General features: G+C 36.1%; 2 protein-coding genes and 2 pseudogenes across 3 annotated transcripts; 3 read left to right on the top strand and 1 right to left on the bottom strand.

Moving 5' to 3' along the window:
• Nucleotides 1–615: 615 nt before the first annotated feature.
• Nucleotides 616–4,167, top strand: LOC146905294 (callose synthase 3-like). Its single transcript, XM_085726984.1, has 5 exons — nucleotides 616–825; nucleotides 1,031–1,131; nucleotides 1,853–1,977; nucleotides 2,060–2,151; nucleotides 3,934–4,167. The coding sequence occupies exons 1-4, from the start codon at nucleotides 648–650 to the stop codon at nucleotides 2,142–2,144; spliced, it is 489 nt and encodes a 162-aa protein (XP_085583110.1). The 5' UTR covers nucleotides 616–647; the 3' UTR covers nucleotides 2,145–2,151; nucleotides 3,934–4,167.
• Nucleotides 4,168–8,132: 3,965 nt separating this feature from the next.
• Nucleotides 8,133–10,811, top strand: LOC146905295 (pentatricopeptide repeat-containing protein At5g14080-like; annotated as a pseudogene). Its single transcript, XR_015019241.1, has 2 exons — nucleotides 8,133–9,912; nucleotides 10,386–10,811. The product of XR_015019241.1 is annotated as a pentatricopeptide repeat-containing protein At5g14080-like (transcript).
• A 4,714-nt stretch (nucleotides 10,812–15,525) lies between these two features.
• LOC146905296 ((2S)-flavanone 2-hydroxylase-like) lies at nucleotides 15,526–18,208 on the bottom strand. The gene is made up of 2 exons (XM_085725802.1): nucleotides 17,251–18,208; nucleotides 15,526–16,460 (listed from the first exon to the last, which is right to left on the bottom strand). The coding sequence occupies exons 1-2, from the start codon at nucleotides 18,136–18,138 to the stop codon at nucleotides 15,786–15,788; spliced, it is 1,563 nt and encodes a 520-aa protein (XP_085581928.1). The 5' UTR covers nucleotides 18,139–18,208; the 3' UTR covers nucleotides 15,526–15,785.
• Nucleotides 18,209–53,630: 35,422 nt separating this feature from the next.
• The window catches only part of LOC146905297 (uncharacterized), a 21,602-nt pseudogene continuing 3,143 nt past the window's right edge, over nucleotides 53,631–72,089 (top strand).

Genomic DNA, 72,089 nt, shown 5'->3' on the forward strand with positions numbered 1-72,089 from the left:
AAGAATTTAAATTTAAAAACCCATAAGACGAATTAACTAAAATTAACATTTTACAATATTTTGTACCAAAAAAAGAAACATTTTACAATATTATCTCAATTTTTTACACAATATAATACAATAAAATATATACAACAAAATAAATACAATTAAAAAGAATACGAATAATTTTGCCGAGTTTCCTTGCAGTTTATACAAGAAAAAGGAGTGAAAAAAAAGTGTTTTGAATTGTGTTGTGTGCGACTGGTGTCTGTAATAACGGACAATAGTAACTCACTTTTAGGTTTTCTTCCCTTCAACTCAACAAACCCTAAATTCTCACTTTCTCTGCATTCTCAGTTCCCTTTCGTTTTCTCTTTCCTTTGGTACGCTACCTCTCTCTCTCTCTCTCTCTCTCTCTCTCTCTCTCTCTCTCTCTCTCTCTCTCTCTCTCTCTCTCTCTCTCTCTCTCTCTCTCTCTATCTATCTATCTATCTATCTATCTATCTATCTATCTATCTATCTATCTATCTATCTATCTATCTATCTATCTATCTCTCTATCTCTCTCTATCTCTCTCTCTCTCTCTCTCTCCCTCCATTCATCTTTGCGTTTTCCTTTGTTTTGATTGTTTTATTGTGTGGAAGACAGTTTGATTTAATCTCAGAATGTCATCGTCGTCTTCAATGGGACCGGGGCCATCGGAACCAAGGAGGCAGACGGCAGGGAATCTTGGAGAGTCAATATTTGACAGTGAAGCTGTCCCTCCGTCTCTAGCTGAAATTGCACCCATTCTTCGTGTTGCTAATGAAGTTGAAAAGACCCATCCTAGAGTTGCTTATTTATGTAAGTGTTTTTGCAACTTCTATTCTCTTCCATTTTCATCGTTACAATGATACATTATAGAGTAACTCACCAGATCAACATTTACACCTTGAAATTTGTTAATACAAAAATAAAAATAAAAAATTCAGGTGTTGGATTGATGAATTACTCATACGTCATGTTATGCTATGTTGTGTTTGGCGATATCGATTTTATTGTATTGTAGGTCGCTTTTACGCTTTTGAGAAAGCTCACAGATTGGACCATACTTCAAGTGGCTGTGGTGTTCGCCAATTCAAATCCGCCTTTCTACAACACCTTGAAAGAGTAACATCTACTTCCTTCTTTTGATTATTTTCCTTTTCGGTGTTAAATAGTGGCGCGTACTGGAATTTGAACAAATGGCTATTATTCCAATATATGCGATCGACAAACTGCTATTTTCCTTTTACGCTTTTTGTTCAATAGCGCCCATGGTGGTGCTGGTGCTATAACATTGTTGTGTAATAAAATTTGAACAAACTGCTATTTTCTGCTATTTGCGATCGACAAAATCATGTTTCCTGCATGTAACATGTTCTACATTGCTCTATTTAACATTTTGGGAAACATTTTATTATTGTTATACTTGTGTGTGAGTGTTGTTCATATGCATTTGCTCAGGGTGCACTGTTCTACTCTTGAACATATAGGGCATCAACCTTCTGGTATATGAAATATAGATAGCTCTAATTAGATGTGATGCTATATAAAATAAATAGATGCGTTAACTTTATTAATATTCGATGGCCATGGTCCTCTATTATAATATGAGTCATGCTAACTTGTACTATGATGACACACATGCTAAGTAACTCAGATGATAATTATATCTTGAAAAAAACAATTTTTAACTCTTAAGAAATACTAGTATACACAATTTCTGATGCAAAATTTCTATCTTTCGCACACTAACAAGTGCCTTAAGGGCACATGTTAGCATTTCCATCATAATTTAAATAATTCTATGCTAAGTCTCTGTATTTTTATTTGTTTCTATAATTGCTAGGAAAATGATACAACTATGAAGGGAAGGGTAATGAAAAGTGATGCACTTGAGATGCAAACTTCTTATCCATATTACTACAGAAAATATATCGAAGCTTCACAAAATACTGTTGATAAAGCTGACCGGTTGGTTCTCTAGATAATATCTTGTTTGATATGTTTCTCTAGCAAGTTTATGATGAATAATGATAGTTTGTGTCTCCTTCAGGGAACAACTTACCAAGGCATATGAGACTGCTAATGTTCTTTTTGAGGTTTTGAAGGCTGTTCATGAGCCAATCTATAGAAGTTGATCGTGAGGTTATTTTCTATGGCTCCTAAAATTTTGTTTTTGTTATTATTAGTGTTACTTTTTTATCTGAATCTATATTTTTCTTTAAATTAGTATCCGGTTTAAGGACCGACTAATATGAGAAGTCTAATCCCATCCTTTAAATCCTGAGCTCTGTATGGATCAAATAGCTCACTGTAATTGGCATTTGGGGGAATTAAACCTGAGATCTTGAGTGGAGAACACTCCAAGATCCCAAGCCAACACCAGCTGGCCAACCGGGTACATCGACTTATATAAAATGTATGAGCCACCTTGAACTCACTCCATCGATGGTTCATAGTTTTACGTAATAAGTAGGATACGTGGATTATCTGAAACTATGTTTCCGTCCATGTTTCAATAACTTGTTAGATTTATGAGTTCAAGTATGCTCTATTTAGACAATACTCTATTTAATCCATTTAGGGTCCAGAAGCAAGACACGCGGCAACATAACATTCAACGGTTGAAATTTTAAATTAAAAAACAAGTGTATGTTTGATAAAAAAATTACAAATCACCTCAATCACGTATCCGCCCATCACAAACCTCCGCCCACTTCCTCTCATAGCCTCTCATTGCCGCCCATCGCCCTTACAATCCAAATCCTATTCACAGATCCTAAGAAGTGATCGTGCTACTGCTAAAAATGTAAGGAAGCTACTACTTCTAAATCTAATTGATATGATGATGTCTTTTGAACAAAATTTCCAACTTAATTTCAAAAGCACGATTGTTAACATTACAAAGGGTTGTATCAAATTTTAATGGATTGATAACACAAAATGGTGGAGGTTGGAACAACAACGTTCAAACCAACAGATCAGTAACATCGGCGATGGATCCGTTTTTGACCTAGGCTGCGTGACGGTGTTGGGATGATAGGGGTGACGACCCGAGCTGAAATAAGAGGGAGAGGGGGGACGTTGTGATTGATGACGATGGAGTGGACGGAGGTTGACGGCGACATGATGAGAGAAAGAGGCAAGAGTGGTCACACATAAAGGAAGAGGGAACAAGATGATACAATTTATTATTTTTATTAAATAAACATCTGTTATTTAATTTTAAATCTCAACCCTTGATTTTTCTGTCACATGTCTTGCATCCAGACGACCCTACATAGGTTAAATGGAGCATTGCCTAAATAAAGCATAACTGAACTCTAGATTTATACCGGCTATTTTATTATTCATATGATTGATTTGCATTGCCATTGTAATTATGGAGACACAATATACAGTTGTCGAGAAGATGGAGATCCAATAAGAATCAATCATATTGCCATCTAATGCTAAATATTTGCAACCTTTTCAAAAATAATTTTCAAATACTACATTTTTATCTGTTATTGTAAACTTGTTTACATGGCCGTTGCCTTGCCCGTCATCTTTTCTCTATTATTATACTACCTAGTCTTAGGCTTTGTACTTTCTATTAAGTTATAAATTTGTCATCATTTTTATTAAGTTTTTGTACTTTGTATTAAGTTATACTAATCGCAGGAAATATCTTATCGACACATAAAAAAAATCCCCAATTTTCCAAATGGTTCCATTCCCATTCACTGCTATGCTTTTTGTTTATCTTTATATTCACTAGGAACTTGAAATTCATTGAATAAGCTTCTGTAAACTAGTAGAGTGAGAAAAAAGAGAATAAATATGCTCTTGAGTACATTGGTTAAAAACATACACTAAAAGTGATTTTAATGCTTCAATCAGAAATGGAATATAGATTATTTGAAATGAATTTCAATTGTGTTGCAGGCTGAAGATTCTATTCAAGGTCCTCAATGTTGATTTGAGGAAGAACTTTCAAGATCATGTTTGGTGTGGGAGAGCGTTCAAGATTTTCTGGTATAGAAGGAGTGATAGTATCAAATGTGGGAATGAGAAGGTGACTTATACCAAGGGAATGAAACATAGCAACATTGTTTAGTGACTCTTTCCTTAAAAAAATAAATTATTGAGTGACTCTTATGTTCCAAAAACAATGGGATATTATTGGCAACTTTAAGTACTTATAGCGTTTTAAAATTATCCCTGTTATTTTGACATAAAAATTAAATATCAATTAACATATATTTTTTATGTCATTTTATATTTATAAATTAATTTATCCTCTAAATATTATAAATTTAATCATAAAAAGTTTAATTTAATCAATTAACTTATCCACTATCAATTATAAATAAGTATGTTAACTATCCGTTATAAACTAATTTACTAGTTATTCCTTTAGAGTAATAGTTATTTTGTTCCTGAATGTGTAAGAAATAGTCACAATATTCACTCAATGTATCAAAATTCTAAAATAGTCCTTGATTGTGCCATTCATTAGTCAAAATATTCCCTGAAATTCAAATAGTCCATAAATGTTACATTAATTCTTTTCATATAGGGACTAATATATATGAGTTGGTATTTATAGAGTTGAAATGATAAGAGAGACTAATATGACAATATTTTATCGTAAGAGACTTTTGATTAACATAGTGCACAATCAGTAACTATATATTTTGAAATTTCGATACATTGGGGACTATTGCGGCTACTTGTTACACATCCAGGGATCAAAATGACAATTACCTCATATTCCCTCCGATATATATATATATATATATATATATATATATATATATATATATATATTTTTTTTTGTTTTTTTGTAACAAGCCCTCCAATTTTCGTTTTTAATTAAAGTATTCTCTACACGTAATTGGAAAGACAAATCCAGACAATATTGAATGACAAAGCTCTTTCAAGGATTTAACAATGCTACATATTCATGGCAGAATTCAAAGCATAACTTTTGATTAAGCATAAAAACATCATTTACCACCTAATCCAAATGTTTTTGAGTAAATAGGCAATTATCCCCCTGAAATTGTATGTTTCGCCAATTACCCCCATGAAATTAACAAAACTTCAATTACCGCCTGAAATTGCACAATGTTAATCAATTTACCCCAGTGGCGGAGCTACGTTGCCAGCTCTGTAGGCACGTGCCCCCACTATTTTCTCTGTGCAACATATATATGTATACAATTATTATACATATATGCATGACATTCTAATATACACATATACAATATAACAACATATATTACCCGTTTCTCTAAAAAAAAATATATACTACCCATTAGTTTCATTCACTGAAAAATAATCCATTCATTTCTTCCCTTTTTTTTTGACAAGCATTCATTTCTTCCCTTTGTTGTTGTTTTATTTTACTCTTAGTGAAAACATGTCATAAATAATATCTTTTTTACCAAGACCATAAATAATATGTATGTTTTCCTCCCCTAAAAAAAATATACGTTTTCCTAGTTAATAAAAATCCTAGGTAATGTTCTTTAAAAAGAAAAAATTCCAGGTAATGTATTTTTTGAAACACTTACTATATTTTCTTAATTTTGAGGCATCTAATAAAAAAACACCCAAAAATAATTATAACATTTATATATTACATTATAAAAAAATAAAAAATTTATATGTAAATAGTGCCCCCATTGCTCAAACTTTCTGGCTCCGCCATTGAGTTACTCCCTCCGTCAAATTCTTCTGTGAGACAACGTGGCGTCTTGCACATACCCCCCTAAAGTTTTGCACTTATGTGCAAAATACTCCCTAACTTGAAAATTTTTATATATATTTTTTTCTTATCCTTGACTCTAAAGATATCAATGACAAATAATTAACGACTAACTTTAAATGGATTGTAATATTGTAGAGTTTAAAGTATTATTGGATTGTTAAACTGGGGTGATGTAGTGTGGAAAGGCATAAGCACCATGTAACGTAATGATTGAAATCAATGTTGTTATTGACCTATTTATTATGTTTAGTTCATACCTAAAGCTTTTTTTCTATTGTATGTGTGAATAACTTCCTTTTAGTCTTCATTTTTCTGTCTCCTCTTAAAATTTCCTGACAATATCCTCATGTTCTTCAATAATTTTTCTATTATGAACCTCATTTTTCAGCTATATATCATAGTTCCTTTGCAAAAAAAGTTATATATCACGATCCAAGTCATTGGCTGCATGAATACTCATCATAAATCATTGTCAAACTTACGATGTTTTGTCAAATTTGTTGGTGCATATGTATACAGATGTTTGTGATGTTTTGCCACGGATGTTTGTGGTCAATGTAGGTGGCTCACATCTGAAACTGATGTTGATTCTGAACTGATAGCATTGTTTAAGAAAGAATCAAATACAAATGAAAGAATTGCTGCTTGTGAGTTTTTCCTTGGAATAATAGCTTGAGAATTATTTCTTATAATATCTTATAATATTGTAGAGTTTAAAGTATTAAAATTAACCGTTAATTGTTTGTCTTTAATATCTTTTAAGTTATAAGGATAAGGAAAAAAAAATATAAATTTCCAAGTTCAGGGGGCATTTTGCACATAAGTGCAAAGCTTCAGGGGGATATTTGCAAAACGTCATATTGACTAACAGAATAATTTGACGGATGGGTAAATTGATTAACGTTGTGCAATTTCAGTTGAAGTTTTGTTAATGTCAGGGGTAATTGACGAAACTTACAATTTCAGAGGGGTAATTGTTTGTTTACTCAAATGTTTTTCTATAGAAGCCCTCCAATTTCAAACAAGGTATTTCAAAAGAGAAATGATATTCGAACTTTTGTGACAACTTTCTCTCTCATACTCACATTATTTTATACTTTATCTCTTTATTGCTTTGGTTTTCGTGCAAATACATATTTTTTCTTTGTAAATTATGATTGCCGCATAAGTTGTCAACCAAAAATAATTTTTTTTTGACAAAAGTAAACGACATTCATTCATTTAAATTGATAGAGTACATCGATACAATACAAATCCAAATTCGCTAAAAACAAAAAGGATAAATCTGTGAACAAACTCACAACATCCATGTTAGTAGCATAAAACGACAAAGTATATATGCCTACAAACATGACTAATATGACTATATTCAAGTGTCCGAAATACTCATGTCTCCAGATCTGCAACGTTGACGACGCCAAAGTCATTGTCATTGATCGGATCTGCACTTGCTCAAAGCTAATCTTTCAACCTGAATCAAATAAACACTGCACTAAGACGGGAAATCAGAGACACACCACACAAAGACGGGAAATCAAAACAAACAAAGTCGTTCAGAGACGACAAAATCACTAAACCAAACGAAAGAAAATAGAAAATATGTAAAATCACTTATTCAATTATGACAGAAGAAAAACAACTCAAAGGGATGATTTTTATAGGGATGGCAATGGGTACCCATTGGGCAGGGTACCATAGTGCCCATCCCCATACCCGCGTTTTAAGAAAATCTTCATACCCGAGCCCATACCCTCGTGGGCAATAAGTTTGGTGCCCGTCCCCATACCCTATGGGTATCTAAGTGCCCGTACCTGCACCCATTACCCGCACTTTCACAAGAAAAATATAATAAATAACAAAAAATATCACAACATAATTAAAATATGATATGAAATATGCTAAACTAACATATAAAATATTACGCATCATATTATTTAGCCAAATAAAAAGAATCTAAAATATAAAAAACAAGTGCATATTACAATAAATATCAAAACTTAGGATTAATTAACTAAATTTAATATAAATAAAATTATTGGTGTAGTCTATATAATGTGCGGGCATGGGGCGGGGTGGGCACTAGAGTGCCCGTACCCGCACCCATACCCGTTCAAATTTGCGGGCAATTACCCGTGCCCAAGCCCATACCCAACAATACGGGTATTTACCCGCCCGCCATGAGTACTTTTTGCGGGTGCCCATTGGGCTTGGGTCAAATTGCCATCCCTAGATTTTTATCAACCAAAAATAATTGTTCCAATAACACTCGTCATTTCAAAATAAAATAAACAAAATGCTAGTTGAAAAATCAATATATACGACGAATTAAAAGTTTAGTCCATGCATCACTTGTTCAAAAAGTACGTCCATGAAAGTTACTAACTCTATTAAATTAGTTTGTGCATATCCTCTTCGTACGTATTCTTTCTCCCTGCACGAAGAAAACCAAAACAAGTTCAACATGAAACCTGCAACATCAACACTAGAATTAGCAAAAAGAATAAGCAGAACAATAATCACAACCTCAAAAAACCACAACACAAAAACCAAACACAAACATCATCATTATTATTCATGGAACTCACAAATCGAACAAAACATTCACAACAACCTCAAACACAATCTAACACCATCACTTGTTTCTTCAATCATTGACCCTTTTCTCCTTAATCACCATTCTCTCGCTTTAGGTTTTTTCAATTGGGTTTCTCAACAACCCAATTTCACTCACAATGCGGAAACTTTTCATTCCATTCTCAAATCACTTTCCTTAACACAAAACCATTCACATTCACACTCTCTTATTGCACTTGTCAAAAAAGCTCAATTTTTGAATTTTCAAATACACCCTTCAGTTTTTTGTGCTGTTATATCAAGCCACATTGCGCGAAACAACTTAAATCAAGCATTTTCAATCTTCAACGATGTTGTTGAATTGATCGCTCAAATGGGCGCCCCTATATGTAATTCTTTATTAGCTGCACTTGCTGGTTGTAATATTGAAAATGCACGTAAGGTGTTTGATGAAATGATTGTTAGGGGTGTACGTTTTAGTACGTTGGGTTTTGGTGTTTTTATTTGGTGGGTTTGTAAGGAGGGTGATATGGGGAAAGTGTTGGGTTTAGTGGATGAGGTTGGGGAATGTGGATTTGAGATTAATGGCTCGGTTGTGGCGGTTATGATTGTTAACGGTTTGTGTGAGGTTGGGAAGGTGAGTGAGGCGATGGTGATGTTGGGTGAGTTGAGGGAGAGAGGGTGGAAGCCTGATTTTATGGCGTATTGGGTTGTTGCTAATGAGTTTAGGAAGATGGGGAATGTGGTTGATGAGATTAAGGTTTTGAAGATGAAGAGGAAGTTGGGTGTGGCTCCTAGAAGTGGGGATTATAAAGGGTTTATATTTGAGTTGGTTTCGGAGAAGCGGATTTCAGAAGCTAAGATGATTGGGGAGGTTATTGTTGGTGGTAACTTTGTTGTTGAAGATGATGTTTTTAATGTGTTGATTGAATCTGTTTCGGACATTGATCCTGTTGGGGCGATCGTGTTTTTTAATTATGTTGTTGAGAAAGAGAGGTTTTTGAGTGTTTCGAGTTTGAATAGATTGAGTAGGAATTTGTGTAGGGTAGGTAACGTGGATGAATTGTTGGAGGTGTTTCGTGTTTTGGATTGTCGAAATTACTTCAAGGATGTCGAGGGTTACAATGTGATGGTGTCGTGGTTGTGCGAAGCTGGGAGAGTGAAAGAAGGCTATGCTGTTCTTCAGGAGATGAAGAAGAAAGGGTTGAATCCTGATGTCTCGTCTTATAATTATGTAATGGAAGCGTGTTGTAAGGAGGATTTACTGCGCCCTGCGAGGAAGCTCTGGGATGAGATGTTTGCGAGTGGATGTTGTGGGAACTTGAAAACATATAATATTTTGATTCGCAAGTTTTCGGAGGAGGGGTTAATTGAAGAGGCTCAGACGTTGTTTAATCGCATGTTGGACAAGGGAGTTGAACCTGATAGTGCGAGTTACACTTTTCTTTTACAAGGGTTCTGCCAAGAAGATAAACTTGAAGAAGCTTTTGAGCTCTATAGCAAGTCTGTCAGACAGGATATCACCATCGCAAGAGACATTTTGGGCTCATTTATATTGTCACTCTGCAAGAAAGGTATTTATGTATTTAGTTTGTAATCAAGGTTTTAAATCACGGTCATAGTCTCGTTGCAGTCTTTCATATTGTGGGAAATCACGGTTTAATGCTGCCTATGAAGCACGGACACTCTTCGGATTAGGCGTGTCCCGGTGTCGGACACGTTGACACCGACACTTGTAATTACACCGAATTATGTGATTTTTTCAAATTATTAGCTGTGTCGGCATGTCAGTGTCATGTCTGGTGTCCGTGTCCGTATCCGTGCTTCATAGAATGTTGCTGATGTAGCCTCCGTCGAAATTGTGTTGCAGTCACGGAGACATAAAAGATATTGATGTTGTGGCCCAAGTTGCGGCTGTGGACTTTTTTCAAAATCCTCCTTGCAATCAATATTTGTAACTAGGCATGTTACGTGCTAGGATGTTTTTTTTACTTTGTCAAATACTAAGACATTTAACAACATATTATGATGTGTGTTTTCCGTGCAGGACATATGACAGCTGCTTCCAAATTACTCTGCAGTCTCAGTCCTGATATAGGACGCCCGGAATCCCATGTGGCTTTGTTGAAATGTTTGGCAGATGCAAGAGAGATTCAAACTGCTATTGAGCATTTGAGGTGGGTTCAGGACAAGTCACCTTCAATGCTACAAGATATATGTACCGGACTTTTAGCTTCCCTTTCTGTTGCCAAATGCCCGGAACCGATATTGCAGTTTCTTCAAAGAATGCAAGGTGTGTTTTGATTTCATGCGTAAGAGTACTTTGAAGGTTATGTGCTACCGATGATTACTATTTGAGAAGACAATTGGATTTGAGTGCCATTGGATCATTGTATATTCAAATTTAATTAGGCAAAAAGTTTGATGTAAATGCATCTGAAGAACATTTTTTGAATTTACAATAAAAAATTACTTTTTTAACTGAATTTTAACTTAACAAATATAAACAATATGAAATTTCAATTTTGATTCATTAAGGACAACAACCAACTAAGCCTTTTCCAACTGTGAGTGTAAAATTTTGATCTATGATGGAAATATCTTTGCAGGTTGACAATGCAAAAAAACGGGATTTTGCGGATATTGTCGAAGTTATTTCAGATAACAAAGGCCTACATATCCTCTGATGGGGCGTGGTTCATGGTTGCTAACTAGCCTTCTTCACTAGTGACAGGCTAAAGGAAGGTAAAGTACAAACAGTAATGATAATAGTAATTATATTTAACTTGCCTTTTAAATGCTTAATTAAGTTGTTTCTTCAAATATCGTTCTAAATGATAGACTGTAAAAGAATCTTGTAGTTTCTGACTTTTATAATTTTCTTCCTTTCTAATTCTGTACAGATATGAAAAATGTAAACAATCCCAGCGTAGGGTTGAAGCTACCGAAGTGCGCATCATAATTGAATTTTCCAACCAACACACACAGACCTGGTATACTTTATGAAATCTCTGCATTTCTCACTGAACTTCACTGTAATGTGGTGGCTGATGAGTTGTGGACACGTAATGCTAAGGAGGAAACTGTAGTTCATGTGACAAATGGTTTCAGTGATGAAGTGGTTGTTGCATCAATCAGAATGGTATAAGAACTGCATTTTTAAGTAATTTGATGTATTGATAATAGCTATATTTGAGTTTCAATCTAACACTCTTTAATTTTTGTCCTTTTTTTGCAGGTTGAGATTGAGACATAATGGTTGAACTTTTATAATGATGGAGATGTATTTAGGAATGCCACCATTATCTTAATTGTGGCCTTTCTCTTTTACAAATACTTTGACAAATGATCTCTTTTTATATGAAGATTTTGGATATTGTATTTTGATGTAAACTTATTTGAGTATTCTCACTGAACTTTTATTGATGTGGACCTGTTTAGAAATAACATTATTAGTATGCAATGTTTTGTTGATATGTTCTCTTTAATTAAGACACTAGTTGAAAATAAAATTATAAATCAAAGATCAAGTTGGTATAATCAATTTGAACATAATGCTATTACCCAAGTTCCAAAGACACCAATTGGTTGCAAGCCAAATCATTAGACTCATCCTTGTCCCATTCTTTGTCTCCAACAATTTTTGTAGCAGCACCAACTATGTTCTGTTTCTGCAATTGAGCTGCAGTTTCTGCATAATTTGCCACTTCCCAATGCACTTCCATTTCTCCTCCTCCCAGACACCGTATTCTTCGATTGTATTGGCGTTGCAAAAGTTACAATGCTTCCCCAAAACTTGCAGTTTTAGGCTTACAATAAGTTAAGAACTAACATGGTGTTAAAAGCAAAACTTGCCTAAAAATTACAATGTCATAATAAAAGACTTTTTTTTTGGCTAACCTATACATTTTGATGCTCTGGTACATTTCTGGAGAAGCTCTGGATGTTAACCCTTTGATTCCTAAGGGAAGGACCTCTAGAATCTGGAGTTCGGCAATGAGGCAAGTAAGTTTGACTAAGAATTGTTTGACCTAGAAATCAAATTTGGATTCTTTTCGAACGATTCATTCAATGATACACTCATTAACCACTTGATTTCAATCACTTGATTTAACAACTTTGGGTGTTGTTGATGCTTTGATAGGCTCCACAATATGTATCTCTTCAATAAAACAAAAACACAAAATTAAGGAAACAAAATTGAGTAAATAGCCAAAAAAAAAAAACCTCAAAATTGTAAATCCTTGCAAATACTTCCCTCAAATTAGAGAAAGGCAAAAGCCTCATAAAATTAGCAATAGTTTGTCAATTTGATTCCTTCGTCAATTTCATCTGTTAGTCAATATGGCGTGGTCGTTGACCGTTTACGTGACATTGCCACGAGGCCTGATAGTCAACGATAATGTCAGGTTGAATAACAAAGAGATGTACTAGGAAAACGAATGGTAGAATATTGCATGGTTTATGTTTTTCATTTAATTTAAGGTTTTATGAATTTTCGTAAGTATATAGAAGAGCATTACTTAGATGAAAATGCTTTGTTTCATTCTTTGTGTATTGAAGTTGATTTTGTTTGTTATGTTAATTGAATACATTCCTATATTTCAACTAGCTTATGTAGATAGAGCAAATCAAAATAGTTTAAGAAAGGCAAAATACTTCTTTTGGTCCTTTAAGTTTGACAAAAATACTGCGTTAGTTCTTTAAGTTTTTTAAGTCTTAAATAAGTCCTTATTACCTTTTTAAGGACCTATTTGAAACTTAAAAACTTAAAATATTCAAATAGGTACATTAAATTAACAACTTAAAAGACCTATTTGAAACTTAAAAAAACTTAAAGGATCTATTTGAAACTTATAAAAACTTAAAATCCTATCAAACATAGAGGATTTTGCATTTAAGAAACTAGCCAAAGTGGTCCCAGTGTCACCTAAATATGTTCCTTGCTATCTTTTGAATTTAGATTCATGTGAGCAGTCATAGAAGAACATCTTACAATTTCAAATCCAAAGAATTTTTTGAGGTTTGGTGTTGTAGACAGTCCTCTTTTTCATATACTGAGGACTTGGTTCTAAATACTCTACTTTTATTAGTGTGTGTGTGTATATCTCTTCTACACCTGTTCTTATTTAACCTTTCCATTTTTTTTTTAGGTAGTGAAGAGCTCTAATCCATCTTTAGTTTGTTTTTGCCTCTGATGAGAATCTTGTAATTCTTTAGTAGTATATGGTGTTAAAGGTAGGAAATAATTATGCATCATAATTACAACTATAAATTTAGAAACAATGATTCTAAGTTTGAGGAGCTTGTTTCCTTCTTTTTCAATGGCCTAATTGCCAAATTAAATAACCAAGTTTTATTTGATTGCTTTGAAACCAAGTTTTTTTTTTCTTTCCCATTATGTTTATACTTTGAAGCAGTGTATATTAGATACCACCATGTTGCAGATAAAGACATAATTTGAAACAACCTTTTGCTTCTAAAGCAATTTGATAAAACCTTCTCCATCACAACCACCATAACAACGATTAAAAAGACATAATGCTTACATTAGAGCAATAAGAGATAACACTACTACCACAACATTCAAGCTTCAAAAAAATATCAATCATTTGCTTCTATTTATAGCACTTAGTCAAAGCAATCTTGGTCAAATTTACAAAAAAAAGAGATAAAAAGTGTTGGATCATCAGAGCTTGGGGATCATCTCACTGGATCAAGAGAAACCACACAAGTGAGTTAAACATCATATCTTTCTCCAAAATCTTAAACCATTGAGTTTATAGATCCTATCACAATCTCAATTATTCTTATTCAAAATTCACTTTTTTAAACAATGTGAGACTTCTGATTGCACAACAAAGAGAGACGCAAAGGGAAGGGGTGATGCCCTATTGTTGCCACATGGCAATGCTCCTCTCTTTTGAAGGGGAAACAATATAATAAGTTTGTTTATACAATTTGTAGTTTGGTGTTATTCAAGTAATTGCGACCATCCTCATCCGTATTGTTATTTTTAGTTAAACATCTGGTTTTCAAGGAAAATGAGCTCTGATAATACGGAGTTCGGTTGTGAGGTAAGGATGATCTGACCTAGAATTGTTCCATCATGTAATCGAACTCGGTTCTTTCGAACGATTCGTCTTTGGTGAAGTTCATTAACCACTTGAGCTCAATTGCTTGGTTACTTCATCAGAATTGTTTTTATTTGCAACAATAGCACTTTCTTTAAATAAAAGGAGCTAAGCCCCCACAAAAAAAAAACTAGAAACCTCTAGAAAAATCAGTACAAGTGGTATCTGCCAACAAAACATTTGATAAAAGCAGTAGAAAATCCAAAAATTCCCAAAATTAGAGTCCAAATTTAGCCCATATTGAACGATACCATCTGCAACCCTAACTGACTTCCCTGTAAACATGGTTTTCATTTCTTCGTAAATGTTACAAATATGTTGTATAAGAGTCATGTGTGTATGAGCATTAGTGCATCCATTATGCATCAACTTAATCACAATTTCTGAGTTTACTTACACGGATATTCTTAAAACCATCTTCATCTATGTTTAGTTAATGCTACAAACCATCTTCTAAGAAACTCCCATATGATTATAGGGACCACACCATTTTGTCTATGTTTAGTTAATGCTTTTGTTATTTTCTTTCAATATCTTCAGCATTATACTGATATGATATTCTATACTGATCAACTTAATATGACATTTTCAAGATTTTTTAGTCAAAGATCTTATTACCTACAAGGCTATAAAAAAACTTTTAGAATATTTCTATCTTATATTGATTATCTAGTCTAGCTAATAACTCCTTGCGCTTTATGAGAAAGGCTAAGTTGGTCACAAACACAAATAAAAATTACTTAGCCACACACATAAATAAGAAAAATTTAAAGATAAAAGTAAAAAAATGATGTGACTAATTTATTTCTTTTTTAATTTTTTTCATTTATGTATGTGTGTCCAAATATTTTTGATTTGGAGTTGTGAATAAGTAAGAATTGCTTTGCACCTTACATACATACGCCTAAATATTATTCGAGAAAAAAGATATGGAATTTCAACGTAAACTAATTTAGTTGTAAAAAAAAAAAACGTAAACTAATTTAGATTGACGTCCAATAAAATTTAAATATTTATAATCAATTTAAAGAAATCAGTTATAATGTAGGCTGACATAACAATATGATGAATTGTTATTAAATATAGGCATAAATTCATCTTTAATAAATTGATATGATTGTTAAAATAATAAAAAAGACAGAATTACAAAATTCTTACAGCAACAAAACATGAACAAAAGATGTTCGTTTGTCGAATTTATTAAAATTTCTAAATAACAAATCAAATGATATAAAAGAAAACAAGTACATCATCATTACTATTATTATTCAAATAAATCCTTAGTCAAGTCATGAAAAACTTGAAGAAAACAATCAACATCCAAGGCTTTGAAGAGGTCCACCACAACCAATCCTTTCAACAGGAACACAAACCAAATCATGGACCCTAGGAGCAGTCAATCCTGGCCTTTCATTCACATCAATAACAATATCACCACCCTTCAAAATCTCACCCTTAGGACCCACAAAATTAAAATCAAAGCATTGAATTATAGCACCAAGCAAAGCTGGAACTTCTTGCATTGCTAATGTAACCCCAGGACACATCCTTCTTCCTGACCCAAATGGCAAAATCTGAAAATTTTGTCCCCTCACATCAATAACCCCATTGGAATTTGTTGAATTTTTTAGAAATCTTTCTGGATTAAATTCCAATGGTTTGTCCCAATAAGTTGGGTTTCTTCCCATAGCCCAATTATTGACAAAGATTAAACTATTTTCTGGGATCACATAATTTTCAATTTTGCATTGTGTGACACATCTTCTAGTGACCATAGGAACTGGTGGGTGTAGACGAAATGTTTCTTTTATTATAGCTTGAATATAAGGAAGATTTGGACCGTCAGATTCATCTACTAGTCTATTTTTTCCTACTACATTGTCTATTTCTTCACGAGCTTTTTGTAACAATGAAGGGTTGTTCATTAGCTCAACCAATGCCCATTCTGTTGAAATTGATGTTGTGTCTGTTCCTGCTGTGAAGAAATCCTGTGAAACATATGAAATTAAAAGAATTAATTAATCATTAACTTTTACTTAGTTTTCCCTAATAGTATGCATGCATAATTATAATTATATTATACTCTTTATTGGCAAAAATGATTAACTTCACATTTATTAAGTAATTTAGTTATTTTTTTACATAAAGAAATTTTGTTAATATAATTAATATTTTTTATCTAATAATAAAACATTAGCACATACCCATAAGCATCATGTGTGAGATAAGAAGATGATATAAGAGAATAATTTGATCGTTGCTGTAAAATATTCTACACAATCAACCTATTATAGTACATCTTTTTTAAGTTTCTCTAAAAAACAAAAATCATCTTTTTTAAGTTACATATGACTAAAGTCAACCATGGATCGAAGAATTATGTAATTTGGCTGTTGGTTCATATAAATTAAATAATTAAATTAAAATAAAAAATACATTAATTTTGTCAAAATTTAATTGATTAAGTCTAATAGGCACGTCACGTGCTCATAGAAGAAATATCAACTCATCATTGAATATGTTTCAAAGGGAATATTTGTTATTCAAATTCGTACCAATTAAGTTTGCTAAAACTGAAAGAAAAAAAAATTAAGTTTGATCATTATATTGACTATGACATATCAGCGGGAAGAATAGAAAGATCATATAAAATTGTGTGCTCATGCATATACTTCAATATTATTGTTCTTAACAAAAAATTATAAATTTTTTAGTAAAAGAAAGAAGTAAAGATACGACTTTTACATAAAAGAAAGAAGTAAAGATAAATTTAATTACCATAATCAAGGCCTTGATGTGAACCCTTTGAACTTTTATTTCTGAATTTTTATCCTCAGAACAATCAAGCAAGATATCAAGAAAGTCTCTGAATTCAGCACCCTGCTCACCCTTATTTTCCTTCCTTCCTTTGTTCTTCCTCATCTCTTCTCGTTTAGTAATAATCCTTTCCACCAACGTATCAAACCTCATAAACAAATCCTCTATCCTCTTCCCAAACCCTTGCAAATCAAGTTTCTTAAACAACCAAATAAAATCCGACACATTAAACTCTCCGAAAATCTCGGTTACATCTCGCACAACATCCCTAGCCTCCTCAGCTTCACCCAACATCATTTTAGAAATGACGTTGTTTGATAACTTTAGCAACTCTTGTGTCACATTCACAGCCTCGTAGTTTTTCGCTTTATCAGCGAAAAGCTTAAGGAGGTTGTGAGTCTCTTGTAAACGCAAGTGTTGGAAGCTACTAATGCTACGAGAGCCCAAAAGCTCGTTCATACTAAGTTTTTTAATAAATCTCCAATATTCGCCATAGGGCGCAAAAGCTAGAGATGCTTCGTAGGTGAGGCGTTTAATGGCAGTTGATTCATTACGACAATTAAAGGCATGTTCGTTGATTTGAAGGATTTGTTTTGCGTAGTGAGGAGTGGATGCAACAACGCATAGAACGGAACCAAAGTTAAGAGAAAATATTGGTCCGTATTTTTGGGAGAGGCTGTCGAAGGAGTGGTGGAGAAGGGGACCTAACATGTGCATGTGGCCGATGATCGGAAGTTTGAATAGAGGAGATGGAGGGAGGTTTTTGTGACGGTTTAAAATTGGCTGGAAAATTATGTAGCAAATAAGTGATGAAAGAAATAATGTGAAGGCCAATAGTAGAGGTTCCATGATATGTTGAAGCTAGTGTAAGAGGTTTAAGAGCTACTAAGAATATATTGTGTTGCTCTCAAATTAGTTTGATTAGAAATGTGCCAATATTTGGCTATTTATAGGGCAATAATGGTTGAACTGGTTTCAACCTCGTAATTCTAGAAATTTATTTTTTTTAATAAACTTTGTTTTAATTAAGTACATCTCATTGACGTAGATATTTCAAAGTTACAAACTTTTCTTGTCACCAATAAAATAACATATAGAGGTTTGAACTTTATGCAAAAAAAAAAAACAAAATAAAGATTTGAAGCAGCTTTGACATGCATGCAAATTTTTGAAACTTCGCAGAAGAGTCGTGGTAGAATCATTCTGTAAGTTCAAGGAAAATTAATCAACCATCATTTGGCACGAAGGGATCTATGATCTATCATATAATAGCATCATCATTCCAATTTTTCACAAATTAATATACTCACCAAACTATATGGTCCAACCAACCATTCAAACTAGCTAGAACATACAAAATAACATAAAGTAGTCAAATAACCGGTTGATTATAGATATTTTTGTGAAAAAATATTTTTTAAAATAAATATTTTTTAGAGTTTTCTCTTTGTTTGTTACAGAACCGGTTAAATATGAAAGGAAAAAAAAAATTCTTCAAATGAAAAATTGTTTTAAGTAGCTTCTCCAAAAAATCAATTTCTTATAACTGGTTTTCCTTGGAAAATAAAAAAAAAAGTTATTCTCTAGCATTTTGTAACGCAAATTTATTGGCCAAACAGTAAACAAATTAAATCGTAAAAATATTTTATATCTATCTATTTTTGTGTGTGTATATATATACAAGGATAATAATTTTTTCTTGTGTCTTTTTTCATTTTAACTTCATCGTTTTCATAATCCTATATCTATACTACATATACAATCAATATAAACTTTTGCTGTGTCCTTTCCTTTTCCTTTTCAATTTTACCTTTTATACAAAATATTTTATTTAAAATTTAATATTTTATTTATGTAATTAAATAATAAAAAAATTTAAATATCTATACCTCTATATAAAAGTACTAAGCTTTCGGTGAAATTTTTTCTTTTAATTTTATCTTCTCTTGAATATTTTTTTTTTTTGAGTTTATCTTTGTTTGTCGGTTAAACAATTTAATTTCATCTTAAAAAAAAACAATTTAATTTCATAAATAATCATATCAGATTTTACAAGTTCTATTATACGTATCGACAAACGCGAACATACACGTCAAAATGATTATATGTATAAACGTTTTGGGCATTTATAGTATCCATTTTATCATTTTTTAAGATCATATATTTTGTCAATTGAAGGTGCAAAAAATACAAGAAGGCGGTTGATTTGAATTGTGTTAGTCTCTTTTTGGATCTCTTTTTATGATAATGGATAACAGATAACAAGAGAAAGTGAAGAGGTAAGGAATATGAGATGACACAGAGTATGTAATCCCGCCTGACAGTATCGTTATATTACCCGTTGACGGTGTCAGATGAATTTAATTCATGGAAAGTAAGTTAATAGTTAATATTTTATGACATGTCAGCATAATATGGATAAAGTATCAGTGTCGTATTTAATACGCCTATGGCAAGGGCATTTTGGTAATTTCACGTGGGAAGGATATTTATTTGATTTTGGGGCAAAATATCTCATTTTCCCTTTTTCTTTCTCTCTCTAGGGTTGAAGTTGGAGAACTTCTCTCCCTTCTCTCTTATGCCTCACGCCCTTTTCTCTCTTCTTCTCCACTAAATCTTCTTCCTTCATATTGCAAGTGAGCTAATATTGCTCTCTCTTGATCTCTTAAGTGTGTGAAGCTTGGTTCTAGTTTGATTTACCCTCACCTTCTCTTCTTCAATTTTTTCCCAATCTCTTACCAAATCAAGAAGCATGGTGAACAATTTTCTTCCCAATATTTTTATGGTACAAAGAAGCTTGGTTTGGGTTGTTCTTCACTCCTTTTCCCTCATAAAGAAAATATCATGAAGCTAGGGTTTGTTATTGGTTAGGTGAGAGTTTGAGTTTGCATAGGCTATGGTTCATCTTGGACAAAGAGGAATATGAAGATTGGTATGAGGCATGAGCTAAGTGGGCATGTGTTCAAGAGCTAGGGTTTTGGAAGATGGAAAGTGGAGGATGATGCTTGCTTGAGTTTGAGGCTTGGGATTGCTTTAAGAACTTCCAAGGTGAGTTCCTTAGATAGTTCCCACCCTTGGGATTATGTGTTTAAGCTTGTAGGAAAAAAAAACTATATAATTTTTCTAGGGTTTATGTGTAGAAAGTTTACCCCTTTTCATGCCATGCATTTTTATACTTGAGAATACTTGTTCAATGGTCGTTTTACAAGTTCTATATGACTTCTAGTACCATGATATGTCTTGGGATGTGTTGTATTGAGGTTTTTGGGTCAAAAACTCCATTTTTGCAAGTCTGGACTGTCATTGCTCGCAGTGGCGAGCAAATCACTCGCAACGGCGAGCTAGAGGTCGAAGGGGGGGTGTTGCTCGCCCCCAACTCGCAGTGGCGAGTAACACAACTCGCAGTGGCGAGTAATGTACTCGCAGTGGCGAGTAGTAGGGTGCCAGCACCCTGTTTGCTCTCTTCAGGCCCTTTTTGACGTGCTTCGTGTAACGCCCGTCTTAACTATTTAATTAATTCAATGAAGTTTAGAATATATTTATAAATATATGCTTATATGATTTATAATTTGAGTAATTTATGTGATTTATGATTTGAGTAAGTTATACGATTTATGAAGAAATTATGTGGAGTATAGGATGTTGTGAAGTTGTTATGTTGGTGTGACTTATTTTATTATTAAATAAAATAAGATATTAGAAATAAAATAAAAATATTAGAAGTTAGGCTGTGAGGTGGAAAGAGTAAGTTTATAGGTGAGATGAGTAATAAGAGTAAATAAATAATACAGACATAAGTGGGAAACGTTTTTACGTGAAACGCTTTTGGAGAAAAGGGAGAAAAGTCAGAAGAGGAGAACCAGAGGGAGAGGCTATCGATTCTGCAATTACAAGGTAAGGGTGAGACTAATTTTCATTACTATTAAGGGTATGATTCTATAGGATGAATTTAGCATGATTAGGTTAAGTTTTGGTGAGAATTGGGAATTAGGTTTAAGACCGAATTTGATGATTGAATCATGAAAAGATGTTAGGTTGATGCTAAATTAGTGTACAGAACTTAGTTATACCATAAGATGTTAATTAGATGTTAAATTGAGGTTAGAATTAGGAGATTAAGTGAAAAGTTGGAATTTTTAGGTTTCTGGCCGTACTGACATTCATCGCTCGCACCTGCGAGCAAGAACACTCGCATCTGCGAGCTAGAACCCAGAACTCGCAACTGCGAGCAATGCACTCGCAACTGCGAGTGACCTGTGAGCTCGCAACCGCGAGCAGAATAACTCGCCACTGCGAGTAAATACGTAGGAACCCAGAATGCACACTTTGCTCGCCATTGCGAGTGAAGTTACTCGCCACTGCGAGTTAGGCTGTTAGTTGCCCAAAATTGTCCCGATGCGATCCTTTCGCACGTGTAGTCTTGAGATGACCTTAGAAGTAAGTTAGAGAGCTGTTTAGGATGCTTTCATAAGCTCCAGAAGTCTGTTATGGTGACTGAAACTAGAAGTGTTGCTGCATGAATGCTATAATGATGTTTTATGATAATTATATTGATGTAATTAATTCTTTATATGAATGTTAACACATTCAAGCGTTGTTAATTGTTGTATGTTGCTGCTGTTTTCTGTTGTCGACTGTTAGTGTCTTGAGGTTGCATGAGTCGGTCTATGTTGTTGGAATTTAAGAAGTCGTCCATGGTTATGAGTCATATGAGTTGTACACGTCGTTGTCTAAGTTGTTGGAAGTTGAGTTCATTGCATACTCATTAAAGTTGGGGGCTTTAGGCCCGGCAGCCTTTGTGCTCATTAAAGTTGGGGGCTTTAGGCCCGGCAGCCTTTGTGCTCACACGTTGAAGAGCCTATTATGCTCATTTTGTTGCTGATTGGTACCACATGCATTTGCATATCAAGAAGTTCATGATGTTTAAGTTGTCGAGTTGTTGTCGAGTTGATAGAGTTGCATGGTCAAAGATGAGTCGTGTTGTTAGGTTGTTGTTGAGTTGATAGAGTTGCATGGTCAAGGATGAGTTGTGTCGTCAAGTTGAGTGTTAAGTTGATTATGATTTGTGATGAAAATTAGTAATGGTATTTGATGATTGTATTTGTTATGTAATGAAAAATATGCTAATTGTTAATTGTTGATATGTTATTAATGTTTAAGTTGTTAAATGCATTTTATTGGATTATATGCTAAATGTATTGATTATGAAATCTCACCCCTTCTGCGTATATGTTGCCTCGACCGTGGGTAATGTGCAGGTAATAAAGATTAGAGGCGTTCATGAGTGGACTCTCAGTTGGTGTCTAGGTGCTCTGATACGTAACGGGATGGGGGCTTGCATTTACTTCTATTCCTTACGTGTCTCTTTTATGAACTAATTTATGAGATTTTTCAATAAGGCCTGCGTGCCAAGACTTTTAAATGTTGAACTAATTTCCGCTGCAATAGTTTAAGATTTTTCATGATGTTGAATTTGAAGGATTATTATTATTATCCATTTTATGATTTAAATGAAGTATGTGACATTCCGTTGTGATCAAAATACTCTGATTTTAAATGAAATTTTTATGTTGGGAAAACGGGGTGTTACAATTGGTATCAGAGCAGGTCGGTCCGTCCGGCCAAGTAGTGAGTCGAGTTGTGTCTTTAGGAGTTGGAATACCACTATTATGATATTCTAAATGTCGTGTGTTGTGCAGAGAAGAGACCTGGAGGCTGCGAATCTTATTTGCTATAAGAGGACTAGAATGGCTGGAAGAAATGATGCTGCGATTGCTGCTGCTTTGGAAGCTGTAGCCCAAGCTGTGGGACAACATCCAAATGCTGGTGCTGGTGCGAATGCTGATGTGAGAATGTTGGAGACCTTTCTGAGAAATCATCCTCCTACCTTCAAAGGAAGGTACGACCCTGATGGAGCACAGACGTGGCTCAAGGAGGTTGAGAGAATTTTCAGAGTTATGCAATGTACCGATGATCAGAAGGTGCGTTTTGGAACGCATATGCTGGCTGAGGAAGCTGATGACTGGTGGGTGAGCCTCCAACCTACCCTAGAGCAGGATGATGCAGTTATTACTTGGGTTGTGTTTAAGAGAGAATTCCTAAACAGATATTTTCCTGAGGATGTTCGCGGGAGAAAAGAGATCGAATTCCTTGAGCTAAAGCAAGGAAACATGTCGGTGACGGAGTATGCAGCAAAGTTTGTGGAGCTGGCTCAGTTCTATCCACACTACACGGGGGACAATGCTGAGTTCTCCAAGTGTATCAAGTTTGAGAATGGTTTGCGTGCTGATATTAAGCGAGCCATTGGTTACCAACAGATCCGTGACTTTTCTGCTTTGGTGAGCAGATGCAGAATCTATGAAGATGACAGCAAAGCTCATTATAAGATTATGAGTGAGAAGAGGGGTAAGGGCCAACAAAGTCGCCCAAAGCCTTACAGTGCTCCTGCTGACAAAGGAAAAGGAAGAGCTAATGATGAGAGGAGGTCTAATAAGAAGGATGCTGGTGCTGAGGTTGTTTGTTACACTTGTGGCGAGAAAGGCCATAAGAGTACTGCTTGTACTAAGGATATTAAACGGTGCTTTCGTTGTGGCAGTAAAGGACATACACTTGCAGAGTGTAAGCATGCGGACATTGTGTGTTTTAACTGCAAAGAAGAGGGTCATATTGGGTCTCAGTGTACGAATCCGAAGAAGACTCAGACTAGAGGGAAAATGTTTGCTTTGACTGGTACTCAGACTGAAAATGAGGATCGTTTGATCAGAGGTACTTGTTATATTAACAATACTCCTTTAGTTGCTATTATTGATACTGGTGCTACACATTGTTTTGTTGCTTTTGATTGTGCTTCTAAGTTGGGTCTTGCTGTGTCTGATATGAGTGGAGAAATGGTCGTCGAAACTCCGGCTAAGGGTTCGGTGACTACTTCTCTTGTTTGTTTACAATGTCCTTTGTCTATGTTTGATCGTGATTTTGAGATTGATTTAGTTTGTCTGCCTCTGAGTGGAATGGATGTAATTCTTGGTATGAACTGGTTAGAGTACAACCATGTTCTCATTAACTGTTTTAGTAAGACGGTGCGTTTCTCTTCTGCTGAAGAGGAAAGTGGAGCAGAATTTTTGTCTACTAAGCAGCTGAAGCAATTAGAACGCGATGGGATCTTGATGTTTTCCTTAATGGCATCCTTATCTTTGGAGAATCAAGCAGTGATTGATAAGTTGCAGGTGGTGTGTGATTTTCCTGAAGTTTTCCCTGATGAAATCCCTGATGTACCACCGAAAAGAGAAGTTGAATTTTCTATTGACCTTGTTCCGGGAACGAAGCCTGTGTCTATGACACCTTACCGTATGTCAGCTTCTGAGTTGGCTGAGTTGAAGAAACAGTTGGAGGATTTGCTAGATAAGAAATTCATTAGACCGAGTGTTTCACCTTGGGGAGCGCCGGTATTGTTGGTTAAGAAGAAAGATGGAAGTATGAGGTTGTGCATTGATTATCGACAACTGAATAAAGTAACTATAAAGAATAGATATCCACTTCCTAGAATTGATGATTTGATGGACCAGCTGGTGGGTGCACGTGTGTTCAGCAAGATTGATTTAAGGTCGGGTTATCATCAGATTAAAGTAAAAGATGAAGATATGCAGAAGACGGCCTTTAGGACGCGATATGGTCATTATGAATATAAGGTGATGCCTTTTGGTGTGAGTAACGCGCCTGGCGTGTTTATGGAGTATATGAATCGCATTTTCCATGCATTTTTGGATCGCTTTGTGGTTGTGTTCATCGATGATATTTTGATTTACTCTAAGACAGAAGAAGAACATGCGGAACATTTGAAAATCGTTTTGCAAGTGCTGAAAGAGAAGAAGTTGTATGCTAAATTGTCTAAGTGTGAATTCTGGTTGAACGAGGTAAGTTTTCTGGGCCATGTTATTTCCAGTAGTGGTATTGCAGTTGATCCATCTAAAGTTGAAGCAGTATCACAATGGGAGACTCCTAGGTCAGTTACAGAGATTAGAAGCTTTTTGGGATTGGCAGGATACTATCGAAGATTTATAGAAGGGTTTTCTAAGTTGGCACTTCCGTTAACACAGTTGACGTGTAAAAGTAAAGCCTTTGTGTGGGATGTTCATTGTGAGAACAGTTTTAATGAATTGAAGAAGCGTTTGACGACGGCTCCAGTTTTGATTTTGCCAAAACCTGATGAACCTTTTGCAGTGTATTGTGATGCGTCCAAATTGGGCTTAGGCGGTGTACTTATGCAAGATGGTAAAGTTGTTGCTTATGCATCAAGACAGTTGAGAACTCATGAACGAAACTATCCTACTCATGACCTTGAGTTAGCTGCAGTCGTATTTGTCCTTAAGATTTGGAGACATTACTTGTATGGTTCGAGATTTGAGGTGTTTAGTGATCACAAGAGCTTGAAGTATTTGTTTGATCAGAAAGAACTGAATATGCGACAGCGGCGGTGGCTCGAATTGTTGAAGGATTATGACTTTAGTTTGAATTACCATCCGGGTAAAGCTAATGTTGTTGCGGATGCCTTAAGTAGGAAGAGTTTACATATGTCTGCTATGATGGTGAAGGAATTTGAACTACTTGAACAGTTTAGAGATATGAGCTTAGTTTGTGAAATGTCGTCTCGGAGCGTTAAGTTAGGAATGCTGAAAATTGATAACGATTTCTTGAAAAGTATTAGAGATGCACAGAAGGGTGATGTTAAGTTTGTGGACTTGTTGGTTGCTAGTAATCAAACTGAAGATGGTGACTTTAAAGTCGATGATCAAGGTGTGTTGAGGTTTCGAGGTAGGATTTGTATTCCAGACAATGATGAGATAAAAAGGATGATTCTGGAAGAGAGTCATAGGAGTAGCTTGAGCATTCATCCGGGAGCTACAAAGATGTATCATGATTTAAAGAAGCTGTTTTGGTGGTCAGGATTGAAACGTGATGTGGCACAATTTGTGTACTCTTGTTTGATTTGTCAGAAGTCGAAGGTAGAGCATCAGAAACCTGCTGGGTTGATGACACCGTTAGATGTACCAGAATGGAAATGGGATAGTATATCCATGGATTTCGTGACAAGTTTGCCGAATACTCCTAAGGGAAATGACGCTATTTGGGTGATTGTTGACAGATTGACGAAGTCGGCACATTTCCTTCCGATTAATATTAGTTTTCCTGTGGCTCAGTTGGCAGAGATTTATATTCGAGACATAGTGAAATTGCATGGTGTTCCTTCAAGCATCGTGTCAGATAGAGATCCAAGATTTACTTCTAGATTTTGGAAGAGTTTGCAAGAGGCTTTAGGCTCTAAGTTGAGATTGAGTTCGGCTTATCATCCTTAAACAGATGGTCAGTCGGAAAGAACGATTCAGTCACTCGAAGACTTGTTGAGAGTTTGTGTACTTGAGCAAGGTGGAACTTGGGATAGTCATCTTCCGTTGATAGAGTTCACTTATAATAACAGCTATCATTCAAGTATTAGGATGGCACCCTTCGAGGCTTTGTATGGTCGGAGGTGTAGGACTCCGTTGTGTTGGTTTGAGACCGGTGAAAGTGTGGTTCTAGGACCAGAAATTGTTCAACAGACTACTGAGAAGGTGAAGATGATTCAAGAGAAGATGAAAGCGTCGCAGAGTCGACAGAAGAGCTACCATGATAAGCGTAAGAAAGACCTTGAGTTTCAAGAGGGAGACCATGTGTTCTTGAGAGTTACTCCAACGACCGGTGTCGGTCGTGCATTGAAGTCAAAGAAGTTGACTCCAAAGTTTATTGGTCCTTATCAGATATCCGAGAGAATTGGCACGGTGTGTCGCAATTGAGGAAGTATGTTCCAGACCCGTCCCATGTGATTCAGAGTGATGATGTGCAAGTTAGAGACAACCTTACGGTAGAGACCTTACCCTTGAGGATTGATGATCGCAAGATGAAGACGTTGAGAGGCAAGGAGATTCCTCTAGTGAGAGTTGTTTGGGGTGGAGCGACTGGTGAAAGCCTGACATGGGAGCTAGAGAGTAAGATGATGGAGTCTTATCCAGAGTTGTTTTCTTGAGGTAAATTTTCGAGGACGAAAATTCTATAAGTTGGGGAGAGTTGTAACGCCCGTCTTAACTATTTAATTAATTCAATGAAGTTTAGAATATATTTATAAATATATGCTTATATGATTTATAATTTGAGTAATTTATGTGATTTATGATTTGAGTAAGTTATACGATTTATGAAGAAATTATGTGGAGTATAGGATGTTGTGAAGTTGTTATGTTGGTGTGACTTATTTTATTATTAAATAAAATAAGATATTAGAAATAAAATAAAAATATTAGAAGTTAGGCTGTGAGGTGGAAAGAGTAAGTTTATAGGTGAGATGAGTAATAAGAGTAAATAAATAATACAGACATAAGTGGGAAACGTTTTTACGTGAAACGCTTTTGGAGAAAAGGGAGAAAAGTCAGAAGAGGAGAACCAGAGGGAGAGGCTATCGATTCTGCAATTACAAGGTAAGGGTGAGACTAATTTTCATTACTATTAAGGGTATGATTCTATAGGATGAATTTAGCATGATTAGGTTAAGTTTTGGTGAGAATTGGGAATTAGGTTTAAGACCGAATTTGATGATTGAATCATGAAAAGATGTTAGGTTGATGCTAAATTAGTGTACAGAACTTAGTTATACCATAAGATGTTAATTAGATGTTAAATTGAGGTTAGAATTAGGAGATTAAGTGAAAAGTTGGAATTTTTAGGTTTCTGGCCGTACTGACATTCATCGCTCGCACCTGCGAGCAAGAACACTCGCATCTGCGAGCTAGAACCCAGAACTCGCAACTGCGAGCAATGCACTCGCAACTGCGAGTGACCTGTGAGCTCGCAACCGCGAGCAGAATAACTCGCCACTGCGAGTAAATACGTAGGAACCCAGAATGCACACTTTGCTCGCCATTGCGAGTGAAGTTACTCGCCACTGCGAGTTAGGCTGTTAGTTGCCCAAAATTGTCCCGATGCGATCCTTTCGCACGTGTAGTCTTGAGATGACCTTAGAAGTAAGTTAGAGAGCTGTTTAGGATGCTTTCATAAGCTCCAGAAGTCTGTTATGGTGACTGAAACTAGAAGTGTTGCTGCATGAATGCTATAATGATGTTTTATGATAATTATATTGATGTAATTAATTCTTTATATGAATGTTAACACATTCAAGCGTTGTTAATTGTTGTATGTTGCTGCTGTTTTCTGTTGTCGACTGTTAGTGTCTTGAGGTTGCATGAGTCGGTCTATGTTGTTGGAATTTAAGAAGTCGTCCATGGTTATGAGTCATATGAGTTGTACACGTCGTTGTCTAAGTTGTTGGAAGTTGAGTTCATTGCATACTCATTAAAGTTGGGGGCTTTAGGCCCGGCAGCCTTTGTGCTCATTAAAGTTGGGGGCTTTAGGCCCGGCAGCCTTTGTGCTCATTAAAGTTGGGGGCTTTAGGCCCGGCAGCCTTTGTGCTCATTAAAGTTGGGGGCTTTAGGCCCGGCAGCCTTTGTGCTCACACGTTGAAGAGCCTATTATGCTCATTTTGTTGCTGATTGGTACCACATGCATTTGCATATCAAGAAGTTCATGATGTTTAAGTTGTCGAGTTGTTGTCGAGTTGATAGAGTTGCATGGTCAAAGATGAGTCGTGTTGTTAGGTTGTTGTTGAGTTGATAGAGTTGCATGGTCAAGGATGAGTTGTGTCGTCAAGTTGAGTGTTAAGTTGATTATGATTTGTGATGAAAATTAGTAATGGTATTTGATGATTGTATTTGTTATGTAATGAAAAATATGCTAATTGTTAATTGTTGATATGTTATTAATGTTTAAGTTGTTAAATGCATTTTATTGGATTATATGCTTAATGTATTGATTATGAAATCTCACCCCTTCTGCGTATATGTTGCCTCGACCGTGGGTAATGTGCAGGTAATAAAGATTAGAGGCGTTCATGAGTGGACTCTCAGTTGGTGTCTAGGTGCTCTGATACGTAACGGGATGGGGGCTTGCATTTACTTCTATTCCTTACGTGTCTCTTTTATGAACTAATTTATGAGATTTTTCAATAAGGCCTGCGTGCCAAGACTTTTAAATGTTGAACTAATTTCCGCTGCAATAGTTTAAGATTTTTCATGATGTTGAATTTGAAGGATTATTATTATTATCCATTTTATGATTTAAATGAAGTATGTGACATTCCGTTGTGATCAAAATACTCTGATTTTAAATGAAATTTTTATGTTGGGAAAACGGGGTGTTACACTTCGGTCCAGTTTCTTCGAGCATTCTTTTACAGTAATAAACCCCTCAATACATGACTCCAAGGCATGGTTTCTAAACATGTTTTCTTGATCATTTAACAAGTATTTGTAGGGTATAATTAAGCATGGCGTAAGAGAATTATGGCATGAGTTTAACGAGTAGTAATCAATATCTAATGCGGGAATGAACTAGAGCCTCGACTAGTTGTCGAGAACTAGCAAGTTAAGCAAGACTCCCTAGGATGTTACGACGCGAAGTGTAATCTCTTCGCATATGATCATGTATGTTTAGTTAGTACAATAAGCCATGGATTGATTAGTCAATCTCTCCACTAAGAATAAGAATGTATAAGCTAGAACAAGTAAGAGTTTACCCCTAATCGGTTCGATTAAGGTTCCTAGGTAAACAATCAGGTATGTACATGTTTAACTTATGTATACAACAAGACCATGACAAGTATAAGTAGGTGGCATGTCTCTTGCTATCCACATCAGGGGGATACAAGAGGTTCTCGATCTAAGGGGAACGATTCAAGCCGTAAGGGACCCGCATGTCACTGAAATTAACAAGACGTAGGTGCTCGTGTCTCTTGTTATCCACATCAGGGGGATACAAGAGGTTCTCGACCTAAGGGGAACGGTTCAAGCCGCAAGGGACCCGCACGACACCGAGGGAGTCCGATGTACGTACATCGGTCATGTATGGGATTGTTCTCGGGGTTACTCCACCCGGGACTATCCGTAAAATGAACCAAGATAATAATGTTTGTTCAACGCTAACATAATGAATAATGAACTTAGAAGCGATTATGTATGATATGTTTATGATCATGTATGTTTATGTTAAGTACAAGTTATGATTAGGACAAGTAAAGAATATGATGCCGATGACGTTCTTAGGTTTCCCTAATCGTCCGGCTTAGGATTGTGTCATGAATATGTTACATGAAGACCTCGATGCGTTTACCGTATCTTGGCATAGTGGTCTTAGGTTCCCTTGACCGCCATGACACGTATGATAGTAAGCCTATAACAAGTAAGATGAATTATGACGGCCCTAGTATGCACCACCGTCTAAGCATGCAAGTCCCCACACACGTATAATCAACCGTCAGGTTGTAAAATAGACACGTGGTGACCGTAGGTTTTCCCCGTGGTTGCCTATAGCCTAGGATTAGGTGGAACTCACTGAGACATTATGTCTCATCCCAATCCTTATTTCTTTCAGATATCAGGTGGATTAGCAAGCTAGTAGCCGAATGGATGATGCGACAAGTGTTCGTTCGTACTCGCAGCCGGATGGTGTGGATTTTAAAGGATGCTTTTATTATGATTTAGAAAAGTTAAGTTGTATTATCATCGTACGAACGCCCTTGTTGTCTTTTATATTCATTCAAAGTTTTATTGTTGTAAATTTTTAATGTATCCAGTACTAAATTAACGCACTTGCTAGACTTTCTAGATACGTCTAGTATGGGTGTTACAGAGTATTTATCCTGGTTCACCCCACAATCCGGAATTACATTCAATCCCCTTATAACACTTCTAAGAGATTTCTTTCACTATAATCAAATCCTGATTACAACACTACGGAGACAACCTAGTCATATATTTTCTTCATCAACCTAGATGACTTCCTAATCTCAATCCAGAGATTTATAACAACAAGTTATTTTACAAAAGATGATTGCGTTTACAAAAACTCTAAGAGTAGTTAACAGATATGAAGCACAATACACTTAAAGTGTATCTATTACGGTTTTTTTTACTGTTTCTAGTAAAGGTATATACTATTAACAAGTCTATATATAATTAACATAATATATGAACAAGTCAGACTATGTATATATGACATTAATTTTCTCAAGTGTCGTAACCTTCTTCAAACAAACTTGGTTCTTTATATAGAGTTGAAGCATGATGACCATTGCTGAAGAATCCCTTGTTTTTAAATGTCTGATTGATTGTAGAGATATCCTTGATGAAATGCAGTTAACTGATCAGTCATTCATTTCCATCAACGATGCTTTTAATGAATATTACACCTTTGGACAAGTCAGAATAAACTTTCTTTCTAAGCAAAGAGTCTTTGCAAGTATCATTAACGAATCCTTGAGTCAACACTGATATGGAAGATCTCATCCCAGAGGCTTGAACCACATGATTAAATCTTGATACAAAACCTTGTCTTTATCTCTGATACCAAGCTCATCATGGCCTGTAGCTTTGACGGGTAGTAATGAGCTTTAACTTGGTCCAAATGCAAAACTTCTTTTGTATTTAAAACTAGTGTTATAATCGTGCTAACGAACAAGTCGCACCGTTGGCGTGATATTCGCAGTTCGATTTAATTTTAGCTATTCTTTTTCTAGAAGTTAATATTTGATATAAAATATAAATGAGGTTGTATTTATTCAATTTAGTTTATAAAATAATATTTTGAGATAATTAATTTAATTTAACATTTTTTCTAATGTTTCACAGTGGTTTTAATTGAAAATAATACAATATAAGAATAATACATCGACATCCTTTGAATTTTTTTTTTATAAAGAAAATATGCTTATAACATTTTATTAATAATAAGACGTTCAATACAATCGGGTATATTAAAATAAACAACGGGACTAGCTAGTATCGTGGTTTCTCTTGCAAGGGCATGAGCAACCTCGTTGGCTTGTCGCCTAACAAACCCCACCCTAGAGTTGGTAAAGAAATAGCTGAATAGAGACCGACATGAAGAGATGATACACCTAAATTCAGAAGTGTCGTCTCGAGTAGCATGGAAAGCATCCCAAGTAAGCTTGGAATCCATTTCGAAATCTACATTGTCAAATTGCATATCACTCAACCACTGCAAGGCAGAATGAAGACCCAACACTTCACCAACGTCAGCATCAATGGGTAATGCCAAAACAAATGTACCTTCTGAGTCCCGAACACAAATTCCAATGTTAGTACGGTTAAGATGAGAAGAAAATGCAACATCGATGTTACACTTATACTTACCCGACAAAGGGTGCTTCCAACTAGAAGATGTCGCAGATGCCGAATTGCCAACTGCGACCGATTTTCCCCCTCCAAAAGACTGTAGTGTGGTTGCTGTTGAGGAATGGGATCAACTACGAAGCTGCCAATCAACGACCAAATGTTTAGCACGCTGTCGCGGTGATTTTCGGAGATCAAGCTATTGATTAGCGTTGACTCACAAATTTTTATTTCACCACCGAGCTTTAATTTTTTCAAAGCGAAAGGGGGAAAAGTTCGAATAAACCCACATTTTAAAGAGATTTAAGGTTCGGGGGTTAGTTACGTGAAGGGAAGGTGTTAGCACCCTAAACGTCCATAGTATCCTATAGGAACCTCTTGCTTTTATTTATTTATTTAGACTATACTTATTTTGCTTAAAAAAAGATTAAAGTGATGAGTAAAAAGAAAATGTTTTATTTTTTATTTTTTGATTTGAAAAGACAAGTGTCTTTTGCCTACGTACCCGCGAGGGATCAAAACCATGTAGTTCGGGGTAAAAAGCCGAGTGATTTGTTTGATATTTTTTATTAATTTTGAAAAGGTTTAAAAATAAAAAGCCAAGTGGCAAAATAAATTTGTTTAGTGTTTTTTTATTTTAAAAGAAAAAGATTCAAATATAATTAAAATGAATTGATGTTTTGTTTAAGAAAATAAAAGGAAAATCACTTGATTGAAAATCAAGGTTTTTTAGAAAAAGATGTTTTTGTGGTTTCTTTTTCTCCTTCTAAAACTGAAGTCACTGATCAGAAGATGATAGAATTCAGGTTCTGATGCAATGTTCAGAGTCTAAATGCAGCGAATAAGTAAATAGAGCGAGAAAGAAGAAAGACACAAATCAATTTATAATGGTTCTTTCCACAATCCGGAAGTTGTCCACTCCTCCTTGCACTTCCAAGGAGAGTTCACCAAAATCAATATCTGATTACAACCGCTCAATCACTAAAGCAAGAGACTTCAAACTAACTTAAGCACAAATGCAAAAGATTTCCTAATGCTCAAGCACAACTGCAAGAGACTTCCTATGCTCAAGCACAACTGCAAGAGACTTCTATTCAAAGAGAATTACAAAGAAAATTGTTTGAGGTTGAACACTTGATATACAATAAGTGGTGTTCACAATACAAATCACATACAGACTCTTAAGACTCTAGAATTTCTAAGATATGAAAGTTGATAAGAAATTCTAAGTGAACTTTGAAGTTAAACAATTTCAGACGAGGTTTGGCACTTGTAAAATTGTTGTGAGTTTGGAAATCTTCAAGTCTTCACTCCTTTATATAGAGGTGGGAAAGAGACGTTGTTGATTACCAGCACATCAAAAGAGTAGTTGTTGAAGCTTGAGCAAATCACCAATGATCTGTTGCTTGATTTGGTTATTGTCTTAAGATGGAACAATTTCAAATCCATTCCTTGTATAGAGAATTGCCAGCATAGTCACAACTGTTGTCTTGTACTATTGCAGACACAAAACAGAGTAGTGGAGATAGTGGTTGTACAATTGTACTATTGTCCTTTTTCTGCGTTTTTCAGTGGATAAGCATCAAATGCCTTCAAATTTCTCTGAATTAGTCGTTGCTCCAGGCTTCTTTTCCTTCTGCAATGATGCACAATCAGAATGACAACATTTAACTAACTTCAGCTTCCAGTCTTCAGCTTCTGATGACGTCAACTTTTGGTAGGCAGCTTCTGATAAGAGTGCTTTTCATGACGTCAGCTTTTGATGATCTTCAGAACCTCTTTTCTTCAGAACCTCTTTTCTTCAGATGCTTTCTAGCAACACAAGCTTCCTTTTTTGTAGATTCAATTGCTCCTAGTTTGTTCTTCCAAAACCTATGCTTTGTTTAAGACATTCAAATTTTTGTCTATGGTCCTGCACACTTGAACAAATATCAGCATATCCAACTGTCAATTTTTAATACCTTGTTATCATCAAAACTCAAAGGGTAATGTTAAACACATTTTGTTCCAACAGTGTGCAGAAAGGAAAAAAAACTGATTGAGCTCACAGAAGAGTGGATCTGTACTGGCCTATCCAGATCAGATCTGGACCGTTGGTTAACCAACGCTCCAGATTTGATCTGGACAACAGGCTATAAATAGCCTTTTAACAAAAAAAAAATTCATTTTTTTTAAAACATTCTCTTTCTTCTCTCTTTCTAGTGAGAGAATCTCTTCCCTCTCTCTAGAATTCTTCCCGCCGCTACCTTCTTCTCCGGCGAGGTAAGCCGGTTCCGGCACGGCGGCCGGCGCGCCTTAGCGGTGGCGCCACCGTGTCGGAGCTTAAAAACTTCTTTTTTTTTTAAATTTTTTTCTTTTCACTCCTTTCTTCCTCCTCTTTCCAAATCCGGCCTCAAAATTTTCAAACAAAGTTACAAGAAACCTAGATCTACGAAATAAAAAAGAACTATTGTTGTTTGGTTGATGTTTTTGTGTTTTTTGCGGCGCAGTTTTGTTGGTTTGGTTTGTAGAGTTTGATTCGGTATGGTTTTATGGATCAGTTTTGGTGTGTGGTTCACTTATAGTTTTTGGTGTGTGGGTTTGGTTTTGAGTTTATGGTTCGCTTTTGTTCGGATTTGTGATGTTTATTGGATTATGTGGAATTCACGGTTTGTGTTTGTGGGTTGTGTTTGGTGGTGTACGGCTTGACTTGGTTACTGTGACGTTTGTGTTGTAGTGTTAGTACTGCTTTGAGGTTTGATTTGGTATTGGCTTTGTAGTGCGATGATGATGGTTTGTGGTTACTGGGAATACGATTCTGATGAAATTTTTCTCTATTGTATTTTCGATGCTGAGTTTTCTTGGTCCCGTTTCTGTGATGATTTCCATTTGTTATAAAGGCTCTATTAATTTTTTTTAAAAAAAGAAAGATGGTTAATGGACTTGAATGTGATTAAAGCTTGAAACGTGTTTCCGGTTGTTTTGGGAAAGAAAGAGCTGACTTTGAGTCTTGGCCACTGATTGTGGCGTGAAAAAAAATTTGTGGACCCCGACATATTTTTGGACCTATTTGAAAGAAAATAAAATAAAACAAAACAATTAAAATAAAAAACAAAATAAAAATTAAATAAAAGATGGAAATAAAATAAACTAATAAAAATAAATAAAAAAAGAAAACTAAAAATAAAATAAAATAAAAAGGGGTTCCGAAATCAAACTAAAAATGAGGTATTTTGAAATACCTCTCTGCCGAAATTTTCTCTGAAAAGTCAAAGAATATTCCGGGTCAAAGAGCGTATGAAAGTAGGGTCTTAGGTCAAAAATTGGGGAATGACACACACTCTACAACCGTGGCACTTACCTCCATAACACCATCCCAAACTCGAAGATTTCGATGCTTCCAAATACTCCAAAACGTTGATTTCAAACGTTGATTGAGATCAACGGACAAAGTTTCCAACAACAGAAAAATAGTATCAGTTTCTGAAGTAGTAGATGACATGGTGTGTGGATAGTTCCCCAAAGATATGTCATTTGCCAAACTTGGACAGCAAAAGGACAATTGAAAAAAGCATGAGCAAGGTCTTTATGAAGTGATGCACAAGTAACATAGTTTGTAAGACATTGAACGCCCTTGTCAAGTAGGCAAACATGAGTCGGGAGGCAGCCTCGACACATACGCCACACTAGATTCTTAACTTTAGGGGAAACCTTGAGCTTCCAGATTTCGGATCAATACCTGGATGTCGGAGATGAGAAGAGTTAACGAGTTCATCAACACATAACTTGTAAGCACTACATACTGAATACTATCCATGACTTTTAGCTTTCCAAATAACCATATACTCTTGTACCTGAGAAATAAGTGGAGTGTGAAGAATCTTATCAGCTATATCAACACTGAATACCTGACGAACCACCTCTTTGTTCCAACTCTTGTCGTAAAGATTCATCAAATTATTGACGGTAACATTCTGAACAACGTGAGCACCTATAATACCACCATCAATACACTCCCCATTAGAAAACCATGGTTCATTCAAAATCGAAATAGACGAGCCAAGACCAATGCTACAACAAGCACCACCACGAACGATAAATTTAGCGCACAAAATATTGCGCCACACGTAACTAGGATTATGGCCAATTTAGGTTGTGAGATATTTGCAAAAGGGAAAATACCGTACTTTAAAAATACGGGAAACAAGGGAGTCAGGTTCCGCAAGGAACTTCTCTAACACCCTATTTCCCGACGATAATTATTAAATAATAAGAATAAATGTAATAATTAGGATGTTACAAAACTTCAAATGATATCACATATTAGCATAAATTTTCCTTTTAAATAATAATTTCAACAACGAAAAACAATCCCCTGATCTCATTAATAAAAATTTCTCTTGTCGTTCAACATCGAAATAGAAATAACAATAGTTCTCACGATTTAAACTCAAAGATAAATAAATTCAACGTCAACCCCAACACTGGTGTTACATATCAGAGCTCGTATTCAACTACATGTCTAATCACTACTAAAATAAAATTGACGGAAAACATTTCCCGTCGCAACCTTCTAGGCGTCCCTAAACAAGATCTCCTCGTCCTAGGTATCTGTACCGCACGGGTACAAACACCATAAATACAACTGTAATAGCCCGTTTTTTGCTAGAACTATTGTAATTATTTATTATGTGTGTTTATATGTGTTATGTGTGATTACTTGTCTCTGTGTGTATTTGATTCGGGATTAGTGGATTTTGGCTTAAGAAGGATATTTTAGTCATTTTAGACTCAAGGGTATTTTGGTCATTTGGTAAGCAGGGGTAAATTAGTCATTTTATTGAGAGGGTTATTTCTAGAGTTTTAAGTGGGAATAATTATTTTTTCTAAGTTACTAGTGAATTGGGGTAATTATTTAGAGACGGTAATTATTCGTCATTTGATGGTTTAAGTGAGTAGTAACTTTGGTGAATTAGTTGGTAAAAATATTGAGCCCATTAAGACAATTAGAGAATAAACCCAATTATGTGGTGACTATATAAACCCAACACTTGTGAGAAAATTAGGTCATTACATTCATTCACTCATTTCACAAACATTTTGAGAGAGAGGCGGAGAGAGAAAGTGGATCAAGAGGAAGAAAAGAGGAGCTAGAGAGAGAGAGAGAGAGCTTGGGATTGGAGGCTAGGAGCTAAAGTGAAGCTAGGGTTTGGATTCTTGAAGAACTAGAGGTAAGGGGGATGGACTTTTCACTAATTAAGCTATAATCTCCTATTTTCAATTATGAGTTTAAGTGCTTTTTAATAATTGTGACTTTTTGTGGTTTTGAATGATGAAATTCGTGCTCCTAATTCATGTGAATTTGTGGATATGATAAACTTCAGGAAATTGTGGTGTTAAGAGCTTAAACTTCATAGTTGTTGTTGTTGTTAAGTTGTTTTGGTGATTTTTGATTAATTGAGTATAAATCATGAATTGATGTGTGATTGTTGTTGAAACTTGTTTGAATTCACTTCATGAATGTTTGTTTATGTTTGTATGTTGATGAGATTTGAATTGGTGTGGTTGTTTGTGAAGTTTGAATGAAAATGAGAAAAATTCTGGTTTTTGGTAAAAATGAACTAGATGATGAATTTGAGGTGATTTGGTGTTATGATTCGATGTTAAATGTTGTTTTAAATGCCTTTTTATGTTTATAATCTAGTGTACAAGTTTTGGGGTCGAATTTGGGGTCAAGGGGATCAGAATTGAGGATTTTGGGTAAAAAATTGGGAATTCCCGAGAGGGAACAACCAGAACAGGGTGACCTATTCCGGTGTAACTCGTTGTGGCGAGTTGCACAGGAACAGACACCCATGTTTTGGGTGTTCTGGGCATTGGGGGATCGATCCAGACCGTCCAAACCAATTCCTTTGATGTACTTAACTGTATTTAAGCTTTCTAAACCTTGGGAAACATTAAATGAATTAAATTGGACTTGGTTTTGGAATCTAAGTGAATTTATTTGAAAATGGTTAAAGAACATGAATTTTTTGGAAACTCGTTTTTCTTAAACGAAAAGGGTAGGGTTATGGTTGTTTCCTGTAACCTTGATTTATACAAATGTTTTGGATTGTATTCATGAGATTTAACATGGTTTTGCTTTGAAAATTGGATTTCTTTTGAAAAGTGACAAAATGAGACGAACTTTGTGAAATTTTAGAATTGATGTGAATTGGCCTATGACAACTATAAGCATATTCTACTGTGATCATATGTGAGTAGTGTATATGCTTGTTTGATATGTTTGAACTTGTTTGACTTGTTTTGTTAAATAAGTTAGAAATTGGCAAAACGAGACGAACTTAGATGAATTTTGGAATTTATCGTAATTGTCCTATGAAACGTATATGTATATGCTACTGCACTTATATGTGAATTGTGTATATACTCGGTTGAGGCATTTGAATTTGTTTACTTTAATTTTGGAGAAATAATCGTAAAATGCTAGTTTTCAAAAACTTAGACGAACTTTGTCAAATTAATGCTTTATGGTCGGATAACTTGTAAGAGACTTTGAATTCATATTAGTATGATTGAATGTGAATGAATTGTTAAGGATTAGTTGTTTAATATGATGAATGTCATGATGTGGCTAGATGTTCGTTATTATGTGAAATGTGGATTTAAAACGTTATCGTCCCTTTGAGGTGTTAAATGTTGTTGATAATTATGATGTTGATTCTTTTGGTGATTATAAATAGACGAATTAATGATGACTTGTTGAATTGTATGGATTTAAGTATTTGATAATGCAATTGTTGATGATTAACATAAATGCGGGGTGATTATTATGTTAATGTCTATGGTGGTGAATTATGAATTGTCAAGTCCTTACTTGAAGTTTCTGCATTTCATAGTCATACAAGGTGATTTGAAGTATGTAAATGCGGGGTGATTATTACATAGCTTCTGCATGACATCAATGCGGGGTGATTATTATGTCGGTGGATTCATTAACGGTAAAATTATCTCTAGAATCCTATGGTACCACATGCATCTAGAAGAGTCTAGAACATTGCATGCATTTAATATTTAGTGAGTCGAGGCTTATGTGAATCGGTGTATATGTGCATTTGTGAACCTTGATGATGGTTGTGAATATTTGAACCAGACTCTGAGTGGTATACGTTATTGATTGTGTTTGTATACATGTAGACTTATGATGACGTTGAATTTATTGATCATGAGAAATTGATTTATGCTAATTATTTCTTTTGATTATGTTGAATGGTGGATTATGAACTAACCCCCAATGGTCGTTTGATTGACCGCCTACCTTATTTGTATGGATGGGTAGACGGTGTGCATGAGTAGTTTGCTTTGCTTTGGTGAGTTGCTGGATGATAGCTTGGATGTTACCTCGTTTATTGCTTTCAGTGTCGTAGTTTTTAGGGCTCTAATTAGGGACGGTCTTGGATATTTATCTTTATTATATCTGTTGGAGATTTTGAGACTATGTATTGATGATGACATGAGATGTATGATGACATGGCTACTTGGTGACTTATTTTATCATGGATGACTGTTGAGCTGATTTATTTAAATGTTGATGTAATGATTTGTTTTATTCCGCTGCGTGTTTTAGAGAAAAGTTATTTATGCATGCTTGGTGATTTATTGAAGAAGTAACATCTAAATTCTTATATGGTTGTATCATTAGCGTAATTTATCGCTTTTAAAGTTTAGGGTGTTACAACAACAACAAGAAAGGGGTGAGAAATCCAGTCATAACATATTATTATGAAAAAGATACACAAGTCATTAAAATAAAGATAATAATAGTATTATATTGTCATATGAATATCAACCAATATTTTATCCTCAACAAATCTCTCATTTCATCATCTCACTCCATTCCACAATTTTAACATCAAACACAAGTATCAGTATTTAAATGCATATGGACTCATCCTAAAACCTATATGAATGAGGTACCATACTTACTCTCCATTTTACCAGAGTTATGTTACTGGACTTTTCTCATCATAGTTTTCCAGAGGTATGTTATTGGACTTTCTCTACATAATTTTCCAGAGGTATATTACTGAACTTTCTCTACATAACAATGCACGACATCATGCTCTGGACTCTATATGAACGTAAAAAATTAAATTCGACAAGTATTATATGTATACACTTAGTCACATAATCCACATATTAATGCATGTCTCTCCATAAAATGCACGACTCTAATGCAAGCACACAGAAAATCATCACTACTCTCATCATCATAATAGATAAACATCATCACTCTCATCATCATAATAGTATAGTTATCGTCATTCTCATCATCACTAAAATATAAACATTATCATTCTCATTTTCATCATAATTTACCATCTTCACTCTCATCATTATTATAATATAAACATCGACATTTCTCATCTTATCTATTTATTTAGATATATATAATATCAATCATCATCACTCTTTGTCACAGTTATAGGGTTCGTCATTTGTACTCTCTATCAACCGTTTATAACACCACCACATCGCTTCATTAATCCAACCCTTACGCGTAACTCATTTCTACGTCAAAATCCCTCTATTTTATTTTATTATTCATCTTACGGGCATACTTTGTTCTCGCATCAATTCTAGGCTCTCTGTAATACATTATTTCTAATATCATACCCTATTTCTCATCCTTATTCTCAATATGTTCTCTTATTCATTTTCATTGCAAATAATGTATCATCTATATATAACTAGGTTCTTCCTCACTATCGTCATTAACTTTTTCATACCTATTCTTCTCATCAAGCGACTTCATATCTTATTACCTCGTTCTCACTTTCGTCGTCATCTATACACTGATCATTCTCCTAACCTTAACTTGATTCTAATTTAAAGTTATTATCTCACCTTATCATTACTTTCAACTTCCGCAACTTTTCTCACCAAGACTTCATTATAGTTCAAGGTTTTATTCTCTCGGTATCGGTCGTTATTATTATCGTCAAACATTATAACTATTACCTCTTATTTTCTTTCATATTCATCTTGCTTTCTTCTAATTGATTCCCGTCTTATTCATCACTTTCGTTGTTCCTATTATCTTACATTACTTAATTCACAACTCTCTATCTTTTTCTTACATTTTGTCTATGATCATCTAATTCGACTACATTATATTCTTTATTCTCTTTTAAACTTTATATGTTCCTATATAACATTTGCCTTAAGTTCTTTAATTCCCCTGACTTTCTCACTATTCAATTATAAATACTTCTAAACTCGTTATTGGTTTACGAAGATTAAACTTCGTCAGTTACACGAAAAACATCTACTTCAAAATTCCCTTTATCATCGTCCTTCTTCACTTCTTAAATATTCTCTTAATCGACTTACCACATTAGAACTTTTAAATATTCCAAGGGATTATTCTTGTCGTTACCACTCCGCCGTGACCTAACTATCCATATCTCTTCAACTTCTCCTTCTACTACTTAAACTACTTCACCGTTTTAGGCTCACTATTATTTATGGGATGATCACTTATAATTATGCCTAAACCCAGTCCCTCATTTAGTTACATAGTTTAGGACCCTTACCCTTGCCTTTCATGTTAACACCTTTTTTAAACTCATTATTATTTTCTAGGATGTTCTAAGGTCCATTGAAATGATTGTGCTGAAGTTTCACGAAAAAAGCAGCATGAACCAGGTACGGTAATTTGATCGTAACTCAAGTTGTAGAAGTCTAAAGGGAGTAACTCCAAAGCCACATAAAAGCTAGCTTCCATACCTACAACTTTCATGAACACACTTAACCTTGATTCGGAACAGAAAGTGGTAAAAAAAATGGTTTCCCTAACTCAAGTTGACCCATGTGTAGTCATTTGATCATAACTCAAGTTGTGGATGTTTGAATGAGGTCAAACCAAAACCAATTAAAAGCTAACATGCATACTTATATCTTTCATGTTTACACCAAGACCCATTTCGGAACAGAAATGGGTGAAAAACACCCATAAGTGAGCGCTAGGCGCTAGGAACAAACACCTGAGGTGCCAACTCTCTGGTTGTGGGCGCTAGGCGCCCTTACTGCAGCGCAGTGCTGCGATGTTTTCAAGTTCTACGTTTTTGAGCCACATGATTGCTTCTAAGTTGCCCAAAATTCCCACTTTCAGAGACCTTATGATCCCAAACAGATATGAAACATTACCCAGGATTACCCTTACATCCAAACACTACTTTCTCACACAATTTACCTAATTGCATCACTCTTCACATGATTAAAGGCTCTAATCAATTACCCTAACTCATAATCAAACTCATATCTTCATCATATAAACCTATTAAATCTCATCAAACAAACATATTAAATAAGATTTCAATGAAAACGATCTTATAAAAATGATAAGATATTGTAATTTTATAATGTCAATGACTAAATTGGGAAGAAAAAAAAGATAAAAGACGAAAGTGTTACCTGAAATAATTTTAATAAAAATATCACTTCTATCTACATAAGTATTCCTATTTCATAAAATAAAAAAAATAAAAAAAAAGTATGCCAATTTCATAAGGCTAAAATATTTTTATTATGGGTTGTTGCCAGATCCTTTTAATTAAATAAACTTTTAAAAAGATATCTTAGTGGTTCTCTATGTAAGAAAAAAACCTAACATGACCTAAGCTTAATGTATGCTAAACTGTGGCCACAATCAGTCGTCTACAGCAAAATGATATCACTCAGGTTAATTCTTAAAAATATCTCTATAAACATCCGTTTAGCATCATACGATAAGATATACGGGTAAAAAAAAGGTTTTACATCATCAATGCAAATAAGTTGATCTCTTATAAACATGGTTGGACCGTATGGTTGGTGCTATTTTAGTTTATTCTTAATTGTTTTTTCAATGTTCTATAAAATGGAAGATATTTTTCTTGCTAGTACACTCATCTGTCCTAAATTAGTAGTTGCTTTGGAAAATAAAATTGTCTCAAATTATAAGTCGTTTAACAATATTAATGAATTGTTAATGTTATTTTTCCTATTATACCTTAACTATTTATAACCGTTTATTTTTTCAATTCTTTAATTTATTTTTCCATTTCATTTATTAAGAACAATTTTGTATAACAACTTATAATATATCTTTCTCATACAAAATTAATTACATTTTTAATTTTTTTTATAAGGCAATAGCAAAATCAAATAGAGAGGCTCCCAACTAAGTTGGTACCCTACTTTAATCTTTTGTCAAATGCTCATAAATATTTTTAAAAAAAGGGAAAAAAATTGCATAAAAACTGGGGGTGATACAAAAATTAGAACAACACACAAGTGGATAAGTTTATCAGCCTCTAATTAATCCTACAACTAATTAAAGGTCTTCAATGTGGTGATTGAACCCTCAGTCAACGCTGAGGCAGTTCATGTACCATCAACTCCCTGCAACAATGACAGTAAGCTAAACGACCCTTTCGAGCCTCTCAGTCCAAATCAAACAAAAGTGAATGGCGAATCTTAAGCTGACGTTTGAATTGTCTGCCAACACAGAGGCAATTCAAGATCCATCAACTCCCTTCAAAAATAGCAACAAGCTCTACATGTCTCTTTCGAGACCATGAGTCCAACATCAGATAGATAGAATGATGAGGATTTCAAATCAGTCTGAAATCAATCACGAAAATTGATACGGATATTAAGGCGGCAACAGTTCGGAGGAGGCAAACCTTAACCTTGGCACCTGCAGATCTCAACAGATCTGGACAATAATTAGAGAGTCAAAACATCGGAACGCCCACCACGAATCGTTGATACACCTTCAAAAGATCATAACGACGTCAACAAACCACAATAGACGTGCACAACAACAACTACAACACCACTGTAGGCAGGAACCACCGTTGTTAAAACCCACAACGCGGCGTAGAGACCACTCGTATGAAACAAAACCACGACAACATATACATCGTAAAACTATAAAATCGCAGATTAAACCGGCGACGGCGACGACGATGCGAAGGAACGGGAAGGAAAGACAGGCCGCGGCAGCACAATGCCGACGACTGAAAGACCCCAATCCAGGGAGGAGAGGGTGGTGCAGCCATGAAGGCGAACACACCACCACCACTACATTTTTTTAATTACAATATATCGTTTTCATACAAAATTAATTACATTTTTTAATACATGTGAAATGACCAAAAACAACTTATACTTTGGGATGGAGTGTGTTATTTAATTGAAAAAATATACCGATCACATTCTTTTATGGGGTAATAGTCACTTTGGTCCCTGAATGTGTAGCAAGTAGTCACAATAGTCCTTCAATGTATCAAAATTCCAAAATAGTCCCTGATTGTCCACTTTGTTGGTCAAAATAGTCCCTAAAGCTTAAATAACTCCTTAATACTCACAATAACTCTTTTGATATAAGGACTAAAATGACAATAAGTAAGTACGTATAAGGACTAATATGACAATAAGTAAGTCTATTGAATGACTAATATGACAATATTAACGAAATATTTTAATATCAAGGACTATTTTGACTAACAAAGTGCACAATCAGAGACTATTTTGCTATTTCTATACATTGAGAGACTATTATGACTACTCGTCACTCATTCAAGGACCAAAATGACTATTTTCCATTCTTTTATACACGGAACTATATAATTTCAAATCCCTTTTGAAACGTCAAATACTCGTGACATCATGGCACATTATATTCCTGCTCTTGAAAACGACTTTATTTTGTTGACAGTTGACACACAAAAGAATCAATCTCCTTGGTCTCTAATTCGTCGTCTATTCTTACGTATTCCTATAGCAGAGGGAATTCCAAATTAAGATAATTTATTTACTACAATATAGTATAGTATGTTCCTTTGATATGTTATTCTTTCATTTGATGTTTTATGTTCTTGCCTTCGAGAAAGGTCATCGTTGAATTTGCAAAAGTCAGAAAGATTACTTGAATTTGTTAACAACTTCGTTTGATTTGTTCTTAACTTCTTAACTTCTGTAGTACATGTACGAACTATTAGCCAAGGTGATTAAATTTATTTGAATTTGGATTCCTAAATTCAAACTATGTCAATTTCATGCATATTAGGTATTATTATTAAAGGTTTTTTTTGTCTTTAAAGGAAAGTATTAAACACATAAGACTCTAACCTTGCTTGATAAACTTTAGACAAAATGACACGCAATTGAATTCAGCATTGGTAGGGAATCGCAGTCACGATTGATTTCAACAACAAATATTCTCAAAACCAATTGAGGTTACTGTCAAAAAGAAAAATCAATTGAGGTAATGAACTCTATTTTAAAGAAGTATTATTCAAGGCAACGATTTCCTCGAACATGTGTGTGTGTATATATATATATCCTTAAAAAAAATGTTTATATATACACACACAAATTATACGAAGAAACATAAAGTTTGATCTAGCATTGTTAATTTTCAAATACGAAAGACTAATTAGACACACAAAAAAAAAAAAAAAAAACAGAAGATAAAGAATCTGTTTGAAATTTTTTACATAGATTCTTTATCTTTTTTTTTTTTAAATTAAGGAAAAGATAAAGAATATGTCATTTTACCTTCTTTTTTTTTGCTACAATAGTTTTACCTATTTTTACATTGTGTAGATAATTTATATTTAAAACATGGACGTAATTTTTTTTTAATATAGTGAAGGCCCATTTTAGTCCCTAAGAAAATTTGCACTAGTTTAGTCCTTGAGAAAAATGAAAGCAACTTTTAGTCTCTGAGAAAAATAAACCGGTACAAGTTAGTCCTTACCCTCTTTACATTTTGTTTGGATGATGATAGAAGATACTTGAAAGAAAAGAAAATGAAGAGAAGAGATTATCTAGTAGTTTGGTATGAGAAAAAATAAAAAGAACTTGTGATAGAAATGAAATATTAGTATTAGTAAAATGACATAAATACACCCTTAAACAAAAATTTGAAAAAGTAAAAAAATCATTTTAAGTATTTCATTACGGCCGTCATCACTCGCGGACGGAATCAAAACTTCAAGAGTTGTCGTCCGGCTCAGATCATCAACGGACGCCATACTCTTTGCGAGCGGGATTAAGTTCCTGACACAACGCATCGAGGGCCACGAACTAAGCCATCGATGAGCGTCTTTGATCGAACGCCTCCTTTCTCTGCTAAAGCCATTGAGCCATAAGGGCATCAACGGCTTGGGGGGCAACTATTATGGACCACTCACACAACTACACATGTGCAATAACATGCCATCTTAAGGCTACACAATCAAAGGAGCACGCCAACTCGCCTGCGCTGTGTCTCACTGGAGCACGCCTCCACACCGGGATCACGCTACACATGTCCTCTCCCGCTCCTAATCACACTTCGCATAACCCGGAGAAGGTTATTCCACGTGCGCGCCTATATATGGGTGAACTTGCTTCACCCTCAAGGTACACAACACCTCTTAGACTTTCTCTCTCAGTTCCATTACTGACTTGATCGTCGGAGTGCTAACGTGCCCGCATGCACCTTTCGTTCCACCGTAGAAGACGCTTCACCGCCGCACCGAAAACCGTTACCGATAACCAAAACATTTTCTACAACCATTGTGACTCAACCGTTCTCACTGGACAAATCAGTTTTAGGGCTTGTTTGTTTCAAGAGAAAGTGGAGGGATGGAAGCCTATGGGATGGAAAGTTTCTTGGGATATGGGCTTTCCATCGTTTGGTTACTATAGATTGAGGAAGGAAAGATTGATTTTAGTGGGTCCCATGCTGAGAAAACTTTCCACAGGGTAATGAGAAGAAAGTTAGGAACTTGCATCTTTTTAAGCAAAATGACGTATATACCCCTGCTTTATAGGCATATCTAGTTTAACGTTGTGTTTCTTTATTTTTTTCATTTTTATGTTTTTAATAGTTGTATTTTACTTTTCTTTCAAAAATAAATTTCTATTTTATTTTGTATTGTCAGGGATTTTTTTTTACCAATACACTGCCTTTTTATTTACGAATATGCCGCCCCTTATACTTTTAATCTGTAGTATTTCATTTTAATTTTTTAATCCAGGGATATATGTGTCATTTTCTAAATGCACTTATATCTTTCCTTTCACTTTCTACTCACATTCATTCATACCAAACAACTAAAATAATCATCATACTTTCCATTCACTTTCTACTCACATTCATTCCTTAACCAATCTTTCCTCTTACTTTCTTTCCTTATACTTTCTTTTCTCATCCAAACAATGCCTTAAAGTAGCTGAGAACACTATAATGAGAGGTAAAAACGTATGACACACTAAAGGAAATATAGTGGAATTAGTAGGAAATTGAAGTGGTGGTTATATATTGTGGAATTAATTAGTAGGAAATTAACGTATGGCACTTTTTTATTTCTTTAAAAAAAAAAAACAAAATGCAGTATTAAGGAGATATAGATACTATCAATTTATTCAACCCATTTGATTTGTAGCAAGGTGACTTTGAAATTTTGTAAGGGAAGGAAGGATAATGACTATAAATTCAATATCTATAAATTCAAAATTTGATACCTATAAATTCAATGACCATCAGCGAAACACATTTGGTTGCGATTATTATAAGTTTTGATTCAGCATCAATTATTAGGAGTAAAAGTTGACTTTTTAGGTTCATTCAATAAATAATATATATGATTTATATATAAACTACATACATCATTTATTAAATAAATCTAAAAAGTAAATTTTTACTTATATTAGTGACCAGAGAGAGTATATATGATGTACTATTATGTGTGCTGCACGTTAAGCTCGAAGAATTAAATGGGTCAAACATCAAAATTTGTTTTGACAAATGGGTCAAACATCAATTAAAAGGGTGCATCGCAGTAAAGATTACATCATCATTGATCCACTAATAAAATAAGGCTCCGGTTAAGGAGTATTGTTGGGATACTCTTTAAACATTCCAAAATAAGCAATTACTTCATTCGTTTCATGATACATCGTTTTTGAAGAATAATTTTGTTTTGTTTTACTTGTCACTTTCAAGTTTCAATGCAACATTAATTATTAGTTTATCAATAATATCATTACCTATTAATTGTACAGAGAGAAATAATAAAATCAAATAATAAATGGGTAAGAGTATTATAGAAAAAAACACAGAATTTTATCAAAAAATAACAAAATTGATTTGATTCCTTAGTTTGTGTAATTTCCTCAAAAGCAACAAGTATTATGAAACGAGGGGAGTATTTTTTTTAAAAAAGTCAAATGTTTCAATTCCCAAGGCATTGATTACACACTTTTTCACAAATATTTACTACTTAGAGCATCCCCAATAGAGACTCTCAATTTGGAGGTCTTAAACGGGTCTCACGTGTACACATCTCTTTTATAATTTTTTATTAACAGTACTTAATAAGCACTCAGTCACTCCAATGGAGACCCTATGAGAAAAAGCCTAAATCTGTCCCAGTTACACAATATTCTTTGCAATAACTACAATATAATTTCCTTATTTTGAATCCTTAACCAGTGCTCTGGGGGCACCAGTTAGCTTTCCCATAAAATAAAATATTATTGTTTTATCTTATCATACAAAATTCAGTAGATAAAATAAATAAAGAGGCAATATAATTCTAATTAATTAATTAATCAAAAGAGAACATTGTGATTTCTTAAATTTTTCACATAAAAAAGTTTAATGATTAAATGATAAAATGATAAATCTAGAAAAATATTAAAAATGACTTATATAAAGTTTTGGGTCATTATAAAAGTAGTCCCGACAAAAGTCAATTTATTTTCTTGATGTCTTCTTCTTAACAAGATTCCTACCAAGGATAACTTAATAAAACAAGGTAACCTTCAGTCTAATTCTCAACATTGTTTGAGTGGATGAGGTATGGAGGAAAGAGTTGAGCACCTGTTTTTGGTTTGTAACCACTTTGGGAGTATATGGTATCTTGTTTGCAATTGGTTAGACATCTCCTTAATCAATGTCGCGGTTAGCGGATCATTTGGCAAAGGTGTTGGCTACAAGGTTTTTCAGGGTGATGAACTCTATCATCTCATCAATTCAATCAACATTCTTGAAAGGTAGAAATTTGGTGGATGGTGTGATGGTTGAAGCTTGTTTAGCTTTTGGTTGTGTTTTGATGATGTTAGTTATATGTTTTATTTGATGATTGTTTTGTTTTGGTATTATAGCTTAGAACTGTGTTAAAGCACCTTAGCAAATTGTGTCTCTTAGCACTATGTGATTCCTTGTTGTTCATGATACCTTTTGGCTAAAGTAACTTCATCTTTGCTGTCAAAACTGTTTTTCTGAGAAATTGAATCGATTCACTTTTGCCTGAATCGTATCATTCAAAGTCTCTGACTTGGAGTGAATCAATTCATGTATGACTTGACTCAAAAATGTTTGAATCGCATCATGAAATCTCTCTGGCTTATGCTGAATCTATTCAAAGAAGTCTGAATCGTGTCAATCTTCATTCTGGGCTCAATTGAATCGATTCATATATACATTGAATTGTATCATTCTTCATAGTTCATCTAGCTTTGATACCAAGAGTTGATGTGTATTACTTTCTATTACTTCCTATGCTTATCGTTTCCTTGTTTTGGTGTATTGTATACTATGTTTCAGGGGGAGTTATGCCAACATCATCAACTTGGTTTGACATCATCAAAAAGGGGGAGATTGAAGCTTGTTTCGCTATAGGTTGTGTTTTGATGATGTTAGTTAGATGATTTTAGATGATGTTAGTTAGATGTTTTATTTGATGATTGTTTTGTTTTGAAGTTGTCTTATTTTGCAAATTGTTCAAGTACTATTAATAATTGATTGAAATAAGATTTTGCTAGTGAATCTCTAAATTCTCTTGTAAATATTATTAGTGCATAGTCTTAGCAATTTGTCATAGTTTGTGATTGTTCAAAGCATATTTCTAATAAAGTCGATATCTTTTCAAAACTCTTTCGCCAAAACTCCACAATTTGTAAAAGCACTATTCACCCCCCTTTAGCGTGCATTCTTATTGGCCATATCGACCAACAAGTGGTATCTAGAGCTTTGTCTCTTCACTAACGGTTAACTACCGGAAGAGTTGATACATATGGCAAATAAGGAGCCCAAGGGAGCTTACAATATAGCACCTATTTTCGACGGAGAAAATTTTGACTATTGGAAAGAATGCATGAGCGTTCATATTCAATCAGTTGACATGGACGTGTGGGATGTCGTGGTCAATGGGAGGTTTCAACCGCAAGTTGTTGTCAATGGTGTCGCACTAGAAAAGCCAAAAGCCGGTTGGAGTGACGATGACAAAAAGAAGGTCCAACTTCATTTAAAGGCAAGAAACATTCTCATTCCTCTCTTGGAGTGAATGAGTATCAATCCTTCTCTCATTGTAAGACCGCTAAGGTTATCTGGGATACGTTGTAAACCCTTCACAAAGGAACCGACGACGTCAAACAATAAAAAATTAATACACGTGTGCAACAATATGAACTTTTTCGCAACAAATGAGATTCACTCATATTGTTAAACAATTGCAAAACCTTGGTAAGGACATTTCAAACGAAGATTGCACTAATTTTTTTTTTAGATGTATGACAAGAGAATGGCAGCCCAAGGTTACCGCTATCAAGGAATCGCAAAATCTCAATGTTCTTAGTATGATAACACTCTTTGGCAAGCTAAAGGAACATGACCATGAGATTATCCGGTTCAAAACTAATGAGGAAGAAGGCAAGTTGAAAGAGAAGAGACTGGTTATGCTAAAAGCCTCTTCGTCCAAAGCAAGTTTGTTTATCAATGGGGATTGTGTCTCTATAGGAGAATCACCTAATGAAGAAGACATGGTGCTATTTGTGAAACGGTTCAACTGCTACATTCAAAAGCTTGGTCTAAGATGTAGTGACAATAGCTCGATGAACTCTAGGAAGATGCAATCTAAATGAGAGGCTAGTAAAGAAGAAAAAGGTCCAAGTTGCTTTGGATGCGGCAAATTTGGTCACTTAAAGAGCGAATATCCCGATCTAATCAAGTTAAAAGGCAAAGCAAGTTCATCGGTAAGTTAAGAGGAAGGAGAGCCTACATAGAATGGGAAGATGATGAAACCTCCTATACACAAGGTGACTTCGAAAACTATGAGGTTGCTCAACAATGTTTCATGGGACAAAAGAAAAAGCTGTCGGAGGTGTTGAGGAAAAATCCCTAATTGATTTTAAAGATAATAAACTTGAATGATTAAGGATTAAATGAACTTTGATTAATTACTTGGTATTTAACTTGTGCTCTTAAGTGTTTTACTAAGACAGGAACAAGGTTTAATTCATACCAAGAAACATGAAATCAAAGGACATTGAATAAATGAACTAATTCTGAAGTTCAGAAAGTTAGTTCAGAATGTTGATCAGTGAGTTGATCAGAACGTTCTGATGGAAGCCCAGAAGGGTGTTCTTAAGCAAGCCCAGATTCATCAAGAACGTGAAGAACATGCAAGTACACTTGACATGAATAAAAGGTCCAGAAAAGTACATCTGCATGGATCTATCAACAAATAAAGGCATGAACAAGGATTTATGTCAAAATGACCTTTAATGTTCATCTAAGACTATGAACATTAAAGTACTAGGAATATTCCAATGAGAATTTAATCCTAGATGTTGCATTCACTGAACTTCAGTTATGTCTTTACTATTAGGATTAATTACATTAAAAGCTAGTCTTACAAATCATCCTAAAGTAAGAACAAATGGAACATTCTGATGGTTATAATGTTCTTTCTGCGCATGCTTCCAACCATGAACAGTGTAGTTGGTGAAAAGTTAGCAAGCAAAGCAAAAGGAGATCTTGCATCAGAGATAACCTGTCCTCTGAACTGTAATCAAACAGATTTCCTTGAAGCATGGACCTGAAGATGCAGATCCACTATCCTCTCTCTCCAGCACAAAGTCCAAGACATATTTGGTAACTTTATCCCACTTCATCCAGCAACTTTTGATGCATATGGAGAAGTAGCTTTTTTAAGGATAAAACTTGAACAAATCTTATGTCACGTACTGGACAAGCCCAGAAACTCATCAGACATTCATCATTGATGAACCCAAATGAAGAACATCATGAATATCAAACATTCTGATGAAGAACACAACAACATTCTGATGTTCATCCTGGGAACACAACAACATTTTGATGGTCAGAATGTTCACCCAGATTTTTAAGTAAAAGCTTGTGGGGCCCATGACACGTGGCATAACACTATTGGTCACCTTACAATGGCTATATGAGCCCAAAAACTCTATAAATAGAGATCAAAGGCTTAACATTACTTGCACCATTGCAAAGCATTCAAGAAAACAACTTAAATTTGTTTGAAGCTCTTGCAATTAAATTGATCATCACTGAAGGCTCTTTTTACCTTCATTGTAGTGTAAATCAATTCTCTTTGTTATCTCTTTCATAGATAACTTCTTCTTTCTCCTCTTCTTCTGTTTGATTCATAAATACTCAACCTCCATACAAATTGTAACAAAGTCTCATCTAGCTTTAGGGGTACTGAAGTGTTAGCTTGAGCAAGGGTTGTAATAGTCTAAGTGGTTAACTTAGCAACAAGGTGCAAGCCTGCTGAGGCTTAGAGAATACAGATTGTGTAATTGTTCAAGTGAACAAAGATTGTAAGGTTCAGGATTTGAGAGGTTATCTCAAGCATCATTGTGGAAACTCTCACATGATTGTGAGGAGTGGACTAACCCACATTGGGGGAACCACTATAATTTATGTGTGTTTATTCTCTCTTCGCTTTACTCTTTACTTACTGCAAACACACACACACACACACAAACACATTTACTTGTTAAACTGTTTTTACACTCAGACATCAGAACGTTCTAAAGTCTGTTATTAACTTAACCATTCCAAGTTTCAACTTGAGAATCACTTTTAAGTTTTCAGGATAATTTTTAAAGGGTCACAATTCAAACTCCCCCTTCCTTGTGACTATTTTATCTACTTCAATTGGTATCAAAGCCCGGTTCTAAGGGTTTGAAAACTTAAACAATTGTTGGAGAAAAGATTCAGGAAGTATGTCTAAAGTCGAGTACATAGCTGAAGGAGGATCATCAAACAGACCACCATTCTTTGATGGTTCAAACTACTACTTCTGGAAAGGCAAGATGGAGCTCTTTCTCAGATCTCAAGACAATGATACGTGGACAATCATCACAGATGGAGACTTTGTCCCAAAAACCAAAGAAGGAGCTGTCAAAGAAAAAAGTGCATGGTCAACAGATGAAAAAGCTCTGGTATTGTTAAACTCTAAAGCTAGACTCTTTTTATCACGTGCACTAACTGTGGAAGAAAGTGAAAGAGTTGATGAATGTAAGAATGCTAAAGAAGTATGGGATACTTTGAGAATACATCATGAAGGTACATCTCATGTCAAAGAAACTAGAATTGACATTGGTGTCAGAAAGTTTGAATGCTTTGAAATGAGTGAAAATGAAACCATTGATGAGATGTATGCTAGATTTACTACAATAGTAAATGAAATGAGATCTCTTGGAAAAACATATTCTACTCATGATAGAATCAGAAAAATATTAAGATGTCTTCCAAGTTGTTATACCCTAATTTTGGACCTAAAAATACTAGCTCAATTCTTCTTTTCTTGTATTTCAAGTCATTTGAATTTGTCCTTGATCAATTGCATCTTCCTCTGCATTTTATTTCAATATTATTTGCAAAATTCATGAAAAAGGGTATTTTAGTCATTTTCTGTATCCAAACTCATTTTAGTCCTTTAAAAATTTGTTTGAGTCTTTTCAATTGGTTTGAATAAGTCTTTATTTCAATCCTATGTCAAAATCCATTTCAAAAATTGCATTTGAAGTCATTTTGAGTCAGTTTAGCCCCTGGGGGCATTTTAGTCTTTTCATGTGTTAAAACTCTGTTTAAATTCTAAAAAAATTGTCTCTGAGTCTTAATTTGCTTGTATAAGCTCTTGTTTCAATGCCCTGTTAAAAGTCCTCTTTAAAAATTGCATTTGAGACGTTTCGAGTCGTTTTAGTCCCCAGGGGCATTTTGGTCATTTCACATGAAATTTTGGCAGAGAGAGGTTACTTTGAAGTACCTCATTTAAGTAATTGGTTCGTTTTAGTCCGTTTTGTTATTTTTAATCGTTTCACTTTACGTTTAGTCAAATTTACCAATTTTTAGTTCAATTTTATTTTTAATTTTTTCTATTTTTTTTAAGTCCTCAAATTTCTAATAATTGCAGCTAAGCCCTTTCTTTGTTTCGAATTTATTTTTCAAGTCCTTTTCTTTTAAAAAATTGCAGAACAGTCCACATCTTGTCCAGTTGATTTTTTTTAGTCCTTTTTATTGTTTTTGCAGTTTGGCCCTCAAGTTTCAGTTTTTGCAGATTAGTCCAAAGGGAGTTAGTTACAGTCCAGGCCACGTGTCAGCTCACTATTGGGTCCCAAGCACAGGTGTCAGCCTATAAAAGGCCTAATCATCACAGATCCATTCATTCAGTGCCAACTCAACAAACACTTTCCCATTCTCTCTCCAGAATCAAACGAATCAAAATCCAGAAAACTCAAGAACACGATGAAGTTCATGAAGAACTTCATCCCCAAATCATAAACCCTAACTCAAATTAACCTCAATTCTTCACAAATCCACACCAATCCATCACCAATTCTTAACAATGTCATCACATAAAACTCAAATTCAGCAATTTCGCAACAAAAACAGTTCGAATTAAAAACGTTTTGTTTCGCAAGTTCTCAGAGATTCGAAGTGAATCTTCGTCATCGAACCATAAGACTCTGCAATTCCAACTCCGAATCATCCAGAGGACAAATCAGCGTGATCACAGAGGACTTGAGGAAAAGAAGAAGAAAGATCAAAGAGAAATTGAACCAGTGAAGAAGAAGATAGAACACCGATTTACTTTCGGTTCCAACTCACCAGGAGAATCTGAAGCAGTCTCAAGGATCTTTTGTTCGAAATCTCCAATATTAAAATCAGGTAAACACATGAACTTTTATCATTTTTGTTCTAAAGCATCATCGAAGGTTCGTAATCAAAGATAACGGTGAAACAGAATAGATCAACAAGTTCTAAAACTTGTTCTTTCGAAAAAGTTTGAAGAAGATTGAAACGATTTGAAAACCGAAACCCTAAGACATAGATCTGCAATGAATCACCGTTTATTTTGTCAAATTAAGTGCAAACTTGTAATCAGCATGAAAAATAAGACAGATTAGGGTTTTGAGATGACGAACGGTGAGAACACCGGTTAAACCTCAATTTTCAAGAAGATACAAAGAAAGAATGAACGGAATCCGTCGTTCTCATCGGAGAAGACGATGATTCCGTCGTCCTGCAAGGTTTACGAGGTGTTTATCACCTTCCTTTTGTTCAAACGGCGTCGTTAGGGTTTAGGTTGGAGAGAGAGAAGAACGAGAGAACGTGAGAGGAAGAAAGAGAAAGAGAGTTGGAAAATGAATTGAACCGGTCCACAGACTCTTATATAAGCAATTGAACCGGACCGGTTCAATCTTGGTTCACTTCTGCGTTGTTCCTAGCCCTTAGATTTAGGTTAAGTGTGATCTGGATCAATCCAACGCTCCTGGAGCGTTTGGATGATACAGAATCCATCTCCCCTTTGGGCCTGGGTCTGAGTGGGTTGTGGATTTCGTTCTTGCATTTTTTTTTGCTATTTGAGTACTGCATTTTAATTTTTACACCCCATGCCTTGCTTAAAATTCTTGCAAAAAATTCCATAAAATTTTCCATGTGTTCTTGATGATTCTCTTGATACTTTTGTGGCCTTATTACATGTTAAAAACCTGACAAAAATATTGATACATTTTTGTTTAATGCTTGGATTTTATATTGATAAATTGATGAAAATGTGCATAATTTTGTCCTCAATGTGTTGAGATATGTTTGAGACTTGTGATGGGTGAATTTGTGATGGATTTGTCACTGTTTGTATGTGTTTCTTGCTGCATGTGAATGTGTGTAATTAGTTTCTTGTCTTACAAGTCATGTGAATATTTGTTTGTGAAATTAGATGCTAAATATGCCTAAAATGTATCATGATTCTTGATTTGGATGTATTCTTATAATTCTCATATTGTTGATTGTGATAAAAATCTTTGAATATTGTCATGATATGAGAATTATAAATCACACACTTGTCTTGTTATCATGATGATTCTTAGGCATATTTTGCTAAGAGTTTAATCACCTTTTTTTGCAAGTTTTTGCTACTTAGCTTAATGTTCCTTTTGCTTATAACTTTCATGCCATTATACCTTGCCCTACTAACCATTTCATTTCATGTTTCATACATCATGAGCATGCCATACTTCATTTCCTCCTTCATTTTATTTCTTGCACTTTAAATTTTACCAAGAGTTAGAATGTAAAAGACCTAGGAATTTTGTATTTTACTCCATGCAATTTTAATTTTTTACAAGACCATAGAATGTATCTAGGCCAATGATGTAAAGGACAATGGACTCTAATGATGTACACCGACATAAGCACCGACACATGCACACACATCACATAGATATTGCTAGATGTATGGCTAGGATATGCATGCCTAGATGTATGTTTAGGATTGAATGTTTAGATGAATGCCTAGGATTTTACACTTAGGAAAATCATTTTCCAAATAAATGTGAACAATATCACTCAAATCATTTTCTAAATAAACCTTGGGATCCAAATCCCATTGTATTTTCCTTTTTATTTTCTTAATCAAATTTCAATGAATTTTAATCATACTTTGACTTTCTTTTGCAAAATAACTAATTCAAACTCACAATTTCACAATCTTATGCCCTTGAGGCCTCTCTCTCATTCTTCAAAATTCCAATTTTCAAACTTAAAATCAATCAACAAAAACAAAAACATTTTTGGAAGAGAACTACGGTGGATTTGATCCCTTAAAAGGGTACGTAGGCAAGGAACCAATATTCCTTCAATTCAACTAAAATAAATATTCAAACGCTTTCTCCTCCCTCCAATTCTTCACTTAGTAAACTCTTAGGTGTAAATATCATTTTTCAAAATAGCATTTAAAAATAAAGCGCGCGCGTAGAAAGTAAAGACGGTTCCTATAGGTTACTATAGTCGTTATGGGTGCCTAACACCTTCCCGTAGCGAAAACAACTCCCGGACCTCGATTCTCAAGGGTTTTGCTTATTTTTTCCCTTCCCAAGAAAAAAATGAGATGTCAAAGGTTAAAAAGGTTCAAACGTAATCAATGTTTGACACCCGAAAAACCAAGATAAAACAGCTGGCGACTTCACTGGGGAGATTCGAGAGTTACGCCTAGTCTTTATCTCCACGCTTGCGCTTTCGTTTTTACTTGCTTCTTTTACTTGCTTCCTTATATGAATAAATGTTTAAATTCTTGCTAACGTGTGGGGTGAGAATATCAAAAGTCCTACACCCGGGATGAGTGAACTTAGGATTTAGGAGGGATATAATCGACAATTCATTCCGGGGGTTGCCTCGTGTTTTGGATTATGCGATCAATCCCATATAGCTGAGGCATTTTGGGGGTGATGTTGTCGGCGCGTGTTGTCGCGTTTAGGCACTTTACTTCTAATTGTTCTATGACGCTATGAACCATAGATAACCAAACCCATCCATGGCCATTTTCTAGGATGTAGTGCGGAGGCTAAACCGAGTGTTGTCTCGAGTTTTAGTCGTCACGCGATACTACACTCAAGTTGGACCTTCTTACGTATAATCATGGAGCGAGTGTTTGTCTCGTGACACCATGATATACGTCGGAGAGGTTGCAACTTGGGAACCTTTTTAGAACCCGGCTACTATCTCCTGAAGCCCTAGATTCACCAGACACCGTGTCCACCCATGACTCCTCGACTTTGAACTTCAACCCACCATGTTTTCTCCGAACTTGAACATAATCATGCATACATGCATAAACCTTTTTTTCCATATCGAAGGGCTTAGACAAATTGAATTTGTAAACATTGTAGGAATGGGGAAGACTAAGTCCTACAAGTTCAAGGAAGTGGATTTGGCTAGTTTGAGAGATTTGGCACTCAAGATCGAGGATCCGACTGGTTTCCGACATCGTTACGGGGCTTTACTTACTCTTCTCCAGACTAATGTGGATGAGAAGCTTGTACACACTCTAGTGCAATTCTATGATCAGGAGTATCGGTGCTTTACTTTTCCCGAATTTAAGTTGGTGCCTACTCTAGAAGCTTATTCTTGCTTGATGGGTCTATCTATTGCTAATGGGGTACCCTTCACGGGACTTGAGAATCCTCCTACTCCATTGGTTATTGCTAAAGATCTCTATCTCAAGACCACCGATGTCTCCAAGAATCTTGTCACTAAGGCTCACATCCGAGGGTTCACTTCGAAGTACCTACTTGAGAAAGCCAACCTCAAGACCACTTGTCAGGACACTCTCGAGGCTATTCTTGCACTTCTCATCTATGGGCTTATTCTCTTTCCAAATCTTGATGACTTCGTGGACATGAATGCTATTATGATCTTCCACTCCAAGAATCTAGTTCTTGCTTTGCTAGCTGACACATACCATGCTATTCACGATCGATTCGGCAAGGGTCGTGGATACATTCTTTGTTGTGTACCTCTTCTCTATAGGTGGTTTATTTCGCACCTTCCGAAGTCTTTCCATGATAATCCAGAGAATTGGACTATTTCACAAAGGATCATGGCTCTCACTCCTAAAGAAGTGGTTTGGCTCACTCCCGCTGCTAAAGTCAAAGAGATTATCCTAGGTGGTGGGAAGTTTCTTAATGTACCTCTTCTTGGTACCCGAGGTGGAATCAACTATAACCCGGAGCTCGCCTTGCGACAATTTGGTTTCCCGATGAATGAAAAGACCATCAATCTTGCTACATCTCCTTACTTCTTCCACTACTCTAATGCACCCACAGGAATAAGAGAAGATTTCATAGAAGCTTGGTCTAAGCTTCGGAAGAAAGAGGTGAAGCATATGGGTGTAAGGTCCGGTGTTGCTCACGAGGCCTATACACAGTGGGTGATAAACCAAGCTGAGAAGATTGGTATGCCTTACCCCGCTATGAGATATGTGTCTGCATCTATTCCCACAATGCCTTTGCCTCTATTACCACCTACTCAGGAGAAGTATCAGGAGCATCTAGCTATGGAGAGTCGGGAGAAACATCAGTGGAGGACTAGATACTATGAGGCTGAGAACTTGATTATGACTTTGGATGGAAAGGATGAGCAGAAGACTCATGAGGTGTTGACATTGAAGAAAGAGTTGGCTAAAGCTAGGAAAGAAATTGAAGAAAAGGATATGATGCTTATGAGGGACTCCAAGAGGGCTAGGGGTGCCCGTAATTTCTATACCCGATACTGCAACTATGAGTCTGAGTCTGAGGATGAGGCTTCCACTTCCTATGCTTGAGGATTTCTATTTCCTACTGTTATTTCCAGTTGTTTATGTTGTTTTACATTTCAAAGTCTATCCCTTGGCTTAGTATTTCAAAGGGAATCATCTTGTCAGACTCTATGATGTTTGTTTGTTTTATCTGGGTTTGATGTTTCAATTGTTTAGTAATGTTTACAAGCTTCTAATTTGTCTAAAAAACCCTTCGATAACACAAAAAGAGTCTTTTTGCATATGCATTAACACATCTCATGCATCATATGCATTCATTGGTCACAAAAGACTTCTCTCGTGCTCATTGCCTCCTGGTTCTTCTGCCGCAGTCTGAAAAGTGGCTCGTGCTCGTAAAGTTTACCAACCAGATAGAGTTCATCAAACAAGATTGTACAAGAGAAGAAACATGGCTAACTTTGAAGAAGAAAATACTCAGCTCCGTGCCGAATTAGCTGCTATGAAAGAAGACTTGGCTAAGGCTTATGACGCTATGTCCACTATGATGGCTGCACAAGAACAACCAGCCACATCTGTTCCAGTTTCTACTGAAGTGATTCCATCTATCCCACTGTCTACTGTGATGTCTGATGCTCGGTTTGTTATGCCCAATGGACACCCTTATGGACTCCCAGCTTTCTATGCTCCTAATACCGCGGCTGGTATTTCTGGTATTGGCAATCAAGGGCAGATTCCCGTGATAACTTTTGCTACTACACCCACTTCTATGCCTCAAGTGACTACTGTTGTTACCGACCCTGTCATACACACTATGCAACAGGTGATTGATGTTGACACTCCGCGTGGATAAGACCCTATAATGGAAGCTATGAGGAGACAGTTAAGAGAATTGGCTGGAGAACTCCGTGAGGTCAAAGCTAGCCGTGGGAACGGTGTTTCTGCTAAGGCTCGTGATCTATGTCTGATGTCCCGATTGAGGTTCCTAAGAAGTTCAAAGTGCCAGATTTTGACAAATACAATGGAACTTCTTGTCCACATAGCCATGTCATTCGGTACGTCCGAAAGATGGCCAACTACGCAGATAATGATGCGCTGATGATCCACTACTTCCAGGATAGCCTGATGGAAGATGCGGCGGACTGGTACACTGGTTTGAGCAAAGATAATATCCACACTTTTGAGGAACTCGCTGCTGCTTTTGAAAATCACTATGAGTTTAATACCCGCTTGAAGCCAAATAGGGATTCTCTTAAGTCTTTGTCTCAAAAGTCAGATGAAACCTTCCGTGAATATGCTCAGAGATGGAGAGGGGCAGCTGCCCGTGTTTCTCCTCGGCTTGATGAGGAAGAATTGACACAGACATTCCTGAAAACTTTGAAGAAGGTATACGTTGAAAGAATGATAGTCTCTGCTCCAAATAATTTCTCCGACATGGTTACTATGGGAACTCGTCTAGAGGAGGCTGTCAGAGAGGGTATCATTGTTCTTGAAAAGGGGGAATCTTCAGCTAGCGCACCTAAGAAGTACGGTAATGGCCACCATAAGAGGAAGGAATCTGAAGTAGGGATGTTATCTGGTAATCAGTCTACACCTGCTAATGCTACTCAGTTACCTCTGCCCTACCAATACATGCAGTACTCTCAACATCCTTTCTTCCCGCCATTCTACCAGCAATACCCTCTGCCACCGGGTCAACCACCAGTGCCCGTTAATGCCATTGCTCAACAAGTACAACAACAGCCTCCTGCTCAACAGCAGCAGCAACAACAACAGGGTCCTCGGCCCAAGACTTATTTCCCACCAATACCAACAGGGTCCTCTGCTCCCAACCCTACTTGCTAAAGGCCACTGCGTCACCAGACTAGGCAAGCCTCCGCCTATGCCATTGCCTCCCAGGTTCCGACAGGATCTCACATGTGAATTCCATCAGGGCGCTCAAGGCCACGATGTTGAAGGTTGCTATGCTCTGAAATATATTGTGAAAAACCTAATGGACAGAGGACGATTGACTTTTGAAAATAGTGTTCCTCATGTTCTTGACAATCCACTTCCAAATCATGCTGTTGTTAACATGATCGAGGCTTTCGAAGGAGTTCCTGTTCCTAGAGAGGCTCCTGTTTTAGATGTCCGTAATATTGCTACCCCTTTGGTACCGCTACATGTCAAACTTTGCCAAGCTTCTTTGTTCAATCACGATCATGCTTCTTGTTCAGAATGTCTTCAAAATTCTATGGGTTGTTGTGTGGTGCAAGATGATATACAAAGCCTGATGGATACCAAGCACTTGATTGTCAGTGATGTTTGCGTGATTGTGCCAGTATTTCATGATTCTCCGGCTGAAAGTACATCTCAGACAAGGAATGTCGAACCTTTGGTGATCAGGTTACCTGGTCCGGTATCTTATGTCTCTACAAAAGCAATCACTTACAAGTATGATGCAACCATGATTGAGAATGGAGTGGAAGTGCCTCTGGTATCCCCAGCTACGGTTGATAATGTTGCTGGAGAAATTATAGCTCTAAGAAGCGGAAAAGTCCGTCCACCCTTGCTCCAAAAGAAGGTGGTTACACCTGTTGCTACAATAACTCCACCAGTTGCTCCTCCTGTTGACAAGAACCCCGGCCCAACAGGCCAATCTATTGTAGAGTCTAATCTGGACGAAATTCTGAGGCTCATTAAAAAGAGCGACTATAAAATTGTAGACCAACTGCTGCAAACTCCGTCAAAAATATCCATCTTGTCTCTGCTCCTGAGCTCAGAGGCTCACAGGAAAGTGTTAATGAAGGTGCTGGAACAGGCCTATGTTGACCATGAAGTCTCTATGGATCAGTTCGAAGGAATAATGGGTAACATTACTGCTTGCAATAACTTGGGGTTTGGTGACGATGAGCTCCCCGAAGTGGGGAAATACCACAACTTGGCTCTACACATCTCAGTACACTATAAGTCTGACATGATATCCAATGTATTGGTGGACACTGGATCATCCTTAAATGTAATGCCTGAGTCTACACTGAGACAGTTGAGTCATCATGGACTCTCTCTAAGGGGAAGCAGCTATCTGGTTAAGGCTTTCGATGGGTCTCGCAAGGATGTTCTTGAGGAAGTAGACTTGCCAATTACCATTGGTCCTGAGACATTCCAAATCACGTTTCAGGTCATGGACATCAATGCTTCTTACAGTTGTCTCCTCGGAAGACCGTGGATTCACGATGCTGGAGCAGTAACTTCTACTCTACACCAGAAACTCAAGTTTGTGAGGAATGGTAAGCTTGTCACGGTGCTTGGTGAAGAAGCGTATCTGGTTAGCCAAGTGTCATCTTTCTCTTGTGTTGAAGCAGGGTCCGCTGAAGGGACTTCATTTCAAGGCTTGACTGTTGAAGGTGCAGAACCCCGGAGGGCTAGTGCTAGTATGGCTTCATTGAAAGACGCCCAGAAAGCTGTTCAAGAAGGGCAAGCTACTGGCTGGGACAAAGTGATACAGATTTTGGAAAACAAGCGCAAAGAGGGCCTTGGATTCTCCCCGACCTCAGGCGTTTCAACATGAACTTTCTACAGTGCTGGGTTTATCAATGCTATTGCTGAAGATGCTGCTGAAAGTAGTTATGTGCCTACGTTTGTTGTACCAGGAGGCACCGTGAGAAATTGGGAGGCCATTGATGTTCCTTTAGTCATGAATGCTTCCATGTAATGTGTCTTGTTGCTCATGTTTTTCTTTGTTTTCAAAATAACAATCCTTCCGCTCTGCCCAAGGCGAAAGTGATATCTTTGTAAGGGCATGTTTGTTTCGGCATTGCTGTTATCAATAAAAGTTGTCGTCTTTCCCACGACTCTTTGTTTTTACTTTTTAGTGCCTTTTTCTTGGAAATAATGGTAATGCCAGAAAAAACCAAAACATCTGTATTTTCTTATTAATTTCAAAAATCTGCATGAAAAACATTTTTCTAAAATCATCCCAATCATATTATGCAGATTGAACCATAATAAACCCGTTGAACACAGTGACCCTATGGTTCCTCCAAATGTTGAATTCCCTGTATATGAAGCTGAAGATGAGGAGGATAATGAAGAGATACCGTATGAGATCACTCAGCTGCTTGAACAAGAAAGAAGAGCCATTCAGCCTCACCAGGAAGAGATTGAGCTTATCAACCTGGGTACTGAAGAGAACAAGCGAGAGATCAAGATCGATGCTGCACTTGAGCCAGAAGTGAAAAAGAAGATTACTCAGCTCCTCCATGATTATCCAGATGTCTTTGCATGGTCCTATGAAGATATGCCGGGTCTAGATCCCAAGATTGTGGAACATCGGATACCGACAAGACCTGAATGTCCTCCTGTCAAGCAGAAATTGAGAAGGTCTCGTCCAGACACGGCTCTTAAGATCAAGGCTGAGGTGCAGAAGCAAATTGATGCAGGTTTCCTCATGACAGCTGAATATCCTGAGTGGATTGCCAATATTGTACCAGTACCAAAGAAAGATGGGAAAGTTCAAATGTGTGTTGATTACAGAGATTTGAATAAAGCCAGTCCGAAAGATAATTTCCCATTACCTCATATTGATGTGCTTGTTGACAGTACTGCTTAATCCAAAGTGTTCTCTTTTATGGATGGTTTCTCCGGTTACAGCCAGATACGGATGTCACCTGAAGATAGAGAAAAGACGTCCTTCATCACTCCATGGGGAACATTCTGTTATAAAGTGATGCCGTTCGGCTTGATAAATGCTGGTGCTACCTATCAAAGAGGTATGACAACTCTGTTTCATGATATGATTCACAAAGAGATTGAGGTATATGTTGACGACATGATTGTGAAATCAAGTGATGAAGAACAGCATGTTGTATATTTGAAAAAGATGTTTGAAAGACTGAGAAAGTACAAGTTGGGGTTGAATCCTAACAAGTGCACATTTGGTGTAAGATCTGGAAAGTTGCTAGGCTTCATTGTCAGTCAAAGAGGCATTGAAGTTGATCCTGACAAAGTCCGAGCCATCAGAGAGATGCCGGCCCCTCAGACTGAAAAGCAGGTCAGAGGTTTCCTCGGACGCCTGAATTATATTTCAAGATTCATATCTCACATGACTACCACCTGTGGACCAATTTTCAAATTGCTCAGAAAGAATCAGCCTGTTGTATGGAATGATGAATGTCAGGAAGCTTTTGATAGCATTAAAGAATACCTGTTGGAAGCACCTATCCTTGTCCCGCCAGTGGAAGGAAGGCCTTTGATTATGTACCTGTCAGTGTTAGATGATTCTGTGGGTTGTGTTCTCGGCCAACAAGACGAGACTGGAAAAAAAGAACATGCTATCTACTATCTGAGCAAGAAATTCACTGATTGTGAGACTCGGTATACAATACTTGAAAAGACTTGTTGTGCTTTAGCTTGGGCTGCCAAACGCCTGCGTCATTATATGGTGAATCACACAACTTGGTTGATATCCCGAATGGATCCGATCAAGTACATCTTTGAGAAGCCTGCTGTTACTGGAAAGATTGCACGTTGGCAAATGTTGTTGTCTGAATATGATATTGTGTACAAAACTCAGAAAGCGATCAGAGGAAGTATCCTTGCTGAGCATCTTGCTTGTCAACCTCTTAATGATTACCAGCCAATTAAGTTTGATTTCCCTGACGAAGAGATTATGTATCTGAAAGCAAAAGACTGTGAAGAGCCACTGATCACTGAAGGGCCAGATCCTAATAGCAAATGGGGATTGGTATTTGATGGTGCTGTCAATGCTTATGGTAAAGGAGTTGGGGCCATTATTGTAACTCCGCAGGGGCACCACATTCCTTTCACTGCTCGAATAACCTTTGAATGCACGAACAACATAGCTGAATATGAAGCATGCATTTTGGGCATTGAAGAAGCCATTGACCTGAGAATTAAGCACCTTGACATCTACGAAGATTCTGCACTTGTTATTAATCAGATAAAGGGTGAATGGGAGACTCATCTTACCGTGACTATGCAAGACGTCTGTTGACATACTTCACAAAGGTTGAGCTGCACCACATCCCTCGGGATGAAAACCAGATGGCTGACGCTCTTGCTACTTTGTCTTCTATGTTTCGTGTGAACCACTGGAATGATGTGCCCGTAATCAAAGTGCAGCGTCTTGATAGACCCGCTCATGTGTTTACTATTGAAAATATGCCAGATCAAGCTGATAAAGATGTGAATAATGGAAAACCTTGGTATTATAACATCAAACAGTTCTTGCAGAATCATGAATATCCACCTGGTTCTTCCAACAAGGATAAAAAGACTTTGAGATGATGGGCTAGTAAATTCCTTCTGGACGGAGAAATCCTATACAAGAGGAACTACGACATGGTCTTGTTGAGATGTGTTGACAAACAAGAAGCTGAGAAATTGATGCATGATGTACATGACGGTACTTTTGGAACCCATGCTACGGGTCACTCCATGTCAAGAAAACTGTTAAGAGCCGGCTATTACTGGATAACTATGGAGCGTGACTGCTACAGGCATGCCAAGAGATGCCACAAATGCCAAATCTATGCTGACAAAATCCATGTGCCTCCACACGCTCTCAATGTTATATCTTCCCCATGGCCTTTCTCTATGTGGGGCATTGACATGATCGGGAGAATTGAACCAAAGGCTTCCAATGGACATCATTTCATTCTAGTGGCAATTGACTATTTCACCAAGTGGGTTGAAGCTGCTTCCTATGCAAACGTGACCAAGCAAGTGGTAGTAAAGTTTATCAAGAATAACATCATCTGTCGATATGGGGTTCCCAACAAGATCATCACTGACAATGGTTCCAATCTGAACAATAGCATGATGCAGGCTTTATGCGAAGAATTCAAGATTGAACATCACAACTCTTCTCCTTATAGGCCTCAGATGAACGGTGCAGTTGAGGCCGCTAACAAGAACATCAAGAAGATTGTTCAGAAGATGGTCACTACTTACAAAGACTGGCATGAGATGCTACCTTTTGTCTTGCATGGTTACCGTACTACGGTGCGCAGTTCAACCGGGGCAACTCCTTTTTCTTTGGTATATGGCATGGAAGCAGTTCTCCCTCTGGAAGTGGAGATTCCATCTCTTCGAGTAATCATGGAAGCAAAAATTAACTGAGGCTGAATGGTGTCAAAGTCGGTACGATCAATTGAATCTGATTGAAGAGAAACGTATGGATGCTATGGCTCATGGACAGTTGTATCAAGTGCGAATGAAGAATGCGTTTGACAAAAAAGTCCGACCTCGTGAATTCAACGTAGGCGAACTTGTATTGAAAAGAAGGATAAGCCAGAAACCGACCCAAGGGGCAAGTGGACACCTAACTATGAAGGTCCTTATGTTGTCAAGAAGGCTTTCTTTGGTGGTGCTTTGATTCTTACACACATGGATGGTGTTGAACTCCCAAATCCTGTTAATGCCGATATAGTCAAGAAATACTTTGTCTAAAAAGAAAAGAACAGCGTGGTAGGTCGAAAACCCGAAAGGGCGGCTTAGGCAAAAATACGCTTCCCGGTGGATCGAAAACCCGAAAAGGGCGATCCAGGCAAAAGTTAGGGACAAAAAAAAAGAATATGAAAAAGCTCGCTGAGATTGTACGCAACTCAGGCAAAAGTGAGCGCCTCGATGAGCCGAAAACCCGAAAGGGCGGTTCATGCAAAAATGAGGTTGACAATAAAAGACAAGTAACTATATCTGGCAAATCACCATCACCCATTGGGGCATCCGCAGCTGTCAATGATCGTCTTCATCAGAAGCTTCTGTACTTGTGAATTCAAAATTTCTATGAAATGTAGCGGTCATCGTGTTCAATGTATCACCAACCAATAAAATTACCATTTTCCAAGCTTTGTAAATCCGTGGATGTTATGCCGTTGGCTGACTTTCACTCTTCTACATCAATTTGAGCCTGTGCTATTGTTTGAAACTCTATTTTTCTTTCTATTTTCAATGCTATATACAAAACATCTTCTTTCTATTTGATAATGGCAATGTATGAAAGAAACATCTTTGAAAATTGAAAAATCCTTTCCTGTCTATTTTGAAAGCAAACCTGAGCAATAGGGTACATTTCAATGAAACATGAATGAATAAATGAGTGTCAATGTCTATTCCAATACGTGTTACGAGCAGGTTACTCCCCCAGGATGATCTGTGGTCAATGGCAAGAATGAAAAAACAGAATGAAAGTAAAAAAAAATGATGAAATGAAAATGAAAATAAAAGCTCGCTAAGTTGAAAACCCGAAAGGGCGGCTTAGGCAAAAATGAGCACCCCGCTGAATGACAACCTATGAAGGCAATTCAGGCAAAAATGGGGCAATGAAAAGAATTTATTCCCGGTGAATCGAAAACCCGAAAGGGCGGTTCAGGCAAAAATGGGATTGAAAAATGAAAGAATGAAAGAATGAAAATGATATGAAAAGCATTGACCACAGATGCGAACACCCAATGTCTACCCAGCACTGACACGCCTAACAACGACGACCTATATCCAAGAATCTTCCAAAGGTCCCTCCTCTACAAGTTCTATTTCCCTCAGCCATGGTTTTGATACGTCTCTTAACGATGGTCTCTCCAAAGAGGATTTCCATGTGAATATGTTGTAGCACGAGCCACTACGTGCCCAATCTTCCAATGTTTTGTTTGCCTCTATGAAACGTCTCTGTCAAACTACAAACCAATCACGCATTTCAAGCATTCATACATACATAACCATGCATTTTATGTGCTCATACATTTAATAATCTTGTTATACCATACATACATGTTGCATTTCCAAGCTTCACTGTCAAATTCGACTCAATCCCCAATTTCAATCCAATCCCAATTTCAATTCAATTCAATTTCAACTGTCAAATTCAAGTTCAACCTCAACTTTCAATCCAATCTCAATGTCAATTTAACTCAGTTTCAACTTCCAATTCAACTCAATTTCAATTTCCAATTCAATTCAATTTCAACTCTCAATTCAATGCCTATGTCTATGTCTCTGATTAATCTCAATTTTCAATCCCTCTTTCAATCTCAAACTTTCAATTCAATGTCTTTGTCAATGTTAATCCACTCTCAATTTGCTTTTGGGCCAACAAAAATGGTCATGTCTATTTTCAAATCAAGTCAATATCAACTTACTCTCAATTTGTATCTTTCCAAATCAAGTTTCCAATCTGTATCTTGTTACTGGTCAAGTGGCTAGTTCGATCCAAAGAACAGCTTGTACCTCCTTATATGCCTATACTCCCGGACAAACGACAAGTTCGATCCAAAGAACAGTTTGTACCCTGCTTATGTTTTGTTATCGGTCAAACGACAAGTTTGATCCGAAGAACTGTTTGCACCAACCTGCATGTTGTAATACTGATCAAGTCGCAAGTTCGATCCAAAGAACAACTTGTATCAATCTTTTGTCTATACTTCTAGGTCAAACAGCAAGATCGATCCAAAGAACAGTTTGTACCTGCCTCGCTGTTTACATTCTCAATCAAGCGACAAGCTCGATCCAAAGAGCAGCTTGTATCTTCCTATATGTCTAGGTCTCCAGTCAAGTGCCAAGTTCGATCCAAAGAACAACTTGTACCTGTCTTGTGTTTCTATTCTCCAGTCAAGCAGCAAGTTCGATCCAAAGAACAGCTTGTACCCATCTCTTGTTTGTATTTTATGGTCAAGTGGCGAGTTCGATCCAAAGAGCAGCTTGTACCTACCTTTTGTTCCCTGGTTTGTCTACCCTGTCAATGTCTACCTAAATCCCTAGTGATATGACATGCTCTGTTAGACTCCAGTTCGTTTGTCTTGCATTCATAATCAAAACGTTGCATGACATTCATATTTTGAAGATCTAAGAGCGTATTTTTATGTCCAAAAACAGTGCAAATGTTAATATTTAAGTATCTTCGTCCCGTCAAATCAAAGACTCCGTCTCTTGACTCTCCGGACAAAGAAACTTAAATAGGGGCAGCTGTTATACCCTAATTTTGGACCTAAAAATACTAGCTCAATTCTTCTTTTCTTGTATTTCAAGTCATTTGAATTTGTCCTTGATCAATTGCATCTTGCTCTGCATTTTATTTCAATATTATTTGCAAAATTCATGAAAAAGGGTATTTTAGTCATTTCCTGTATCCAAACTCATTTTAGTCCTTTAAAAATTTGTTTGAGTATTTTCAATTGGTTTGAATAAGTCTTTATTTCAATCCTATGTCAAAATCCATTTCAAAAATTGCATTTGAAGTCATTTTGAGTCAGTTTAGCCCCTGGGGGCATTTTAGTCTTTTCATGTGTTAAAACTCTGTTTAAATTCTAAAAAAATTGTCTCTGAGTCTTAATTTGCTTGTATAAGCTCTTGTTTCAATGCCCTGTTAAAAGTCCTCTTTAAAAATTGCATTTGAGACGTTTCGAGTCGTTTTAGTCCCCAGGGGCATTTTGGTCATTTCACATGAAATTTTGGCAGAGAGATGTTACTTTGAAGTACCTCATTTAAGTAATTGGTTCATTTTAGTCCGTTTTGTTATTTTTAATCGTTTCACTTTACGTTTAGTCAAATTTACCAATTTTTAGTTCAATTTTATTTTTAATTTTTTCTATTTTTTTTAAGTCCTCAAATTTCTAATAATTGCAGCTAAGCCCTTTCTTTGTTTCGAATTTATTTTTCAAGTCTTTTTCTTTTAAAAAATTGCAGAACAGTCCACATCTTGTCCAGTTAATTTTTTTAGTCCTTTTTATTGTTTTTGCAGTTTGGCCCTCAAGTTTCAGTTTTTGCAGATTAGTCCAAAGGGAGTTAGTTACAGTCCAGGCCACGTGTCAGCTCACTATTGGGTCCCAAGCACAGGTGTCAGCCTATAAAAGGCCTAATCATCACAGATCCATTCATTCAGTGCCAACTCAACAAACACCTTCCCATTCTCTCTCCAGAATCAAACGAATCAAAATCCAGAAAACTCAAGAACACGATGAAGTTCATGAAGAACTTCATCCCCAAATCATAAACCCTAACTCAAATTAACCTTAATTCTTCACAAATCCACACCAATCCATCACCAATTCTTAACAATTTCATCACATAAAACTCAAATTCAGCAATTTCGCAACAAAAACAGTTCGAATTAAAAACGTTTTGTTTCGCAAGTTCTCAGAGATTCGAAGTGAATCTTCATCATCGAACCATAAGACTCTGTAATTCCAACGCCGAATCATCCAGAGGACAAATCAGCGTGATCACAGAGGACTTGAGGAAGAGAAGAAGAAAGATCAAAGAGAAATTGAACCAGTGAAGAAGAAGAAGATAGAACATCGATTTACTTTCGGTTCAAACTCACCAGGAGAATCTGAAGCAGTCTCAAGGATCTTTTGTTCGAAATCTCCAATATTAAAATCAGGTAAACACATGAACTCTTCTCATTTTTGTTCTAAAGCATCATCGAAGGTTCGTAATCAAAGATAAACGGTGAAACAGAGTAGATCAACAAGTTCTAAAACTTGTTCTTTCGAAAAAGTTTGAAGAAGATTGAAAAGATTTGAAAACCGAAACCCTAAGACATAGATATGCAATGAATCACCGTTTATTTTGTAAAATTAAGTGCAAACTTGTAGTCAGCATGAAAAATAAGACAGATTAGGGTTTTGAGATGACGAACGGTGAGAACACCGGTTAAACCTCAATTTTCAAGAAGATACAAAGAAAGAATGAACGGAATCCGTCGTTCTCATCGGAGAAGACGACGATTCCGTCGTCCTGCAAGGTTTACGAGGTGTTCATCACCTTCCTCTTGTTCAAACGGCGTCGTTAGGGTTTAGGTTGGAGAGAGAGAAGAACGAGAGAACGTGAGAGGAAGAAAGAGAAAGAGAGTTGGAAAATGAATTGAACCGGTCCACAGACTCTTATATAAGCAATTGAACCGGACCGGTTCAATCTTGGTTCACTTCTGCGTTGTTCCTAGCCCTTAGATTTAGGTTAAGTGTGATCTGGATCAATCCAACGCTCCTGGAGCGTTTGGATGATCCAGAATCCATCTCCCCTTTGGGCCTGGGTCTGAGTGGGTTGTGGATTTCGTTCTTGCATTTTTTTTGCTATTTGAGTACTGTATTTTAATTTTTACACCCCCTGCCTTGCTTAAAATTCTTGCAAAAAATTCCATAAAATTTTCCAT

The sequence above is a fragment of the Medicago sativa genome, chromosome 7 (assembly GCF_051527215.1).
Source record: "Medicago sativa cultivar Bolivia chromosome 7, Bolivia_mono, whole genome shotgun sequence".
NCBI classification, from domain to species: Eukaryota; Viridiplantae; Streptophyta; class Magnoliopsida; order Fabales; family Fabaceae; genus Medicago; species Medicago sativa.

What these genes read in the sequence shown, in the direction of transcription:
- LOC146905296 (XM_085725802.1), bottom strand. Translation starts at nt 18,138, where the DNA reads ATGGAACCTCTACTATTGGCCTTCACATTATTTCTTTCATCACTTATT. An exon ending in ACATCAAGGCCTTGATTATG is followed by an intron (nt 16,461 to 17,250) that starts GTAATTAAATTT and finishes TATGTTTCACAG; the next exon opens with GATTTCTTCACAGCAGGAAC.
- LOC146905294 (XM_085726984.1), top strand. Translation starts at nt 648, where the DNA reads ATGTCATCGTCGTCTTCAATGGGACCGGGGCCATCGGAACCAAGGAGG. An exon ending in TTCTACAACACCTTGAAAGA is followed by an intron (nt 1,132 to 1,852) that starts GTAACATCTACT and finishes TATAATTGCTAG; the next exon opens with GAAAATGATACAACTATGAA. An exon ending in ACTGTTGATAAAGCTGACCG is followed by an intron (nt 1,978 to 2,059) that starts GTTGGTTCTCTA and finishes TGTCTCCTTCAG; the next exon opens with GGAACAACTTACCAAGGCAT.